Source organism: Heteronotia binoei, chromosome 21 (assembly GCF_032191835.1).
Source record: "Heteronotia binoei isolate CCM8104 ecotype False Entrance Well chromosome 21, APGP_CSIRO_Hbin_v1, whole genome shotgun sequence".
NCBI lineage: Eukaryota > Metazoa > Chordata > Lepidosauria > Squamata > Gekkonidae > Heteronotia > Heteronotia binoei.
The window spans coordinates 166,208,858-166,280,946 of record NC_083243.1 but is presented as its reverse complement, the minus strand read 5'-3'; the positions used below and the strand labels follow the sequence as shown (position 1 = coordinate 166,280,946).

General features: G+C 44.0%; 1 protein-coding gene across 1 annotated transcript; it reads right to left on the bottom strand.

Annotated features, from left to right (window-relative positions):
* Positions 1-17,588: 17,588 nt before the first annotated feature.
* On the bottom strand, positions 17,589-51,767 carry LOC132590221 (acyl-CoA (8-3)-desaturase-like). The gene is made up of 12 exons (XM_060263186.1): positions 51,468-51,767; positions 48,810-48,920; positions 45,862-46,059; positions 43,593-43,694; positions 38,528-38,656; positions 35,406-35,463; positions 31,112-31,188; positions 26,585-26,682; positions 22,744-22,840; positions 20,248-20,327; positions 19,209-19,334; positions 17,589-19,058 (listed from the first exon to the last, which is right to left on the bottom strand). Exons 1-12 carry the CDS (start codon positions 51,687-51,689, stop codon positions 19,007-19,009), a joined length of 1,350 nt encoding a protein of 449 aa, XP_060119169.1. The 5' UTR covers positions 51,690-51,767; the 3' UTR covers positions 17,589-19,006.
* Positions 51,768-72,089: the final 20,322 nt, after the last annotated feature.

Sequence of the window (72,089 nt, the reverse complement as noted above, 5' to 3'; positions counted from 1 at the left end):
ACATTTGATACACAGAAGGAAGGATATGTGAAGAAGAAGAAGAAGAAGAAGAAGATATTGGATTTATATCCCGCCCTCCACTCCGAAGAGTCTCAGAGCGGCTCACAATCTCCTTTACCTTCCTCCCCCACAACAGTCACCCTGTGAGGTGGGTGGGGCTGGAGAGGGCTCTCACAGCAGCTGCCCTTTCAAGGACAACCTCTGCCAGAGCTATGGCTGACCCAAGGCCATGCTAGCAGGTGCAAGTGGAGGAGTGGGGAATCAAACCCGGTTCTCCCAGATAAGAGTCCGCACACTTAACCACTACACCAAACTGTGAGAGGAGGAAAGGATATTGAATCCTCCCAATATAATGACTATTCCTACTAAAAAAATCAGAAAAGTGAACACTGTTAATTAGCTAAAATGTGCACTGTATTCAGCATTAGAACATAAGAGAAGCCATGTTGGATCAGGCCAATGGCTCATCCAGTCCAACACTCTGTGTCACACAGTGGCCAAAAAACCCAAGTGCCATCAAGAGGTCCACCAGTGGGGCTAGAAGCTCTTCCACTGTGCTTCCCTAAGCACAAGAATACAGAGCATCACTGCCCCAGACAGAGAGTTCCAATAATAAGCTGTGGCTAATAGCCACTGATGGACCTCTGCTCCATATGCTTATCCATTCCCCTCTTGAAGTTGTCTATGCTCCTGTGGCAGTGAATTTGTGTTGACAGAACATTGCCTGAGGCATCTCCTAGCTAAAATTTTGAAAGTGCAGGAGGAGCTGCTGGAAAAGGCATCCTTATTGCAAAATCAATCTGTTCTATAATAATTGAAGATGATGACTGTCAGCACTAACATTGCTTATGTTTTCCAAAATGAAAGTTAGTGATTGCCAGGATAGTATGAAAGTGATTGATTACAACTTAAACCTGTTATTATATTTGACAGTCTGGATTCCAAAAGCCACAGAACCAGTTCTAAGCATTCAAGAGAATTTTAGACATGTTTCTTAAAAAGCAGTCACCCCACACTGAGGGCAGATCCAAAAGGAGTTTCTAAGAAGGCATAGCTGTTTCCTGGTAGAAGGGAGGGGAAGTTCCCTTAGGAATACCAGTACTTTTAAACAGGGGTCATTTTATAGAAAAATACATCCAGGGATTGTTATGCAGCTGTTGCCAGGCTTCAGTTTCTGTTAGGGCTGCCAAACCCCTGGTCCGAGCGGGGGTTCCCCCACCCGGGAGGTTACCAACCCGCCAGCCTACATTGGGTCGGTGGGGGGGAACCTCCCCCGATGTTGTCAGGGTGATGACATCACTTCTGGATGATGTCATCGAGCCAGCAACAGCACACGGTGGCCACTCTAGGCATTTCCAGGAAAACTCTATGGTTTTCCAAGTTGCTCCATCCATTTGGGAGGGAAAACTCTATGATTCAATAGGTACCATAGAGTTTTCCCCTCCCAAATGGCTAGAGCATCCAGGAAAACCATAGAGTTTTCCTGGAAACACCTAGAATGGCCAGCGTGATGATGTCACCTGGAAGTGACATCATTGTGCCATGCGTGCAATGCACGTATGAAGAATGTTTTCCGCCGGAGCCTGCGAGGGACTTGGCAACCCTAGTTTCCATAAGTAAAAGACAGGGGGAGGTGGCAGGGCCCTTTCCAGGCCTATTTTGGCCTTTGAAGGAGGACTCCTTTGGGCATGGCCTGGCAAAGGTTGCCAGCTACACAATGGGACATTTCTGGAGATTTGGTGGCTGGGTCTGAGAAAGGCAGGGTTTGGGGAGGCAAGAGGCCTCAGGTGAATCTAATGCCATAGAGTCCACACTCCAAAGCAGCCATTTTCTCTAGGGGGATAGATCTCTGTCTTCTGGGATTTGGTTGTAATTCTGGGGGATCTCCAGGTTCCACCTAGAGGTCAACAACTTTAGGCCTGGCAGTGATTTAATACTACCTGACTTGCATTACTCAACTAGACCTGGCTGCTTGCTGTTGTTCAATAGCAGTCAGTCACCCTATGTGCCAGTGGTTAGAGCTTCAGAGAAGGGTTTGTGAAACCCATGTGCAAGCAAGTTGGGTAAATGACTGTTCCTTGTAACCAACTTGGCAACCTGTTTCAAAGCTATTTTCTTCAGTCTCAAATGAGACACACATTCTCCACAAGAAGGCTCAAGGCCTTGAGCCTTCTTGAGCATGTTGCCTATTGAAACTTAGTAAAGACTTTGTGTCCCATTTGAGAATGCATATAAGAATTTGAAAATCGATCTTCATTGATCCTTTGAATATAATCCTTTGTCTGAAGAAAATAACTTTGAAATAGGGTGCCAAGTCAACTATCTGTCACATATTTATAGGATTTATAGAAAACTGAATGTCCTTGGAATTATTAAAAATTGGTTACAACAAGGAACAATCATCACACTGGAGAACTGAGAATAATTGAAGGAGCTGTGTCTTTAATTCGTCATGAAGTTGCCCAGATTGCTAGGAGACATGGGCTTGGGTGCCATCAATATGCTGATGACACCCAGCTCTATCTGCTAATGGACGGCCGGCCTGACTGCGTCCCAGAGAATTTAGACTGGGCCCTGCAGGATATGGCAACTTGGTTGAGGAGGAGCGGGCTGAAACTGAATCCAGCGAAGACAGAAGTCCTTTGTCTGGGTCGGGGTGCTCGGGGAGGGGAAATACCTCTCCCAGTCTTCGATGGGGCGCCGCTGAAAGCGGCGTGCCGGGTTAGGAGCCTGGGAGTTTTACTGGAGCCTTCACTATCAATGGAGGCCCAGATTGCAGCCACTGCCAAATCAACCTTTTTCCATCTAAGACGGGCAAAGCAGCTGGCTCCCTTCCTAGAGCGCCAAGATCTGGCAACGGTGATTCATGCAACCGTCACCTCGAGACTGGATTACTGTAATGCCCTCTACATGGGGCTGCCTCTGTACCGAACCCGGAAGCTGCAGCTGGTGCAGAACGCGGCAGCTAGACTGCTGTTGGGGCTTCCCAAGTGGGAGCACATACAGCCTGGGCTGCGCGAACTGCACTGGCTGCCAGTTGTATACCGGGTTCATTACAAAGTGCTGGTCATTACCTTTAAAGCCCTATATGGTCGAGGACCTGTCTACCTTAGGGACTATCTCTCCCCATATGAACCCCAGAGAGCACTGAGGTCAGCCGGGAAAAACTTGTTGACTACTCCAGGACCGAGAGAGGTGAAGTTGCAAAGCACCCGGAACCGGGCCTTCTCCTATATAGCTCCGAACCTATGGAACCAACTTCCAGAGGAAATGCGGGCCCTGCGGGACCTTGAACAGTTCCGCAGGGCCTGCAAAACCATCCTCTTCCGATCGGCTTTCGCTGAAGAAGAAGGAAACTGTTAAGGAAAACCGCCATCATAAAAGCAAACATAGCATTAGCACTTTTACTAATTTAATTTTAAAAATTAATCAGAATTTTAATTAAATTGTTTAAATGTAATTTTATTCATCTTTGTATAATTAAGGTTTGAATTATGCTGTTAGCCGCCCTGAGCCTGCTCTGGCGGGGAGGGCGGGATACAAATAAAATTTTGTTGTTGTTGTTTGTTGTTGTTGTTGTTCTCTGGTGCGTTACAGTGAGAAAGGAACATTCCTTGTATTATTGTTTGATACTTGGGACTAATTGCTTTGGTGATCATTTTGATTTGGACTTTATAGTAAATATTATAAACTATTATGTTATAGTAATTTTGCCACAGGTATCCTGTTGTATTTGGACCTTTTTGTGACTGCTCTCTACATCTCATATCCACCTGGAGGTTGGCTACTGCTGTTGGGGAGATATGGTTGCCAACTCCATGTTGGGAAATTCCTGAAGATTCGAGGGGTGGAGCCTGGAGGGGTGGGGTTTGAGGAGTGGTGGGACCTCAGGCAGGTACAATGCCATAGACTCCACCATCCAAACCAGCCATTTCTTCCTGGGGAAACCATTGCTGCCAATTTCCAGGTGACGGCTGGAGATCACACAGAGTTACAACTGTTCTCCAGATGGCAAAGATCACTTCTCCTGGAGAAAATGGCTGCTTTGCAGGGTGGACTCTGTGTCATTATACCCTGCTGAGGCACTTCCCTCCTGTTTTGGTCCAAGCTGTGATTTCAGACAACTCACAGACTTTCAGCCTAACCTAACTCACAGGGTTATTATTCAGACCAAAAGGGGGAGAGGAGAATGATGTGAGGTGCTTTGGTCCACACTGAAGAAGAAGATATTGGATTTATATCCCACCCTCCACTCCGTAGAGTCTCAGAGCACAATCTCCTTTACCTTCCTCCCCCACAACAGACACCCTGTGAGGTGGGTGGGCTGGAGAGGGCTCTCACAGCAGGTGCCCTTTCAAGGACAACCTCTGCCAGAGCTATGGCTAACCCAAGGCCATGCTAGCAGGTGCAAGTGGAGGAGTGGGGAATCAAACCCGGTTCTCCCAGATAAGAATCCGCACACTTAACCACTACAGCAAACTAGCACTGTAGAGATAGACTGTACTTTTCCTAGGTAGATGCTGCAGGGAGGGGGAAGGAGCTGAAAAGCTGAAGTCAGATCAATTCCCCCACAGAAAATGGCCACCTTGGGTGGGTGGGACGAAACCAAGGTTGAGGGGAGTGAATATCTTTACTTGGGTGAGTGGGTGGAAAGACAGCAAGGGAGGGGGGCACTTGCCCAGAGCCTCTTTCTAGAGCTCATTGTATTTTCCACCACAATGGGCCTTATTCCTAGTTCAATATAAAAGTAAAACAGTTTAAAAGCAGCATAAATTAACAGAACACACGGATTTCCAGCTGGTGTCTTTGGTCTCCAGATCTTCTTGATTGGGGCCACATGAAGATGGCAACTTCAGCTTCAGCAGGGGAGGTCGAGGTCTTATTGGACACCTGTCACCTCAGGTCTGGCAGAAGAGCTCTGTTTTACAGGCCCTGCAGAACAGTAGTCCCCCAGGGCCCTGATCTCTGATGGGAGTATGTTCCACCAGGCCAGGGCCAAGGCAGAAAAAGCCCTGGCCTTGGTTGAGGTTAGGTGGATGTCCTTTGGGCCAGAGACAACCAGTAGATCTTGATCTGCAGAGTGCAAAAGCTCTCCAAGGCACATATAGGAATAGGCAATCCCTAAGGATCCGGTTGTGTCAAATCTTTAGGGACGCTGAAGACTCTTTTGGGTCCACGGGGTGTTCAAAGGAGATTGACTCTCTGCATGAAAGACTGAAACCTAGACTGTGGTCCCAACTGAATTGTATGTGCATTGGAATGTTCTTCAATCTTGAAAACAAGGTATCCTCACTTTAGTGTTGCGGTGCACTAATTCCTTCAAGTCAGAAAATTGGGGGGTTTTTTGGAAATTTTGAAATATTTTGTTACTGAGATGATAATATTTACACAAATCGAAATAGACAAAGACATATATTAAACAATTCCTTATTTATATTAATAATTACGGCCATGAGCTTTTAAAGCTTCACTTGCAGACTCCGTCACGGCTTCCTCTTATGGTCCCTCGGGATAACCATAGAGTTCTTTATTTTGTTCCTTCATTTTTGCACCTTAATAAAAATAATTACTTTTTTTTGTCTTCTTGTGGGTTTTTGCCTTCACTGACATCAAAGTCTTTTTCTAGACGCCTTGACTATTGATCACCCTACCAGGTAATCTTTTGCATTGAGAAACTCAGTTTGAAGTCCTACTCTGCAGGGTTGACTTTTCTTGTACATTCTCTTAAAAGCTAGAAGACTTGTCCTTTCTCTCCTGAGCTGTTGGGATAGAAAGACGGGGGGCACCTACCAAGACTAGAGTGAGAGCAGTCTATCTCTAGTATTCTGTAACTTTGTAACAGAAGTTCTTAGCCTGGGTTTGGATAAGGACTTTTGACAGGTCTCTTGTCCCCTCCCCTTCTTTCTCTGGTGGGCAGAATCCAAGCAGTGCTTTCCCTTGTGCCTGCCAGCAGTGTCCTCCCCTGAGCAAATGTTTTAAAAGGTTCCAGATTCTCATGCAATAATTCAGAGCAAGAGGTTTCATGATCAAAGAATGTGAAATAAAATAAATACTATAATAGTTTCAATGTTTTAAGCATGTTTGTAGTTTGAGTAAAAATAATATCATTAATTGGGTTTGCCTGTGTTCTTTATAAACTTTGTATCTCCTGTATTTGGCATTATATTTATGGTAGACATGACTCAGCTTGACAAAATGACATTTATATCAGATCCGGCCCATGTAACAAGTGAAATTGACACCCTTTCCCTAGAGGTTTTACCACAATCTACAAGGATTGGAGCAAGGCCAAAAAACTTGGCCCAGCTGGCTAGAGAGTCAATCTAGCACAGTGGTGTCAAATGTCCATCCCACAGGCCAAAATCAGTCCGTCCAGGGTTTTAATAAGGCCCCTGGGGCTCTTTTCTTCTCCTCCTGTAATCGCATTTGAAGCTCCAAGCTCATTCAGTTGCCTGCCTTTTCTGCCTTGTCTTTGATAGATAGAGAGATAGAGATAGATAGATAGATAGATAGATAGATAGATAGATAGATAGATAGAGAGAGAGAGAGAGAGAGAGAGAGAGAGAGAGAGAGAGAGAGAGAGAGAGAGAGAGAGAGAAAGAGAGAGAGAGAGAGAGAGAGAGACCTTAATAGAAAATCCACTCCACATTTCCCTTGCATTTTTGTCTGTGCTGCAATATGTTTCAATGGAGTGGAGATTGTTTCACTTTCAGTGTTCCTAGACAGACAGCTATAGCTCATGCTTCCTGGAGTTGTGTCTTTGCAAATAAAAGGTTGATGCTCTGAGCCAGCATGTTTCTGCTGAATGGACCTGAGAAGTGCTGCCTAGTGGGCCAGCCTGCTTTGCTGCAGGAGCAGAGAAGGAGGTGGTTGATGTAAGCAGCAGAGCTCTCTTGCCTAACAGCTAAAACAGTGGGAATTCTTTTTGACCAGTTGAACTTAACACTTTCAAAACTGGATTACTTAATTAGCATAATGCTGGATCACCTAATTACTATAATGCTGGAAACTGTCTTGCCCACATATGCTACACAGGCATGACTTCCCTATTGGTGTCCCCACCAAGTAGTGGTACCAAAAGGTCCCTAAACCCTTAGCCACCAGTAGAGCTAATAGCTTGTACCACTTAGTCCTCCAGCCTCATCAGTGTTGCCTCTTTCTGGCTGGTAGGGAAACATGATAAGCTAGCATCTGTGGTTTTTTTTTACAGAGAAGCACCATGAGTACGGTTGCCAAGTCCAATTTAAGAAATATCTGGGGACTTTGGGGATGGAGCCAGGGGACTTTGGGGATGGAGCCAGGAGACTTTGGGGGTGGAGCCGAGATCAAGGCTGTGTCAAGCATAATTAAACTTCAAAGGGAGTTCTAGCCATCACATTTAAAGTGACGGCACACCTTTTCAATGCCTTCCTTCCATAGGAAATAATGAAGGATAGGGGCACCTTCTTTTGGGGCTCATAGAATTGGACCCCCTGGTCCAATCATTTTGAAACTTGGGGGATATTTTGGGAAGAGGCACTAGATGCTGTACTGAAACTTTGGTGCTTCTACCTCACAAAACAGCCCCCCCAGAGCCCCAGATACCCGCGGATCAATTCTCCATTATTTTCTATGGGAATAAATCTCCATAGGGAATAACAGAGTTCCCAGCAGACATTTCCCTCCCCTCCCCCCGCTTTCTGACGACCCTCAAGCAGGGGGAGGGCCTCCAAACCGGGGGATCCCCTGCCCCCACCTTGGGATTGGCAACCCTAACAATGAGGGAAAACTCAACTGGAAACAACTCCAGCTGAGATACTTCCCTGGATCAAAAGTGAGATCATGAGATCAGCCACTTAATTTTCATTAGGTTAGCTCCTTGAGTAAATTACCAATGTGTAGGCTTGGGTCTGCTTCAGTCTGAGCATCCCCAAAATGGTCTTTACATTCCCGTTCATATCCAGGCCTTGAATTCAGCAGGACCTCACAGGAGCACAGCTCCTGAACCTTTCTCATGGCCTCCCCTCCTCCTCCCCACCTACCTTGTCCATTGAATAGTAGGTGCAGCTGCATAGCAATCCCTGGATTAGGAGAGCGGGCAGCCAGCCAGCCAGCCACCAGGGGCTTTGCCACGCCCCCAGCAGCCCTCATTAACCCCTGGAGAAGCCCACACCACCCTTTCTCCATTTCTTATGTGATTTTGGATGGTGGGTAGCTTGCTGGCCTTTTGACTGTGTGTGGGGGTGGGGAGCCAAGGAGAGCCCCAGGAGAGTGAGGCCTGCTTGGGCTGGCTGGATCTCTAGCTGGCCCCAACAGAGCTCACTCACCTGGGGCTCTCCTTTCTTGCGTCAAGTTGTTTTTGTCTGGTGAGGGGGGGGGGGAGGCGGCATATGCTAATGAGTTATGCTAATGAGCTCCACCACTTGTTTTTCTACAAAACGACTCCTGTTCATACCCATGGTGAAATGATGGAATTCAGGCTCCCCCCCCCTGCCTTTATTCTTTGAAGAAGCTATCAGTTATATTGCTAAAAAGATTTCTCCACAACAAGGACTTGTGGTGAGACTTTCCTTATCTGCTTGAGTTTTTTAAATTATACAAAACTGATGAAAACTTTCTTTTTCTGTAGTGGCTAGCTAAAAAAGAGGTCTTTGGGATAGATTTTAAGAAAGGTTGTACTGGATGGGTTTGTCCAGAGGTTTTGTTGTTGTGGATTTAGAAACTTTGATTTCTGTTTAAGTAAAGGACATAAGTATTTGGATTCCTTTTGGTGGGGATTTACTTTCTATTTACTGCAAGAAACTGTGATTGGCTGGCTTTTTCCAGCAACTGCAGATATCACAGGCATACTGAAATTTCCAATAAGCAATTTTCTGCCTGCTCTTCTATAGAGCAAGGGGACATCTACTGGTTGGAAAAAGTATTGCATAACTTCTTTACTGGAAATTTAATTTTACAGTTTAGATAAGGCTGCAACTTAAAAATTGCCTCAATACCTTAGACTTATCAAAAACTGCAGAAAAAAAATGTAATGCCTGAATTTCTACAGAACCTGTTTTGCCAATCTGGGGGAAAAATGGAGGCAAAATTTTAGAAATTGGAAGAAAAATTTGGAACTATGAAACTAAAAGTTAAGCAGGATACAAAGAAGTTCCAAGATTCAATTAAACAAACTAAGCATACGTTCAACAAATCATTGAGTATCAGGGTGATATAATGGGGATTGGGAGATTTGCCCAATTACAGTTGATTGGGCTGACAACCATGTCACACACCTGCTGACAATGCTCAAGGGATGCGTTGATGTCCATTGCTGGACTATTGACTGAATCACAAAGAAACTTAGTATTGTGAGGAAGATTCAGAGAGTTTGGTTATAATCCTACAAACCTGAGTCATTCCTCACAACCATGGGTATAAGGAGCTTTGGAGAGGTACACAAGAGGTCCTTGATTAATATTCCCCAACAATATCCAAGCAGTTAGGTTTGTAAAAAATGAAAACAAAAACTTGAAAGTACTCAGAAAAATGCATGCCTTAATCAGCTGACTCTGCTTTGATATTACTGTGGATTCATCTACACCTCTGAATTTGAAAGGCCAGAGGATCAAATAGTGCAAAAAGACAGGGTCTTGGGCAGGGTGGGGGTGCTATTGGGCCCTTGGAGAGCCCACACTAATCAGATCTCATCAGAACTTGGAAGCTAAGCAGGGTTGGCTCTCACTAGTATTTGGATGGGAGACCTCCAGGGAATACCAGGGTTGTAATATGGAGGCAAGCAATGGTAAACCACCTCTGAATATCTCTTGCCTTGAAAACCCTACGAGCACTATAAATCAACTGTGACTTGATGGCATTTTCTGCCACCATTGCGCAAGGTGTGTGGATGGAGAACATGGAGCAGAACCTCAGATGAATTACCCAGACAGGCTCATATGAGAGAAAGCAGTCCCTTGCATATCCTAGTTCCATTCAGAATTTCTTTAATGAAAACCAGTGTAACGTACTGAGACAGGAGACGTTGGTAGGGCAACATGCTTTAATGGAGGCACGTTACAAGAGTGAGTACACGCGGGCCAGGTCCCGCTTATGTACAATCCCCGGTCCAGCCTTCTGGACAGGTCAGCCCAATCCTGACCTGTTAAACTTCCCGCCACAGCTGATGATTGGCGGGGGGTTCCCGCGCCCTGCGCTGGGCGCCTGGGACAACCCAGTCGCCTCTGCGCATGGGCGCGTGTAGCTTGGTTGTGTGCTATTGCATTGTTCCGATGTATCGTTATGACGATACACTACACCCCTCCCCCCCAGGTTATTGTACATAGTCCCTGAGATATGCGGGAGGTCGGCGCTCCCTGGTTGACCACCTTAAGTTGTCCTGGGGAGGCACGGCTTCCGCTGCTGGCGCGTCAGTGGGCTGTGGTGCGGCCGGGGGCGGTTGGTCTGGCTCCGTGGGTCTTTCGGGCTCTGCCGGCCCGGGCGCTTCGTGCATCGGTCGACTGGGCATCGGGGCCGCGTCCTCTGGCCGGCCCTCGGTAGGCCCTTCCCCGGGTCTTGCTTCATCTGTGTCCTCCGGCTCTTCCGGAAGCGTGCGGCGGCGTAGCTGGTCTATGTGCCGCCGTATGACCTGGCCCCCCTCGGTAGATACATCATAGTGGTGGGATCCTGTTACCCGCAACATTCGGCCCGCCACCCACTCGGGCCCCCTAGCATAGTTCCGGGCGTATACCGGGTCGCCCGCAAAGAAACCCCTGGTCGCGTCCCAGACCTCGGGGTTCCCCCGAATGTCTGAAGCCCTGTCGGGGTGTAGCCTGTCAAGTCTGGTTATGAGCTTCCGCCCCATGAGGAGTTCAGCCGGGCTTACCCCCGTGACAGGGTTGGGAATCACTCGGTTGTCGAACAGGAATGCCGCTAGTCGATGTTCCCAATCCCCCTGTATGATTCGGCTAAGGGCTTCTTTTGTAGTGCGCACCATGTGCTCTGCCTGTCCATTGGTGGCCGGATGGAACGGGGCGGACCTTATGTGTTTGATCAGGTACCTCTGGAGGAACACCTGGAATTCTCCAGAGGTGAAGGCCGCTCCGTTGTTCGAGACAATGGTGTCTGGGATGCCGTGGGTGCATAAGGCCCTGTGCAGTGCTCGGATGGCGGAGGCGGAGGATGTGGATGCTACGGGAAAGACCTCCAGCCATTTGGTGTAGGCGTCCACCATGATCAGGAAGGTCTGCCCCTGGAATGGCCCCGCGAAGTCGAGGTGGAGTCTCGACCATGGCTTTCTGGTGGACTCCCACCATGCGGCGGGGGCGCTGGGAGGTTCGGGGCGTGACTCCTGACACGCCTGGCACCTTCGGACCCAGCTCTCGATCTCCGCATCCATCCCCGGCCACCAGACGTAGCTCCTGGCTAAGGCCTTCATTCTGACTATGCCGGGGTGGGTCTCATGTAGAGACTCCAGAACGCGCTTTTGTAGCGGGGGCGGGACCACCACCCTGCTTCCCCATAAGAGGCACCCTTTGTGGGCTACTAATTCCTCCCTCCTGGTTTTATATGGTTTGAATTCTTCCCCCATGTTCCCTTCTGGCCAGCCCCTCCCCACCCAGTCGAGCACCCGCGCCAGGGTCTTGTGTTTCTTGGTGGCCTTGGCGACCTCCGCGGCGTGGAGGGGCTGCTCCGGGAGGCTCTCAACCAGCATGACATGGTGTGCGGGGGCAGGGTCCGGGCCCACTTCGGGTAGCGGCAAGCGGCTGAGCGCGTCCGCATGGCCCATTGTCTTGCCTGCTTGGTGGACCAGTGTGTACGTGTACGAATTTAGGAACTGGTTTCACCTCAGTACCCTCTGGGACAGTATCTGTGAGGTTTGCCAGTCCGGCGCTAGCAGACCCAAGAGCGGCTTGTGGTCGGTGGCGATCGTGAACCTCCGCCCATAAAGGTAATCATTGAACTTATGTACCCCCGCTACGATGGCTAGAGCTTCTTTATCAATCTGAGCGTAATTCCGCTCTGCCGGCATTAGCGTGCGGGAGTAATAGGCTACTGGTACCTCCCTCCTGTCCGGGAGTCGGTGCCCCAGGACCGCGCCCACCCCGTATGGCGATGCGTCGCAAGCCAGTATAACTGGGAGGCGCTCATCAAAGTGGTGGAGCACCGCGTTTGAGATCAATGTGTCTTTAACTGCCTGGAACGCGGTTGCTTGGCGTTCGCCCCATACCCAAGGGGCGTGTTTGTCTAACAGCCGGTGCAGTGGTTCGGCAATGGCTGCCTTGTGCGGGAGGAACGTGTGATAAAAATTTAGCAACCCCAAGAAACTTTGGAGTTCCGCTTTGCAAGTGGGGGCTGGGGCCTGCACGATGGCTCGTGTCTTCTCTTCCGTCGGGTGGATTCTCGTGGCGTCTACTGCGAACCCAAGGAACTCCACCCGCGGAACTCCCAGTAAGCACTTTTCCCGCTTGACTTTGAGCCCCGCAGAAAAACGGTTGGACTCCGGGGATCCCTTTAAGAAGAGCGTCCATTATGCTTTGGAAGATCCCTGGAGCCATGCTGACCCCGAACTGGAGCCTCCGCACCCTGAAAGCCCCCCTGTGTGTGACAATGGTTTGGGCCTCCGCTGTTTTCTCATCTACAGGGAGCTGCTGGTAGGCTTGTGCCAGGTCCAGCTTCCCGAAGATCTTTGACCCTGCTAGGGCGGCCAGGACATGACTCACCACCAGTACCGGGTACGGATTGTCTTGCAGTGCCCTGTTTATGGTGCACTTATAGTCAGCACAGATCCGCACCTCCCCGTTAGGCTTGACTGGTGTGACTATTGGGGTCTCCCACGTGGCGTAGTCTACTGGCTCCAGTACTCCTTGGGCCATTAGCCGGTCCAATTCCGCCTCTATCTTGGGCTTGAGGGCGAATGGAACCCTTCTGGCCTTGAGCCTGATTGGTCGGACGGTAGGGTCTAGCGGTAGGGAGATGGCCGGCCCTTTGTAGCTCCCCAAGGACCCGTCAAACACGTCAGGGAACTCGCGGCATACCTCCCCGAACCCTCTGGTGGATAGGATTTGCCCCACCCCTTCCAGCCGTATCCCCAGGGGTTTGAACCACGCCAGTCCCAGCAGGGTGGTAAGCTGGCGCTTGACCACCAGGATGTCCAACGGCCCCTTAAAGGACCCCCGCTCGACATCCACCCGGGCCCACCCCGCGATCTGAACCGGGTTCTTCTGAAAGTCTCTTAGGACAAAGTCCGCCGGTCTTGTCTGAAATCGCTTCCCGGGACACAGCTTCCTCAGGGTCTCCTCCGATATAATTGAAATGGAGGAGCCCGAGTCCACCTCCATCAGGCATGGAGCTCCCTCTATCAGGACCGCCATTTTAATTTTGTTAGGGACGCTCAGGGGCAAGTTCAGTACCTGCAAGGTCGTGGAGGCTGTGGAGTGGGACTCTGCCGACTCTTGGTGGGTGGCTGGCCGCCGACGGCCGGGCCTGGCCCGGCAGGCCCTCGTGATGTGGCCGGTCTTCCCGCAGCTCCGGCAGTCCCAGGTCCGGTACTGGCAGTCTCTTCTGTCGTGTGGGTCACCGCAGCTGGCGCACTTGGTGGTGGGGAGCCTCTCCGACGCTGGAGATCGTTCGGAGCGCTCGGGGGCACTGGGGTGCTCGATTGGGTGGCCCGGCTGGGCGGCGCAGCTAGTAGGCTTCTCCCTCTTCCGGGTGGTCGTGGTCCAGCTCCTCATGGTGGATGGCGTCGGTCCGGGCCTTGGGAAAGGTCCTCGCGGTCCTCTCGAATGCCACGGCTTCGCTGAAGGCGCTCTGGAGGGTGAGCTCTTCCTTGGCGAAGAGCTTCTGCTGGAGCCTCTCGTCGCGGAGGCCCCACGCAAAGCGATCTGCCAGGGTCTCCTCTAGCTGAGGAAAGTTGCAGTTCCCTGCGATCCTGCGGAGGGCCGCCAAGTAGTCGGCAGCCGATTCCCCTGCAGCCTGGTCCCTTCTGTGGAAAAGGAACCGGTGGGCCACCCGTGAAGGCTGTGGCAAAAAATGGCCAGTGAGGAGTCTAGTGATGTCCGCGTAGGACTTCTCCGTGAGGCGGGCGGGGGCCGAGAGACCCTTGGCGATCTCGAATGTGGCCGCCCCGCAGACGCTCAGGAGAACGTCCCTTTTCATGCTGTCCTCGGTGATCCTGTTGGCCCTCAGGTAGCATTCAACCCGCTCCGAGTAGGACTCCCAGGCCTCGGGGTTCGCGGGGTTGAACGGCTCGATGTGGCCGGTGGTTCCGCTCTGTTGAGCCATGCTGATAGCGGCGGCGGTCGTGGCCTGGGGGTTGCCCTGTCTCCGATGTAGCCGACGTGGCTAGAATCCCATCCTCGTCGCCACTGTAACGTACTGAGACAGGAGACGTTGGTAGGGCAACATGCTTTAATGGAGGCACGTTACAAGAGTGAGTACACGCGGGCTGGGTCCCACTTATGTACAATCCCCGGTCCAGCCTTCTGGACAGGTCAGCCCAATCCTGACCTGTTAAACTTCCCGCCACAGCTGATGATTGGCGGGGGGTTCCTGCGCCCTGCGCTGGGCGCCTGGGACAACCCAGTCACCTCTGCGCATGGGCGCGTGTAGCTTGGTTGTGTGCTATTGCGTTGTTCCGATGTATCGTTATGACGATACACTACAACCAGCAAAAGAACAAGTAAATCAGTGAAGAACTTAAGCACATGTTGAAATATAGTACATGAAATCCAAGGCTTTTTTTGAGCAGGAATGCACAGGAAAGCCGTTCCGGCTGGCTTGGCATCAGAGGGTGTGGCCTAATATGCAAATGAGTCCCTGCTGGGCTTTTTCTACAGAAAAGCCATGTGATACAATAGTGACATCAGAGGGTGTGGCCTAATATGCAAATGAGTCACTGTTGGGCTTTTTCTACAGAAAAGCCCTGTGTGAGACAATGGTGACATCAGGGGGTGTGGCCTAATATGCAAACGAGTTCATGCAGAGCTTTTTCTACAAAAAAAGCCCTGCTGAAATCTATAGCAGAGCCAGTGTTGTACAGCGGTTAGAATAATGGACTAGGATCTGGAAGACTTAAATTTGGATCCCAACTCTGTTGTGGAAGCTTTCTGAATGAGCTTGGGAGGCCTCGGCAAAGGTGGTGTGTGCGTGTGTGGAAGTGTGGGCGCTCAGAGCCCAACTCTAAGTGTGCCTGCTCCGCTGCCCTGCCCTGCAGCCACGGCCACAGGGAAGGAGGGCGAGAGAAAGGAAGGGGAAAGGGGAGGGAACACAAGACCTTGTGCTTCTTGTGGGGCGGGGAGCGGGGAGCTCGCTGTGCCCGAGTGCTGGGGAAGGGGTGGGGAGTGAGAAAAATGCATGCTACACATACGGAGAGAGACCTCTATGGCACTGATAGGAGGGGTTTGAAGGTGAGTCGAAAACAATTGCCGGAGCGGCTTGCAACAGAATCTGGCTTTTCCTCCACCAAAATCCATCCAACTTCTTTTTTTTGGGGTGGTGATGGTGGTGGTGGTTATTACTGTTTCCTGAATCCGAGTCCTCAGTCGTGTGTTAAAGGGAACAATGAGGAACAGCCCAGGCGTCCGCCGTAGTAGAATTCCAACAACCTCTGACTCCAAAGCACCCCCCCCCCCAAAAAAAGCCCTCACTCCTCCGCAAACAAGAACGCCTACAACAAGAACTGCAAGCGTTACTATTTAGATTAGAAGGAAGCTCCCCCCACCCCCGTCTAATCGGTTTGACTTCCAAGCAGGCCTGCAGAGAGGGCTGCATTGTCCCTCTTGCAAATGTGCAGGCTGCGGTTGGAATTCCTAGCAAGCACCAGGTTTGGGAGAAAAGACGGGGACGTGCGTGAAAACCTTGCAGACAACCACCATGCCCTGCAAAAACCAACACAGAATTCAAGCCCTTTTCGCTCCTGCCTTTTCTCCGAGCCAGCTATTTTGCCTCCTTTTCTACCCAAGGTGCACCTCTTTCCTTTCCCTTGCCCAGCAGGGCTCTTGTCCTCTCCCCACTTCCCACCTTTCCTTTCCGAGGAATGCATGAGAGAGAGAAAGAGAGAGAGATCGGCAGCCGTGTTGCTCTGAAGCAGTAGGACAAAGTAGGAGCCCAGTATCACCTTTAAGACCAACAGTTTTATTCAGAATGGAAGCTTTCCTGTGCGAGAGAGAGAGAGAGAGAGAGAGAGAGAGAGAGAGAGAGGTGGGGACAAGTGCTCAGAAGACCCTCAGGGAGGGATTGGAAAGAGGAGGATAGAAGGCTGAATTTCAGGCTAGTGCCTCTGCAGTTTTCTTTTTTACTGTTTTAAAGAGTTCCGTAGATTCAGGGAAGGTTGTCTTTTGTAGAATTGGGTTAGTATATATCTAATGGTGGTCTGCTATGCTGCTGTTCACAGGTCTAGTGAGGGGGAGGGCAGTCTAGAGGATGAGTTTTGTTTGTTCGTTTTAAGAAATCTGTTGTTACATATGGTTCCTCTCCATCCCCGTAGCCAGAAATTTTTTTGGTGGGGGGGCCCAGGACATAAAATTTGTTTTGGGGGGGGCAGCCATGGAGTCTTGGCTGTTTCTTCCAGCAGCCAGCCTCCGGGCACCAGCTCTCTCTCTCACGCTCTTGGGGGTGGGAAGAAGGTTTCGGGGAGAGTGGCAGCGGTGCAAACGGGGCTGCGGGGAGAGCTTGGGAGGCAGGGAAGAGCCTAAGGAGAGCGGCGGCAGCAAAAACAGGACTGTGGGGAGAGTGGGGGAAGCAGGAGAGAGCCCAGGGAGAGCGGCAACGGCAAAAACGGGGCTGCGGGGGAAGCAGGGAAGAGCTTGGGGAGAGCGGCAGTGGCGAAAATGGGGCTGCGGGGAGGGGGGGAGGCAGGGAAGGAGCTGGGGAGAGTGGCGGCAGTAAAAACAGGGCTGTGGGGAGAGCGGGGGAGTTAGGAACAGGGTGGGAAGAACCCGTGGAGAGTGGCGATGGCAGCAAAAACGGGGCCTCAGGGAAAGCAGTGGGGAAAGGAGGGGCCACACAGGTGGAAGTGGGGGTTGGGTGGAGGGGCTGTGCCCCACCGTGGCTACGGACCTGTTCCTCTCACACTTGCAGAATGAGAGTGTCTTCTGCCTCTGGTAGGGGCAGGGAAAGTTTTTGGGGAAATATTTGCACTGGGATAGATTTTTTAAAAAATGTTTTTCTTATGCTTTCTGAATAAATTATAGGACCATTGTAATGGTTCATCAACTCTGAATTCATTCATTTATTTAAAATATTTGATATCTTCCTTTACCCTAACAACTGGGCCCCAAGGCAGATAAGAAAGTTTCGACATACAATATTAAAACAAAATTCAACAAAGTACATTATTTAACATTGTAAAAAGCCCCCAAAGCTCTCTTGAATAGTTCTGTTTTGCTACCCTTTTAGAATGTCATCTGCTTGGGGGCCTTCCTGAATTCTTTGGGGCAGTTGTTCCATAAAGCAGGCAGCCATTGAGAAAGTCCATGAATGGACCACAGCGGCCTGCATCCAAGTTGTGGAAAGTTCATCCCAAAGACGTTGCTGTGCTGAGCAAAGTTGTCACATGGGCTCATATTAGGAGATGGTAAATTCAAACCATAATATCCTTGATCAACTTGACTAAAATTCTACAGAGACATGGTGACCCTTGAAATAAGCTGATTTAATATCAGTAGACAGAGCAGCCTGAAGCTTGTGGTATCATGACAGGTCTAAATAAAGTAGTCAAAGGGAATTGAAACAACAAGAAAAATAGGGCCTGATACAGGATACAGCTGAACATGGTCCTGGCGGATGACATAATCTTTGGCAAGAGTAGTAGCAGTGATTGTTGATTGCTGCAAGCTGTAATATTCATAGCATGTTGTAAAGGATTTTTAAAAACACTTATAAAACTAAAATGTGTTTCCCCTCTTCCATTCTCTTGGAGCTCTGAAAATTTCGTGTCCCACAAGTCATTGTTAACTAGCAAGTTGTAAAAGCCTTTATATTGAAAATTAGAGACCCACAAATGGCTGGATAGTCTCCATTCTTTTATATTCAAGTCCGGTAGCATCTTACAGACCAGCAAGATTTTGGAGTATAAGCTTTTGGGAGTCAAAACTCGCTTTGTCAGATAACTTGAAACTTGGCAAAGGGAGCTTTGAATCTTGAAAGGCTATATTCCCCCCTCCCAAAAGCTTGTTGGTCTCTTAAGGTGTTACTGGACTCGAATACAGCTGTTCTACTGAAGACATTCCTCCATGGTCAACAAATACTAAACTCCTTGTTCTCTATGGCCTAATGCAAACATTCTAATTATGAAATCATTATGAAATTCTTGAGGTGGATTTCTGAGGGGACAAGCTAACACACCTAATACACATTATTTATATAAATAAAAGTCACACGAATTCAGAGAACTCTCTATGGTGAGTGTATCTTGCAGACTAGACGACCTAAGAAGCTGCACAATATCTCAGGCTTTTCTTACTTGCTTTTCTTATGCTTGCACTCTACGTTAACTGCCTTTATTGGCAGAAGTAAACTAAAAACAAAGCAATTTGCACTCTGTTTTCTTTCCTACTTCTAGATCCACTGATCCTGCAGTTCAGAACATGGTAGGACCTTAAAACAAAAGTGAAGCTGCTTTGCTTTTATTCCCCAATAAACTGAAAGAGACAGATGGAAAGCTATACTTTTCAGTCCTAAATTTCCTTCTCTGTCTTAGGAGAAGCCCAACTCCTGGCCTACATGCATGAAGCTTAAGAGACTAGCAAATCAAGATGCCTGTGCAAAAGGGGGATTCTACACTATCCTTCGCTTTGACCTATTCCATAACTGTATATTTATTTGTTTGTTTGATTGATTTATATCCCACCCTCCCCATATGGGCTCTGGGTGGCTAACAACCAATAAAACAACAAGATATAAAACATTAAAACAATAATATTCAATAAAATCAATAAATTACAAAACTTGATGGTGCTCATAATGTTGGTGCAGTGGTATAGTTAAGACCATCCTGTCCCACCAAATCTGTTTGTGCTGTGATGTTAGAGATTTCTTCCTGAGGCCCTGCTTAGCCATGAAGATAGGCATCCTCCCAGTGTTCTGATGATTCTTTCAGAGAGCTGCCAAGAGAAAGAGAAAGGGAGACTCCTTGGTAAATATCACAATGGCTGGCTCTTCTGTGCCCCATCACCTTCTTGATTTTCCTGTGGAACACTGACCCTCTCACACTCTGCCTTCTCCCTCTTCCCACTTAAGCATTTGACACTTACCGCAGTATATCTGCAAAGGCAGTGAGCAGGGGCTTGCAATGGTACTGAACGCCATGTTTGGCGCAGAGGGATTGCACCAGAGGAGCCACCTTCCAATAATTGTGTCGAGGCATTGTTGGGAAAAGGCTGCAGAGAGAACAAAGGATGGATTGAGGGGGGTGTTACAGATACTGAAAGAGCCAAAACTATTCCATCCTTGCTAAAGATCTCAAACCTCAAGATTGGACTACTGTAATGCCCTCTACATGGGGCTGCCTCTCTGCCGAACCCGGAAGCTGCAGCTAGTGCAGAACACGGCGGCTAGGCCATTATTAGGGCTCCCGAAGTGGGAGCACATACAGCCAGGGCTGCGCGGACTGCACTGGCTGCCAGTTACATACCGGGTTCACTACAAAGTGCTGGTTATTACCTTTAAAGCCCTATATGGTCGAGGACCTGCCTACCTGAGGGATCGTCTTTCCCCGTATGAGCCCCAGAGAACACTGAGGTCAGCGGGGAAGAACAAGCTGGCTATCCCCGGGCCAAAGAAGGCGAAACTGCAGAACACCCGCACACGGGCCTTCTCTATTGTAGCTCCACACCTATGGAACCAGCTCCCGGAAGAGGTGCGGGCCCTGCGGAACCTCGACCAATTCCGCAGGGCCTGCAAGACCACCCTTTTCAGGATGGCCTTTGCGGACTGCTGATTGAAGGATTGATGGGTTCATCTAAGTGACTCTCACCTAAGTGACTCTCGCCATCATGCTAACCGACAGAATAGCACCAGAAATGCCTATTGTTATTGCCAATTTATGTTAACTGTAAATTAGAATGGTTTTAAGACTAATGTTGATTTTAAAGTTTTGTATAAATTACTGTATGGGCATGTTGTTAGCTGCCCTGAGCCTGCCTTGGTGGGGAGGGCGGGATATAATTTTTTTTTATTATTATTATTCCAAAAATGCACGTCATCCCACATTTCATGGGGAAGCTCTCCAAAACACATTCAGAGAAGTGCCTTATTCCATACCAAATTTTTCGCTCTGTTTCTCATACTCACTGATGTTCGATCTGGAAGTTTAAGTGTCCCGTATACCAATCATTGAACAGGGATTGATCCACATTGCACGTTGCCGCAAGCTAAATGAATTTTAAAAAGAGAGACTTTCATTCATTTCCATCATTGCCAACAATAATATATTTTATCAACAGTATCTACACTTAGTTGTATTTCTAACCACTGCTCCATGTCCTTCTCCATTATCTCTCTTAGATCATAAGCAATTATTTTAAATTGTTAACTTCCTTGAGTGGTTTGATAGAAACATGGTATATGGATGGAATTAATTAATTGTCCATATATTTGTAGGCTGTATTAGTGCATGTGATTCTCACCTTCCCCAAGACTGTAAGTACACTGAGGTTTCACAACCTATATGATGCTGTTGTGTTTGCCTGGTGTGATCCATGTGTATAAAATGGTGATTGTAAGATCAGAATGTTTGGAGGGTATTAGGATTGTTGCAGTGCACCTCTTAGCCCTGTCAGTGTACCACATAAGTTAGGGATGTTTGAACACCTACCAGTTCAGCTCACTTCCCATTGGTGGTGATCAAGTAGCCAATTAATCTATGGACAGTTTGGCTGTTTGCTACTTCTTCGTGTGTATTTGCAGGAGCAGGCTACTTGCAGCCATTAGCATCAAGTTGCAGGTTATGAAGGATCAACTGAGAATCAGTGCCTGATCTTTTGCTGGGAAATTTGCTGGGGGTGTGGGGAGGATTAGGAGCCAACTCCCAGCTCATCAGACCCCCAGAGAGCACTGAGGTCAGCAGGGAAGAACCAGCTGGCTATTCCCGGACCAAAGGGGATACTCGCACACGGGCCTTCTCTATCACAGCTCCACACCTATGGAACCAGCTCCCGGAAGAAGTGCAAGCCCTACGGAGCCTTGACCAGTTCCGCAGGGCCTGCAAGACCACTCTTTTCAGGATGGCCTTTGCCGGCTGAGCGACTGATGCTAGGTGACTTCTACCACCATTATTTCATGAACAGAATTAGCACCTGAAATGTTTTGTTTAAAATTGGAATGTTTTAAGATTAATGTGATTTTAAACTCTTGTATAATTATATGGACATGTTGTTAGCCACCCTGAGCCTGCTTTGGCGGGGAGGGCGGGATATAAATAAAATTTATTATTATTATTACTATTATTATTATCAGCTGGAAACTAGATTCTTCTGATCTTCCATCCTGGAAAATTTGTTGCCTCCCAGACTTGGTGAGATGCAGTGAACATGGGAAAATTGATCAGAAGCAGATGGTTTTCTTTCTGATGGCCCTTCTTCAGGCTGTCAGCTTAAGCTGCAGAGAGAGAAGCAAGCGCTTCTCTCCTTTGCAATGGGGAGCTCAGAGGCATAGCTTCTGTCCCCAACCAGCTTGACAAGGAGGGCAGAAAAAAAAGAGCTCTTCTTTCACTTTTACAACTTACCTTGTAGTTCTTTTGCTATGGGACAGAATAAGAACCTGACTCCCAGCTGACCCTCAGTCAGTTTTCAATCAGCTTCTGATCAACAGGCAGGTGAGATGGTGAATGTCAACCTTAGTTGGCCTCCCTGCTGCAGATGCATCTAGCTGAGGCTTTCACCTGATTTCACCTATATGACCCAAAGAGGTCTTTATATAATGTGCTGCTACCTGTTTTCTACTGTTTTCATGATATTATCTGTATTTATTGTATATTGTAATGTATATTGTGATTTGTTTTTGTTGTGATCCACCCTGAGCCTGCTCTTGGAAAGGGCAGAATAAAAGAATGAATGAATGAATGAATGAATGAATGAATGAATGAATAAATAAATAAATGTCTTTTAGCTGTGACTTCTACCATTCTTTCAGTATCAGCCTAGACTTGATGGTCAGTTGTTGCATTTGTAATTGATTATACATACCATGGGCAATATTGTATTTTCATCACTGGACTTTGTATTTGTTGTACCTTGATGGCTGGAATGCAGCCTAGGTATAACTTACAGCTATATAATAAATAACTACTACTGAGTAAAAAATGAATATAATTTCGAATGAAATGAAAAGACATTCTTGAATTTTTAAATTTTAAAAGCACCTTTTAGTATGTCTCTCTGGATAATTAGCTGCATAATCCTCTAGATCGTGACATGGAAAAAGCAATGTTGCACTTTTCCAGTTTGATCTCTTTGGCTGAGCTGCTCAGAAGCCGCAGCTTTCTGGGTTCATGCGAAGATCCTGATCGCTAATGCAAAATGTTCAGCTGCAAATGGGAACTTTCATTGTTCCTCACTCTGTGGGTCAGTGCACACGGCTATATTGTATATGAAATAGTTCCAATTCTTCCAATAGCTGTGATCGTGCCTGTGGCACGGACAGTCCAGTTCACATTAATTTTTCCTCTTATAACCACGTGCCTATGTATACAACTGCATGAGGCATTTAGCACATCAATATCACCTGATGATGTGTCCATATCCCTTATCAAGTGGAATAAAGGAAGTTCCTCTAGCTGTAATTTCTCACCTGGGCAGAGACCCAATCTAGATTCTTGTCATAATCAATGTTCATTGGAATGTGGTTCATTTGTGAGACCCAGAGAAACCAATTGCTTTCTAGGAACCTGTGGAGACAAAATTATAATAAGGGCTTTTTGGGTTTGTTTTTTTAAAGCCCAGCAGGAACTCATTTGTATATTAGACCACACACCCCAACACCAAGCCAGCCAGAACTTCATTCCTGTGCTCTTGTGCTCAAAAAGCCCTGATAATAATCACCACTACTGAAGAAATGGTTGTTGTTGTTCAGTCACACAGTCAAGTCTGACTCTTTGCAACCCCATGGGCAAAGTCACGCTAGGCCCTCCTGTCTTCCACCATCCTCCAAAGTCTGCTCAAATTTGTGTTTGTTACATCAGTAACGCTGTCCAGCCATCTCATCTTTTGCCATCCCCTTCTTCTTTTGCCTTCTGTCTTTCCCAGCACCAGGATCTTCTCCAGTGAGTGAACCCTTCTCATTTGATGACCAAAGTATTTGAGCTTCAGCTTCAGCATCTGACCTTCCAGGGAACAGTCTGGGTTGATTTTCCTTAGGACTGACTGATTGGATCTTCTTGCAGTCCAAGGGACTCTCAAGATTCTTCTCCAGCACCACATCTCAAAAGCATCTAATCTTCTGCGCTTGACCTTCCTTATGGTCCAGCTCTCACAGCCATACATTACTACTGGGAATACCATCACTTTGACTATGCAGACTTTTGTTGGCAGGGTGATGTCTCTATTTTTTATTATACTGCCCAGGTTCACCATAGCTGTCCTCCCAAGGAGCAAACATCTTTTAATTTCATGGCTACAGTCACCATCTGCAGTGATCTTGGATCCCGGAAATGTGAAGTCTGTCATTACTTCCATGTCTTCCCCTTCTATTTGCCAAGGTGTGATGGGGCCGGATGCCATGATGTTAGTTTTTTTGATGTTGAGTTTCAAGCCTACTTTTGTGCTCTCCTCTTTCACCCTCAATAAGAGGTTCTTTAGGTCCTCCTCACTTTTTGCCATTAGAATGCTGTCATCTGCATATCTGAGGTGGTTGATGTTTTTCCCGGCAATCTTAATTTCAAAATGGTGCTGCCTATTATAACAGTAATATTACTCCTATCTGTCCAAACTTGGGCACATTTATAATTTATGGGACAGTTCCCTTTCTAAATGATTCAGTAAACCAGATAATCTTTGTCACAGCAGTTTTTTTATTTTTTATTTTTTTAAACCTGACCATTTAGAGAAAATGTTTTCCTTGGGAATGATAAAATAAATTACCAATTACCAGTTTGTCAAATAAACCAATGAATTAAAAATAATGTACCAACTAGGTACCAACCTCCTTCTGGGGGCAGGGATTTCCCTGATCTTCGGGCCTCCAACCTGTAAGAACAGGATTGGCCAGCAGGGGGAGCCCTGCCTGACATGCCTAGTGTGATAACATCACCCATAAATGATGTAATAGTGCTGGCCATGTTTCCTGGAGATGCTCTAGCATTTTGGTATAAAACTCTATGGTGTTGGAAATATGTATCTGTTTTGTATGTCCTTTGCAATGTTCTAAAGTTCCAGTCATTATAGGGTTAACACTGTACCTGATTCCCTATTGTCTGCATGGCCTGGGAAGAAGATACTGACTGCTGTCAATCAAGGTTTAGAAGCGGGAAAACCTGTTTTGTCTGTTTGGTCAGTTAGTCAGGTGACTTCCTTTGTTCAGGCAGAGAGGTCAGGAGGAGGAGGAAGCAGCCTCCATTAAGCACATGATCTTCTAGTGTAAGCATGTAGTTCTATAGTGTTTGTTTTATCTCCCAGCACCCTTTCCCTGTAGAAATAAATATGTTTTTGCTTTCATGTTAAATTAGGGTTCCCAATCCCCCCGCTTTAGCGGGAGACTTCTGGGTTCCCAGCTTAATCTCCCGGTCTTCAAAAATTGAGAAGCGGGGGGGGGGGGGTGGAGGGGGGGAGAACATACCTATAGAGCTCCTGTTGTAGAGCTCCTGAGCAGTTTGTAAAATCCCTGTCCCTTTAAGGCTGGGCAGGAAGGAGGAAACAGGAAGGGCTTCGGAGAACGGCCCCTCCCTTCTTTGCTTTCGTTTTCTCAGCAGGCACAGTTCTCCGGAAGAAGACCAAGTAAGTATTTGTGTGTGTGTGAGAGAGGGAGGGGGATTCCCTGGTATGGAGGCCCTCCCTCCCTTTAGAAAGTGTGTGGGGGGGAGGGAAATGTCTACTGGGCACTCTATTATTCCCTATGGAGAATGATTCCCATAGGGAATAATAGGGAATTAATCCGTGGGTATTGGGGGCCGTGGGGGGGCCGTGGGGGGGCTATTTTTTGAGGTAGAGGCACCAGATTTTTAGTATAGCATCTAGTGCCTCTCCCCAAAATACCCCCCAAGTTTCAAAACGATTGGACCAGAGGGTCCAATTCTATGAGCCCCAAAAGATGGTGCCCCTATCCTTAATTATTTCCTATGGAAGAAAGGCATTTGAAAAGGTGTGCTGCCCCTTTAAATGTGATGGCCAGAACTCCCTTGGAGTTCAATTATGCTTGTCACACCCTTGTTCCTGGCTCCACCCCCAGTGTCTCCTTGCTCCACCCCCAAAGTCTCCTGGCTCCACCCCCAAAGTCCCCAGATTTTTCTTTAATTGGACTTGGCAACCCTATGTTAAATGCCTCTCAATGATTATTTTATCCAGTGATCCATCGGACTGTTTGAGATAAAGAAATAGAATTTCAAACAGAAATCCCTAACATATGGCACCATAGAGTTTTAGGCTAGAGTGTCCCCATGTGACATGCCTGGCACAATTACATCACTTCTGGGTGATGTCATCATGCAGCACGCACAAAGTACATGCAAGGGAAGCCTCCCCACTGGCAGCCAGGTAGGACCCGGCAAATCCTAGTCAACAAACAACACATAAATGTATCAACAACATCTAATCATATGTTTTCTTTACCTGTCCCACATTACATTTTTAAGTGGCATTGTAAGAATTCACATGTGTACCAGGAATGGATCACATATGTACCATAATTAAAAGCTTGTATAGAAAAGTCCTCTTTTTCCATATTAGTGAATGTCTGCCTCTTAATTTCCAGCACATTTCTTACTTTAGCTGAGGCCCCAGAAGACCTGTGAAACTCATGCAAAAATAAGTCATTGCTTGGTGAGAAGTCAATGATCAAACAATAAAAAGGTTTATAGTGGTACTATTTTCCATAAAGAGTTAAATATATAATTAGCAGAAAAGTAGAACTGCAAACTTTATTGTCTTTACTGACTAGATAGAAAATTAATTTAAGAAAACAGCATCCTGCGCCATCCAAAGCCCAAAAAGAAAATGAAATGTAAAGGAAAAGTATTAGACTGAAAAGTAAAGGGAGTGAGAATGAAGCAAGTTCTGAAGATAGGAGGGAAGGGCAAATTATAAGGAGAGAAACTGATACATCATGTTTGTGGGCAATATGTTGTGGGTTGCAGTAAAATCCAGAAATGGATACCACTTTTCTATAAAAGAGGCAGTTCTGGGATATATTTCAGTTGAAGCCAGTTGGTCAACAATCTTTCCCATGAGAAGCTGATCCCAGATTTTTTTTCAAACCAGAAAGAGATTATGGGAACAGTATTCTATTTCCAAAGAGAAGCAATAGCAGTTTTTGCTTCAGTTAACAGGTTATTTATCAGTTTGCATCATATTTCTGGAATTGAAGTATCTTGCCAAAGTTGTAAAAAGATTGTTTCAGGTGAGAGAAGAATGGTATGAGTGGTAATGAGTTTAGAGCTGGGGAGCAGCAACAATCAGAAATTTTGCACAATGAATATTACCTGGACAGCCAGTAGAATGCCATGAAGCTCTTAAATCCCATTAAAGGAACATACATGAGACAGATACGGATATTGTAGATCACAATGCAAGCAAGCTCCTGCCAAAGAGGACAGAGTTAAGGCAGGGTGGGAAAGGGAGTGTAGATGTATTGCAATTTTCTTTGTCGGTTTCAGTACAAACTTTTTGTCCTGCAACTACAGAGACTACAAAGACTCTTGCGCAATATGGCGGGGAACAATCTATACAAGCTTGGACATTTCTGAGAATTGTTATCATGCTACAAAGAACAATCATGATGGCATGAAGGCGATCAGTTGCCTTTCAGATAGGACAAGCCTGAATCTTATGCATCAGATGGATTTTCTGCAGAAATCAATGCCCCACTTAAAAAAAAAACAGAAATTTCTAGCATAATTCCTCAGGAAGGGGACATCTATAACAAATACTGAGGTCACTCAGATTTTTTTCTTCAGTAAAAATACTGAGGCTAATTGCTCAATTCCATAGGGATTAGTGTCCATTATTTTTATTTTTATACATTTATATTCCACATTTCTTCCATTATGGATCTCAATGTGGTCTCAATATATAGGGTTTTCCTCAATTCTATAAATACATTTTGATGAACAATCAAAGTACAGTGCACACATTAATTTTATTTGCATGCATGCTTAGTAATTCTCATGTTACATTCAACAGTTATATGGCTGAATGCAGTATCAAACTCCACATTGTCCAAGGAATGGTCCCTCAGTTCTTTTTAAACCAAATAAACCTGGGTTCTATCTTACAAACAGATGTAGACTTATGTGCACGATGAACACACATACACTGTAATAAGTCTATAGGGTAAGATATCTTTTCAACTTCAGCAAGGTTGTGGGATTGTGTGCCTTCTAAACATACCATGATAACCATTATAGTATTTTCCCCAACCCTAAATCCCCACAATGAATCCATTATATATGGACAGGCAGACTGGCCTTTATATTTTGTACTAGCCCACTGAAAAAAGTAATTCCAGTGACAGAATGAATTGAAAATATGTATTTTATGCATTCTTCCATTTCTTCCGAAAGTAAAAAATCCCTGCTATCCCATGGAGACAAGTAACAGTTAAATTGCTATGTCACTTGAGAGTCATTGACACTCAGGTCTTGGGGCAAAAAATATCACCCAAAGGACTTAATCATGTAATCATGACATGATTCAGTACTGTGTTTCTGTTGACTATAAACACTGTTGGATTCATACTGCATGACAACTTTATTAGCACAGTTCACCGGAGTTAAAGAATGAAAAAAATGAAACACAGGTGATGTGGAGTTTGTTCAATGGAATTCTATGAGGCGTAATACTTGTTTTTTGCAGTAGGTGGTGGTACAGTGAAGTCTATATGTATTGAACCATATATATATATATATATATATATATATATATATATATATATATATATATATATATATATATATATATATATATATATATATATATATATATATATATATATATATATATATATATATATATAAAACCAATTGAAGTGAAAAAAGCATTATAGGGTTTAAGACTAAGGGTATCTGTTTGTTGCATCTTAATTTTGAGTACAGCTGGGAAAACCATTTTTATCTTTAAAAGGTAGTCCCCCTGTGCAAGCACTAGTCATTTCTGACTCTGGGGTGACATTTCTTTCTTAACATTTTCACGGCAGATTTTTTATGGGGTGGTTTGCCATTTCCTTTCCCCCCAGCAAGCTGGGTACTCATTTTACCGACCTCAGAAGGATGGAAGGCTGAGTCAACCTTGAGCCGGCTACCTGAACCCAGCTTCCGCCAGGATCGAACTCAAGTCGTGAGCAGAGCTTAGGACTGCAATACTACAGCTTCACCACTCTGCGCAAAGGGGCTCTTATTATTATTTTTTCTCTTACCCAAGGGTTTTTTCTGCTGAAGCCCACAGAAGCGGAGCTCCACCTGGGCTGGCCAGGGCTCTGGCTGGTCCACCCTGCCATGTGGCAGTCATGTGCTCCCAAGCCAGGTAGTGTGGCCAAATATGCAAATGAGCTCCTGCTGGGCTTTGTCTACAAAAAAGCACTGAGCTTACCTATTTTCTTTGGAAATTTTTACATTTTTGTTTCCTTTTAAAACCTTTTATGCTGCTTTTATGTTAGATCTTATTTTTATATCACTTCTGCACCATTTAGATGTCATTTATATGGGGAAAAATATCAATTTTAATGACATTCTATCACATTAACATGGTCAGAAAAAAAGGATAGACAGCTGAGTATGACAAAGCTATACAAGAAACATGGATTTTCAAATCAAACCTGAATTAACATGAAATTAAATGAGATCTCTAATTACAGTACCTCAAAAGATGTGTGTGGAATGGGGTGGAATAAGGAATATGTTTCTATCCTCAGAGAAAGCAAACAGAAAAGTCAGATTGCACAGATGTTTGCTCCCAAACCTACCACACTAACAGATTGGGTAAACTTGTCCCAGTACAGTGTGATAGTCAGGGGTGGAATTCTGGCAGGAGCTCCTTTGCATATTAGGCCACACACCCCTGATGTAGCCAATCTCCCAAGAGCTGACAAGGCTCTTTTTTGTAAGCTCTTGGAGGATTGGCTACATTAGGGGTGTATGGCCTAATATGCAAAGGAGCTCCTGCCAGAATTCCATCCCTGGTGATAGTAGTACTTAAAAATAAAATAAAATCCGGTACTTGATGACTTTCAGGAAGAATCTGCTGTTGTAGAATGTGGCAGCCACAAGTTCTGGGAGCACTGTATGTGTGTATTGCATTCAGGGCTGTATTAAGAATTTGCCTTCTTGCAGGCCACAATCTATATTTCTTAGGTATCTAGAAATGCTGTGTAACATGGACATTCTTGGGAACTTAAGCATGACTCTGGAAACTCTTAACTCTAAAGACTTGCCAAATCTAGGAATTTAGCAAGCCTTCAGTTGACCGTATTCTGGAACAACTGTCGTCCTGAGAATATGAGTAACATCTGATTTGTTAGCACCAACTGTATATTGTTTTTAGCTTATATTGTTTAATGGTTTTATTGATGTTAAGATTGCGATCATAGTATACTATGATCTGATGTAAGCCGCCCTGAGCCTGCCTCGGCGGGGAGGGTGGGATATAAATCGAATTAAAAGTAAACATAAAGTTTTGTATCCATATCCTCCTTAAATCTTCACTAAGTGAAGTGGCCAAATTTGCGGATGACACTAAATTGTTCAGGGTGGTGAGAACCAGAGAGGATTGTGAGGAACTCCAAAGGGATCTGTTGAGGCTGGGTGAGTGGGCGTCAACGTGGCAGATGCGGTTCAATGTGGCCAAGTGCAAAGTAATGCACATTGGGGCCAAGAATCCCAGCTACAAATACAAGTTGATGGGGTGTGAACTGGCAGAGACTGACCAAGAGAGAGATCTTGGGGTCGTGGTAGATAATTCACTGAAAATGTCAAGGCAGTGTGCGTTTGCAATAAAAAAGGCCAACGCCATGCTGGGAATTATTAGGAAGGGAATTGAAAACAAATCAGCCAGTATCATAATGCCCCTGTATAAATCGATGGTGCGGTCTCATTTGGAGTACTGTGTACAATTCTGGTCACTGCACCTCAAAAAGGATATTATAGCATTGGAGAAAGTTCAGAAAAGGGCAACTAGAATGATTAAAGGGCTGGAACACCTTCCCTATGAAGAAAGGTTGAAACGCTTAGGGCTCTTTAGCTTGGAGAAACGTCGACTGAGGGGTGACATGATAGAGGTTTACAAGATAATGCATGGGATGGAGAAAGTAGAGAAAGAAGTACTTTTCTCCCTTTCTCACAATACGAGAACTCGTGGGCATTCGATGAAATTGCTGAGGAGACAGGTTAAAACGGATAAAAGGAAGTACTTCTTCACCCAAAGGGTGATTAACATGTGGAATTCACTGCCACAGGAGGTGGTGGCGGCCACAAGCATGGCCACCTTCAAGAGGGGGTTAGATAAAAATATGGAGCAGAGGTCCATCAGTGGCTATTAGCCACAGTGTGTATGTGTGTGTGTATATATATATATATTTGGCCGCTGTGTGACATAGAACGTTGGACTGGATGGGCCATTGGCCTGATCTAACATGGCTTCTCTTATGTTCTTATGTTCACTAACTGCTGGACAACACTCCAGATGCTCAAGCACTCCATACTACCACCACTCCTCTCAGCAAGGACTGAAGGACTCCCTCCTCTGATTTAAAGAGACTTCCTCCAACTTATGTGGCTCTTCTGGAAAGCTTAAGATGGATGAAGGCTGCAGACTTTGCTGTGTGAAGCGGTAGGATACATTCCCATATAATTTCCTCTCCCCGTTTAATCCAATTTTCCTCTCCTAATAGATCATTAGCAGCTATTGATGGATACTGATGACGCAGTGAATTTATGCTCAGATGTATCATTCCTTATTCACAAAATAGCTTATCCAGAAGAGAAAGAATTGCATTTACTACTTTGCAAATTACTCACCACCCACTTTTTCCTCTGAACTGTGTAACGGATTATAGCCCCCTGGACAAAAAGCATGAAAGTCAACGGAGCTAAGACTGCGGAAAAAAAGAAAACAAGAACAATAGGAAGTTAAAAACTTTTCTTCAAATGTATTCCACTCAAATGCAAATTAGCAGCATATTTCTAATGGATTTTCACTCTAAAATCAAAATGGCAAAATAATACTTGCAATTCATCTAACCTGATCAGTGCCAGATTAAACTGTGTGCAGGTCCCTAGGCAGTCAAAATCTTGGGGGCCCCCTCACAAATTATATCAGAGTTGGAGCACCCGCCCCGCCACCTGTGGCCTCCACTGCAGCCTTCAGGAACCTTCTCAAAAGCCTCTTTAACAAAGCTGTGGGGGAGAAGTAGAGAGAGGCAAACTTGGAAACGACACCAGCTGCCACATGAGGCAAGTCAGACAAAGAGTGGCTCATTTGCTGGCTGTGTGTGCAGGCTGGGAGGGCTACAAACAGGGGGGAAAGTGGGGGGAGCCAGCCCAGGGCCCCTAAAGGCATGGAGGCCCATAGGCCAGTCCCTACTTTGCCTAATTGTTAATCCAGCCCTGAATCTGATGTCCCTTTCATATGCAGACATAAAACTACCTTCTTCCAAGGGCATGCATACTGATATTGAGCTATGACTCCAACAGGAGGTACAGCTTTATAAATGGTGGCATTTGCTGACTGTGAAGACTAAGGCTTCTTCCTCATAGTGGCGATTCTTTATGTAGCTCTCATAGCTGCTGAGGCATTCACAGCAGCAATGAAATGTCCACACAGCAGATTTCCCCACTTTTGCTTCCTCAGATATCCGTCTCAAGTCCTCTACCACTAGAGGGCTCTTGGAAGCTTTCTTTTTAAAAACTGGCAATTGCTAGCTAGAATCTTCTAATTCCTCGGAATTCCCAGCCTTTGTTTTTTTTTTTTAAAGGCCCTAGCCCTTTTTGTTGCAGAGTTATAAGGAACAAGAGACTTGTTTTTTAAAAATGTATTCATGGGAATGAGAGAAGCCAGGAGACCGTGGCAACAGATGGTTACAACGTTATAATGCTATAGTGATCTAGCAATTACCTTTTTTAAAAAAAGCCTCAAATACTCCCTGGTGGTGCAGCAGGGACAATGGCGTCTTGGAGGGGCTAATGAAATTAAAATAGTGCTAATGTAGTCGAGACCTTGAACAATGCACACCTTCCCATCCAGATCAACTGATTGCATGTCTGAACTGCCTTTCTCTGGAAAAGACTGGAGAAAATTATGCTATGGGAAAATGATTATACTACTCATCCTCAGACTACTGCAGTTTGATAGCTGATAAACCTCTGTGTGGAAGCAGGGCCTCTGAGAGATATGAAATAAATAGCGCATATAACACAACATTGCCAAGAAGCAATGTGAAGTAAGGTCATGGTAGCAGGGTCACCTAGAGGGAGGGGAGACTAAAGGGAAAAAATATGAGGGGCTTGAGTCAACTGGAGGGCCCAGAGCCAAGATGGTGCTGCATTAAATTTATTTCTAATTAGGGTTGCCAAGTCCAATTCAAGAAATATCTGGGGACTTTGGGGGTGGAGCCAGAAGCAAGGTTGTGACAAGCATAACAACTCCAAAGGGAGTTCTGGCCACCACATTTAAAGGGACCGCACACCTTTTAAATGCCTTCCCTCCATTGGAAATAATGAAGGGGATAGGGCACCTTCTTCTGAGGCTCATAGAATTGGACCCCCGGTCCAATCTTTTTGTACTTGGAGGGTGTTTTGAGGAGAGGCACTGAATGCTATGCTGAAAGTTTGGTGCTTGTACCTCAAAACACAGCCCCCAGAGCACCAGATAACTGCAGATCAATTCTCCATTATATGCTATGGGATTTGGTCTCCATAGGGAATAATGGAGTGCCCAGCAGACATTTCCCTCTCCACCCCTGCTTTTTGATGACCCTGAAGCGGGGGGAGGGCTTCCAAACTGGGGGAATCCCCTGCCCCCACCTGGGAATTAAGGCAACCAAACAGAGTAACAGAGTAAAATGGAGCAGGAAATAAAGGTTCACAAGCCTCTGTGAAAAACCATTCTCTATCAAATACTCAAACCACTTACCACAGATTTTTTTGCAAAAAGGATCTTTCTTGTTCTCTAAAGGTTTTTGAATGTGTATATAATTGACCAATTTGATTACACTGAATAGGCTCTCTGTGACTTTAAGAAACCTTGTGATGTATAGCACCTGTAGGTATATAATCATGTGATTATTGATTGTACATGTTGAAGTTCTTTGTAAAATTTAAAAAGCAGTGTGAAACAATTGTCTCTACTGGAAATTTGTATAATGACTTTTTGACGGTATGTATGATTTTTACTATACATGTTTGTATATCTATGGATGAATTTCTATTGGTGATTGGTATTGTTTTACATATGCAGCTTGTAGAAACCGAGAGTGAAACAGGGCATCACGTACAACCCTGTCACGTCTCAATTGTGCCTAGCTGCATTTGGATATTACACCTGTTGCATTTGGAAAAATTAATTTGGAGTGTTGGACTCTGTGGAAAACATCTATTTGCACTATCGCCTGGACCCGCAGATTTGGAGAGATCGGCATTGACTGCAATTTGAAGGACTTTGGGTGTGGGCGTGGTCAGCGTTCTTGTGATTTAAATTTTATTAACTTCAATACCATTTAATAAGATTTCTATTTTTTTTTTTTTTGCACAAAAATCTGTGGTAAGTGGTTTGAGTCTTTGATAGAGGCTGGTTTTTCGTGGAGGCTTGTGTGCCTTTACTTCCTGGGGATTGGCAACTCTATTCAAATGCAATTCTGACTGCAGCCACTAGGGGTGAAGGGAAGGCAAAGCACAGTAAAAAAACACTCAGAGCTCTGTGGCTGGGCCTTTTAGCAAAGTTTATAAGGAGCTTGATGGAAACTGTTTGTTAATCATATCCTACTAAACCACTTAGCCAAGCCAGGATTGGAACAAGGCAAGACCAGCCAGAACAAGCTATAGTCCTTGCCAGGGTGGTGCTTCCTAACAAGCTCATAATCTCCACCCTTCTATACTTTGCTTTTCCCTTTAGTTTCACCAAGTTCCTGCACAGCCAGATCTTGCAAATGGGCGATAGCAAAAACAAACAAAAGTTTGTTATCTTTTCTTATATTCTCTAACTCTTTTTCACACTTCTCTCCTCCTTCATTTTGCTCTCTTCCTTTTATGATCTGCCATTTGTTTATCTCCACTTCAAACTTCTCTCCCTCCGAAGTGGCTTACATCATTCTCCCACATCTCATCCTCACAACCTTGAGAGGCAGGTTAGGCTGAGAGTGTGTAATGGCTCCAATGGCAAGCAGCAAGGTGGCAGGGTTGATTTGAACATGAGTTTCCCAGGCCCTAGCCTGGCACTTTAACACACTACATGAGTTTAGCTTTCATTACAAATATTGTGCGCTTGTGCGGGGTGGGGCGGGTGTCTGGAGATAACTTGGGCCAAGATATTCCAAACCTTTCATTTTTGGCTCTGGAGCACCCAAAATCATCCTGAAGCTGGTGGACAAGGTTTATTTTCGGATGGGTTATGCCTGCCAGAAATGAGGGATCCTTTTATTATAGATGAATGGTAACAGCCGGCCACGTGCTTTGTTTTGTTATGATATTTAGTTTGGATCAGGGTCATGGGTCAGGGGAGCAGACAGAATCTTTGTCTGGAGGCCCATGGTGGTTCTCTGCAGTCCTGCATGGAAGCAGTTTAATGCTGCAGAACTGTCCAAGACGGATGGCCAAACTTGTTTAATGTAAAAGCCACATAGAATAAATGTCAGATGCTCAAGAGCTGCAAGGCATGAATGTCAGGTGTTTTGAGAACCACAAGACAGGAAGGGAGGGAGGCAAATAGTTTAGGGGGGGGGAGAAAGGTGGAAAGAAAGCAACTTCAAATGCATTCTCCAAGCCACCAGCTGGCTTGGCTTAGAGAAGTGATTTAAAGAGACAAACACCTTCTCCAAGCTGGACAGTGGGGGCTTTGAGAGCCACATAATATGTGTGAAAGAGCCACATGTGGCTCCCAAGCCACAGTTTGGCCACCCCTGGTCCAAGAGCTTTCAAATGGTGCTTCTCCTTCACAGGAGTGTAGAGCATTGTTTCTCATTGATATAGTTTTATGCTATTAATTTTACTATTTTAAATATTCTGTTTCAGATTCCTTGACAAGAAGGATGGGATATAAATTATTATAAATAAATAGAACTGCAACATTAAGCTTTTAAACAAAATAACAGGTACTCACAGGAAAAGTATGAATGTTGATACTGGTAAGGCATGTATTTCTTCTTCTTTCTGCCAAGCTATAGATGAAGAACAGAACAAAAATTAAGCTAGGTGCCCAATAAACACCAGTAAAACCCACAAACGTCTATCCTTCAAAATCTAGTGAAAAAAATATTGATATAGCCTGGACAGTGATAGACAAAAGCTAAGGTTAAGGAAGATATAGTTGAAAGAAAGGCCATAGAGCAGGGGTGTCAAACATGTGGCCTGGGGGCCAAATCAGGCCCCCAGAAGGCTCCTATCAGGCCCCCGAGCAATTGGCTGCCATTTGTGTCCTCCTCCCTTGATCTTGCTTCCTTCTGCATCACAGCTTGCTTTGCCATGTTTGCTCAATTGTAAAAGAGCCACAGAGCAAAGCCTCTATTTTCTCCACTGGCTTAGACTCCTCCCTTGGGGAGGAAGAGGGGGATAGGGTTGCCAAGTCAAATTCAAGAAATATCTGGGGACTTTGGGGGTGGATCCAGGAGACTTTGGGAGTGGAGCCAGGAACAGGGTCGTGGCAAGCATAATGGAAGAAGAAGAAGACTGCAGATTTATATCCCGACCTTCTCTCTGAATCAGAGACTCAGAGCGGCTTACAATTTCCTATATCTTCTCCCCCCACAACAGACACCCTGTGAGATAGGTGGGGCTGAGAGGGCTCTCACAGCAGCTGCCCGTTCAAGGACAACTCCTGCGATAGCTGTGGCTAACCCAAGGCCATTCCAGCAGCTGCAAGTGGAGGAGTGCCTGGTGGCTGTTTTGGGTATAAATGAGGGTTTCTGTTTCTTTTGGCACAGGGTGCCACTTCTCCCTGGACAGTGCCCTGGCAAAGGCTCAGAATCATGGAGGGAGGGGGTGTCTTCTGCCCAGCTCCCTCTCCCCTGCACACATCAGTCCTCTTCTCTGCAACCTGGGAAGTGGCCTTGCCCTTCATCCGTGGCTGTGTCCTGGACTGCCTATTAAAGGTTTTCCTGGAGATGGGATAACCCTGGACTCCTCCACCTCTTATTTTCTAGAGGCTGGGCCTTCTAGGGTAACTGGTCCTGGTGGATAATGAGGCTCCTATGTGGGTTGCTCCTCCCCTTGACCTGTCCCTCTTTTCCTCCTCATGAGTGGAGCTCTAGGCTCGGCTGGGCCTAAGGAGACTGGCTACCTTCTTTTCTGCCCTTACTCCTGACATACCTTGGGCTGGGTGCCTGGCAGCTGTACATTCCTGTGATTGTTGCCACTTCCCCGGTGGCTACAAAGCCTCAAGATGTGTTAGGTGATCACTCCTGGAGTCAGACATCTGACTCTAGCTGTGCTGGCTGCTGCACTGAGCCTGGCTGTGTGCTGCTGACGGTCAACTGCCCCAGTGCCGTATTTCTCATTCTGCTGAGTCATGGCATGGGCTGTGCTGCCCCCTGCTCTATCCCTGGCTTCCATCATCTCCCATTGCTTGTCATGGCCGGGTGGCCCAAGGACTGATCCTTCAGCCACAATAAGTGTGACTGATCCTTCAGCCACAATAAGTGTGCATGCACATGAGTGTGTGTGTGTGTGTGGAAACAAACCCTAGACAGAAGGTCAATAAATAAAAGCAGAGATGCTGCTGGTGTCCAGAAGGACTAACTTGAGATGTAAGGTATCTCCTGTTCTAGAGGGGTTGCACTCTCCCTAAAAGATCAGGTTTGAATGCTGGGGTGCTGCTGGAACAGAGCCTTTTGTTGGATAAGCAGATGGCAATGATGGCTAGGGGCACCTTCCATCAGCTTCAGCAGCGACTTTCCCTGAGTAAAAAAACATCTTGCTACTGTGGTACATGCCTTGATAATATCTTGATTAGATTACTGTAATGCACTCTATGTAGTGCTGCCCTTGGAGAATGTCCAGAAACTACAGTTGGTACAGAATGTAGCAGCAGGAATGCTGTTTGAAGTAGACCAGAGTCTTGTTCCATATGCACTGTCTTCCATTCTGCTTCTGGGCCCAAATTCAAGGTGCCCTATATGGCCTGGGACCTGAATACCTTAAGGAGCACCTACTCTCATATGAACCTACCCAGCCACTTTCAGAGGACCCCATCATCTGAGGCTAGATGGGTGGCACCAAAATTATGGAATTCCCTCCCCAGGGAGATGTGTCTATCCAGCTCAATCATTGTCTTCAGCCAGCAGGTCAAGACTATTCTGTTTCATCTGGCATACCTTTACTGACCCTCCTTCATTTAATTGTTTTTAATTGTTGATTTTATTTATATGTACTGTTTATTCTCTTATAATTGTTCGCTGCCTTAAGAATTCCTAATTGAGTAGAAGGATGGCACACAAATGTTTTAAGTAAATAAACAAAAATCAAAGAAAGTACATTATAACATGCAATATTAATACAAAAAGTGAAAAATTATAAATGTCATTGTTTTAAGATTCTTGAATTTTGATTATGGTGAGGGAGAACAGTATGAAATTATTTTGCAAGTAGGTCCAGAAGAAGAAGAAGACTGCAGATTTACACCCCACCCTTCTCTGTGAATCAGAGACCCAGAGCAGCTTACAGTCTCCTGTAGCTTCTCCCCCACCTCCCCAGAACAGACACCCTGTGAGGTGGGTGGGGCTGAGAGGGCTCTCACAGCAGCTGCCCTTTCAAGGACAACTCCTGCGATAGCTATGGCTAACCCAAGGCCATTCCAGCAGGTGCAAGGGTTGGAGCGGGGAATCAAACCCAGTTCTCCCAGATAAGAGTCCGCACACTTAACCACTACACCAAACTGGCTCTAGAATAGATTTATAAGTGGCTCCTACTTAAAAAAAATTTGAGAACCATTTTTTCAGTCAAAGTTCTTCCTACTACCACCTCTACTATTTCAGAAGAATGTACCAGCATGCAATCTCCAATGCCTTATTTAGGAGACTAGAGATTATAACTACCAGGCCTCGGAATCAGTGGGAGCTCACAGGAGCACAGCTCCGGAACCTTTCTGAGAGTTCCACCTCCTTGTCCATTGAATAGTAGGTGCAGCTGCATAACAATCCCTGGATGAGCTCCACCACCTATTTTTCTACAAAATGACCCCTGATAACTACTCATGACCATCTGCAGTCCTAGTCCCTGGCTTCTTACCTCCACAGAAAGTGGCTTCCCCAAGGTGAACAGGAGAGGATGCATGTTGAGATCAGGGTCTTTACGGAAGCAGTTGGGTTTGGCATGATGCTGGTTATGCATAAAGTTCCATTGACTTGGTGGCCCACCCTGCATATCCAATGAAAATGGAAACACTTTGTTTATTCATGGGATGAGTTATAGCATGTATATTTCCTCCAGCATCGAGTTATAGCATGTATATTTCATTCAGCATGCAGAATAAATAAAGATAAATCTATTTATATAAACTTGTTCAACTTAGACTAGAATTCTGGTAGGATGGATAAAAACGGCTCTGTTGTGCTGTCTATTCCATTTCCTCTCTATTGCTTCCTCATCCTAACAACTGTGAACAATTTTATGAGATGCCCTATTGTCACACCCTGGAAGGTCAGATGCTGAAGCTGAAATTCTTTGGCCACCAAATGAGAAGGGAGCACTCATTGGAGAAGACCCTGATGCTGGGAAAGACAGAAGGAAAAAGAAGAAGGGGACAGCAAAAGATGAGATGGCTGGACAGCATTACTGATGTAACTAACATGAATTTGAGCAGACTTTGGAGGATGCTAGAAGACAGGAGGGCCTGGCGTGACTTTGTCCATGGGGTTGCAAAGAGTCGGACTCGACTGCGACTGAACTACAACAAATTGTCACACCACAGAAAGGCCCCAAACAAAGGTCAACATTCAATGAGTGACCTCAAAGTATGTTTTATTGCAAAGGAACTTCAGGAACAGAACGGAAAAAGGGAATTGCTGAATTACAAGTTATTACAACACTCAGAACAAACACCCCACAGGACTTAACAAGGATATATCAGTTTTCTTATCTCACTGCATATGCTAAACTCATTCTCATCAAGAAAGGTGAGAATCATTTGTATTTTAATGCATTTTTTTTTTTTTGAACAAATATATTGGAATAGTGTTTGTAATGCAATGCAATATATAGGAACAGATTTTTCTGAAATAACACCTCTAAAGAACAATATATTGGTATAGCATTTAGAACAATATATAGTGCCTATAATGTAATGCAATGAAAGTTGATATATATTCCCCTATATAACACTGCACCCTGCCCAACAAAAAAAAGTTGTTATCTTCATGCTTAAGAGGAGATTAATTGAGAATCTCAGTTAACTTCCCAAAATTCTCTTACACTTTTAGCTCCTATTTTGTCATATTTATTGTGTCAATATTGTTGCCCCTTAATTAAATCCAAACAACTGTTGACCCTATATACTTAACATTTCATTCCTGTTTTGTCTCCGCATATCTTAAAATATCTTCATAATGCTACATTCTAATTTGCTGTCCAGCCTCTGTCTAATAAGTTTGAATGGTTGTGTTCCATTTCTATGTATTTGAGGAAGTATGCTTGCACACGAAAGCTCATAGCTTGAATAAAACTTAGTTAATCTTAAAGGTGCCACTGGACTCTTAACTTCATTCCTTAAAGCTAGCAGAGCGAAATCAATTTTCTGCTTAAGATACTGAATATGCTTTGACTAAGATAAGTTGGACTGGAACAAAATTCCCAGGTATCTATATTTGTCAACTGCTGTAATATGTACCCACCAATTTCCCATCTTTTTTAAAAATTGTTTTGTTGACTTTGTAAACATAATATTCTTGGATTTATCATCATTTATCTCCCAAAGTTTGCTATTACAATAGGCAATAAATGCCTTCATAGAGTGCTTTAGATCGATCTGAATTCTAGAAAGTAAGACAAGGTTGTCAGCATATAACAAGGTGGGTATTGAATGATTCCCCAGGCATAGAGCATGGATGAAGATGCCACAAAGATCAGCTGCTTAAAAACATCTTTTGAGAGTAGAAAATAAGTGTTCGCAAGAAATTGGCCTCAAAGTCTTGGATGGAGAATATTGAATAGTCTTTTGCTTCATTTTAAATTAATCAAATTGTCAAACAGGGACAATGCTGTATGTCATGAACATGGGCTAAATCAGGGATGTCAAACATGCAACTGGAGGGGGGGGGGAATCAGGCCCCTGGAGGGCTCCTATCAGGCCCCTGAGCAACTGCTGTTCTCTGCTCCCTTCTCCCTCTCTCTCAATTCCTTCTGCATAACAGCTTGCTTTGCAAGGTTTGCTCAATCGCACAGGAGCTACAGAGCAAAGCCTCTACTTTCTCCTTTAGCTGAGGCTCCTCCCTTGGGGAAGGAGAGCTTGCTTTGTCATGCTCTCTCAATTGCACAGCAGAGCTACTGAGTTTCCTTCTATTGGCTGAGGCTCCTCCCACTCCTGGTCCCCTGGGGAGGGAGGGAAAGAGCCAGAGCTTTATTTGCCCAGTTCCCTGGATCCCATGAGAGAGATACAAAGAAAACATCTTTAAGATCAATGAATACTAATGTTTTAAGTTTTTTTTTTTAAATCTTGAAAGGCAATACATTATATGAGTGTGATAAATTTTATTTGAAGAATTATCCTTGACTGAATGGACTTACCTGATAAAGGGCTACATCCTTGAAACGCATCAGACATCTGGAAATTGCATTGTACATATTGGGGTTTTGATACATCATAATATTCCTTATATGGAACTTTGAAGACGGTTACTTTACCATCATTTCAAGGACTTTAATTGGACTTTAGAGCTTCCTTTGCTAACATAACACCTACAGAGAAAGCGAACTAGCCTTTGGGGCCTTTGCCATTTGTATTTGTGTTTGAAATAATGTTTAGATATATTTTCATGTATAAATATTGATTATAGCATGTTTAGGACACAGAGGTTTTTTTGTATTTGTGATTTGGAAGGCTTTTTATTTACTGTGTTTCCCTTATTTGTATATTGAGGAACTTCAGCCTAGCAACTTCAGAGAGCTCACATTAGATCTCAGACTTGCCTTGGTTTAAACCTTTTTTTTGCCAACAAGTCACAGCTTACTTATGGCCACTCCATAAGGTTTTCATGGCAAGAAATGTTCAGAAATGGTTTGCCATTACCTACCTCTGTATCATGACACTGGTACTCTTTGGAGGTCTTCTATCTAAATACTACTCAAGACTGATCCAGCTTAGCTTCTGAGATCTGATGAGATCTGGCTAGCTTGGTTTATCCAGGTCAGGGTTTAAACTGGTAGCTGGTATTTTTTGAGCTCAGGGGCCAATCTTATGGTTGTCAATTATTATTCAAAACACACTTTTGTTTCATAAGACAGCAGGCACGACTATGCCCGCAACAATAGCAACTATGACAAAATCATGTATACCAGGAATAAGAGGCATCTGAGAAAAGAACTTATTGCAACCTCTGAGGCAATACAAGGATAGATTTCTGATGCAATTATAGAACAGCAAGAACGTGAAGGTGGCTATACTCCTGATATCCTTCCAAAACCCACTGATGGTTCAGCTGAAGGTACCCAGATAGTGGGTGATCAAATTGCCTGCTAAGTTCAAAGACTACTAGATGAACCCCCAACAGCAAGCCAAATGCTAGAAACCCCTGGCTCCATATTTTTGTAATGTTCAAATTGTGCTGAGTAAGCACCACAAATTAAAGAAGAGGGATGTGGTGTGTTCATTGTATATATTGCAGTGAAACCATCAGTTCCTCCTGATATTTGGTTTAGTCTTATGGGATGGAGTACCTGCTGGTTAGTTTTATTTGTTAGTGAGAGTTGTGGACTGTATGGACACTCTTGTCCTGAAATAAGTTGCTCCTGTCCTCCTATCTCCTTGGTAATAAATGTTGTTTTGAGCTTGCACCTCTTTTCTGTGGGAAGCTAAGAGCAGAAAGCTGGGTGAGTATCCTATTCCAGATTCATGAGCAAAAGAGAAAATCACATTAACTGAATGTAAATAGAGCCTGGAGAATGTCTGATGAAATTAGCAGGAAGATTGCACACCCATGTACAGTTCCCATTAACTATGAATGCCTTACATGCAAATCCCATAACACTGACACGTTACAGTATATATGCGTCGGTGCTTGGATCGATGTATAACAGAGGTGAGTTGCAAGGTCTCCTCAGTTCTTGCATGTGGTGCTTGGTTTGGATCACAACTACACTGCTGTGGAGAAGGGGCTTCAGCCTCACCCACAGTGCTCTTTTCCTTTCATGAAGGTTGGGAGGGGGGCTTGTTAAATCAAAAATATAGGAAGGTTTCCCCAGCTGGCCAGACAGTGCTTTCCGAGACTGTTTCAGGTCAGGCATTGGGGGTGCCCCTTCTCCATGCCAGCTGTGGTCCCAATCTGAATTGGGCAGCATGTGTGCAAGAATTGAAGAGCATCTGAAACTCACATGAGAAATTCCTAGAGATTTGGAAGTGGAGCTTGGACAGGACAGAGCATGAAAAGGGAAAGGAGCTCAGTGCGGATGAGATGCTATATAGTCTGCCCCTGAAGCTGCCATTTCCTTCAGGAAAACTAATCTCTGTAGTTTGAAGATCAGTTTCAATTCCAGATCTGCAGCCCTGCTCAAATGTTGCCAAACCTAAACTCACATCTGACTGTCATATGGGATGGGATGAGAGAGGTAACCTAAGTACCTGGCAATGAGTGAATTTGAAAAGATCTCTCATTGTTACTTCCTCAGATGAAAGGCATATGCCTCTTATCTATCACCTAAACTGTTCTGTGTTTAATAGGAGAGGGAAGCAAAAGAAGCAGAGAGAATGAGAGAGAAAGAGATCTAAAAAGGATTAGACCCAGAAACTCTAGCCAGAAAGATATTTTCTTCCCCTTTTCTCAGCTGAGCTCCTTCATGATAGACAAGCCTCTGTCTCTGGAGTTATCACTTGCTAACCATGGACAAACCATTATTCTCTATTTTAGCCTCCCCTACCTGCAATATTGTGATAAGAATACTGATCAACATCATACAGCGGTTGTAAGAAGTAACGTGATCCTTGGAGCGCTTTGGGTGCCAGAAATGCACTGTATAAATTATACAATTTTATGATGACCCAAACCCAAGAAGCCTTCTTTTCCTAGTAGACTAGGCACTGCATACAAAAGCTACTGCTACACTTACTTGACAAAAAAAAACAATCACGGTATTGGATCCTTACCTTAAGTACTCCTACCACAATGAAATGAAACACTCTATTCCACTTGGGCTTCTGAAAGACTGAAATGTGTCCAAGATCATGCTGGAAAAATCCATATTGAACCTGGAATGCAGTAAGTAATGCCAGTACAATTAATTTCAAGACATTGTTTTGTGGGGACCTAATTGCTAAATTAAATGTTAGCAAATAAAGATTTACCACAAGCACATTCCTAAACATGTTATTTCCAGGAGACTAATAATTTAGAAAGAACAGTATGTCTCTGCTATAGTCCCCAACATGGTGCCCACTGACATGTTTCCTGGTGCCTGATAAGTGTTTTTAGTAAGTGGGCAGGGCCAGGTGAGGCTTTTGTCCAGTAGAGCTTCGAATTAGCCACTGAAGATCTGATTAGCTGTGCAGGTTAGAAGGCATCCTGGTAGGCAGAGCTTCTGCCTGTGGCAGCTATTTTGTGTTTTGCTCTCTCTCTCTTGCAACAGCCATTTTATTATTGAACCTCCTATCTTATGTCAGAATTCTAAAGAAGAAGAAGAAGAAGAAGATATTGGATTTATATCCCGCCCTCCACTCCGAAGAGTCTCAGAGCGGCTCACAATCTCCTTTACCTTCCTCCCCCACAACAGACACCCTGTGAGGTGGGTGGGGCTGGAGAGGGCTCTCACAGCAGCTGCCCTTTCAAGGACAACCTCTGCCAGAGCTATGGCTGACCCAAGGCCATTCTAGCAGGTGCAAGTGGAGGAGTGGGGAATCAAACCCGGTTCTCCCAGATAAGAGTCCGCACACTTAACCACTACACCAAACTGGCTCACCAAAGGTGCCCACAAGCTCAAAAAGAGGTTGATCCTTGCTCAGCTGTATCTTCATTTTGTGAGACAGAAGGAAAATTATTGCCTCATACATAACTACTGAAGTTGCATGTGCATTTATTTATATACATCCAATTTTTCTCCCCAATGGGAACTTAAAATAGCATAGAACATCGTCCTCCCCTCCTCCATTTTTTTCCCATAACCACCACCCTATAAGATAGGTTAGGCTGAGAGAATGTGATGGTTCCCAGGTCACTCAGCAGGGGTCCATGGCAGAACTGGGGATTTGAACCTGGATCTCCCATAATCCTAGGGCAACACTCTATGCACTGTGCCACATGTCAACTGAATGATATCTGTAAATGTTAAAAGTTAAAATAATTCTTCAGAAGCTGCTGCTGCTCCATGATTTCATCCCTAAGTAAGGCTCTAACACTTTCAGTATAATCCTATAAGAGTTATGTCCTTCTAAATCCATTGCCTTCAATGGACTCAGAAGGGTGTAACTCAGTTTAGGATTATACTATTAAAGAGTCACCCCTTGTGGACAGGATCATTTGTCCTTACCATGACATCCTCTCCACCAAATCCAGCTATGCAGTAATTTCATGACATGGGCTTTTAAACTTTACAGCTGTGCTACAGGATGAACTGACAGCAGTTCCCATGGGCATTGTGCTAATGTGAAATATTTGACTTCCTCACCAGCAGTTAACTGAGAATCAGATATCTGATGAAGTGAGCATGCATAAGAAAGCTTATGCCTAGAATTAAACATTTGTTGGTCTTAAAGGTGCCACTGGACTCAAACTTCATTCTATTGCTTCAGAACAACACCGCTATTCACCTGAATTAGAATGAAGAAGAGAGCGACAGGGATCCTTAATGTAAAACCCGTTGCTTAATCCATATGTAGAGGCTCCAAGTAACATCGGGGAACATGGATTCATCTAAAAGGTCTGAAGCATTCATCCACATAGTATGCACAGTTTCCTGGTAGAACCTATGCAAAACCTATGTAAAATACCCTGCTGAACCTGTCAGTTGCTTAGACCCAATGATGTGGGAGTGGAAATATACACAGACTTTCTGTGGTGCTGTCTGTGCAAGATCTTGTGCAACACCCACCTCATTAGGATCTAAAGGCTAGGGACCTGGGCTAGCTAAGTAAATTTCAGAACCTCTTCAAAGTTCCTATGAGGACTGTTTATGACAATTACCATCAGAGCTATAGCCTATAATTCTGACAGAAAGGATAAAATTGCTCTTATTACTTTGGATCTTTAGGAACAGTATTACACAACATCAAACATTAAACTTGGTTAGTTTCTACTGGTTTTAAGGCCACCTTTATTGAATGGTTTGCAGGAATATTATGAACCATGTAAGAGTTAACTGGTGTTAGAATTGCTAAAGAATAATCTTGAAAATTGCTATGTACAGCGACACATCTCCATTACCTGGCATACAGTGAATAGTGCTACACCAACAAGGAAGGGTATCCAGGATTTTCCAAAATACCAGATAGTGAGCCAGGATGCAACATCAAGCAATATGGTATGAAGAAATATCAACATGAAGAAATAATAATTGGGCTTCAGGAGTCCCATCCTCTTCACGATCCTGTGTAGCTCACGGAAATCATTTACTAGCATTTCCTGTGATAAGAGTAACAGTTAAGCTCTCCCATTTCTGGGTACATAAGATCCAAAACTGCTTCTTCTTCCAAAGGTATTACAATGGCAATAAAGTCAACCAGTAAGTGTACAGATTTTGCTGTAGCAGGGTGCACTGCAAAAATTGTGTGTTTTTTTTAATTCTATATCAGAAAGTCAGCAAGGCATGATTATTGCTTTCATTAAATATTGTTGAATATTGTTGCTATATTGAAATGTCATGTCAAACTATTGGAACAATATCAATGATCCCAAAATGACAGTCATGCCCCTTAAATAACTTTTGAAATTCCTGCTCCCCCCACCCCAAGACAGCAGGATTGGGGAGAGGTACAGAGAGATGAAGCACACTCCAGCTGGTCCACAATGCATCATCCCTTCAAAGTTCAGGTCTAGGGCTCATTCAGGTTTGCAGTCCTTTAATGTTTAAAAGGCCAATGTGCCACAGCTCAACTGGTTTTGCTGAAAACCAGCAGTAAACCTTGCCTCTGGCAGCTGGTGTCCAGGTCTGTCATTTATTAACACTAATGGCTCTTTACAGTTTAAAGGGTTGATGCCCTGCAGCCCAGCTGAGGCATGCTCCCTCCTCCCTACCTGGTCCTGCTGCCTCCCAGACATAATTGCTAATTCTGATACTTAATGGCAGAGAAATTTCAGAATCAGGAAATATTGGAAGTACTTTTCACAGTATTGGATATTGCCCAATCCAATCCAACGTTGGAGAGATGGGGAATTTTATCTGGTCAGTGATAGCTGATTGCACACTCCTATTCTGCTTCAGATTGAGCCCCATGGTGCAGAGTGGTAACTGCAGTACTGCAATCCAAGCTTTGCTCACGACCTGAGTTCAATCCCAGCAAAAGCTGGGTTCAGGTAGCTGCTCAAGGTTGACTCAGCCTTCCATCTTTCTAAGGTCGGTAAAATGAGTACCCAGCTTGCTGGGGGTATGGTGTAGATGACTGGGGAAGACAATGGTAAACCATTCTGTAACAAAAACTCTGCCAAGAAAAAATGTCATGACGTGACAACACCCCATGGATCGGTAACGACTTGGTGCTTGCACAGGGAACTACTTTTACTTTTTTATTCCACTTCAACAAAGAGACTCAGGACAACAGTTTACTGTTCCGATCAGTGTCCTATCAGAGATATATGATAAAATTCTCTCCATTACTGTCTCCATTATGGATGGACATGAACTACAGTTCTGCAGTTTGGTTTGTGATTCATGGCTGAACCATGGACTGAACCACAAACCCACATGAACTGATATGCTGGTTCGTAAACTGAACCAGTTTGTGTAGGTTTATGAGCCATTAAAAGTTTAAACCCCTGCTTTTAGCCCCCCATGACTTTTCATAGGGAGCAGAAAGCAGGGGTTTAAATGGCTCTGAGCCATTTAAACCCTCCAGTTCTGCTCCTCACCACTTTGAAACAACAGGAAGGAGATCAGGAGGGTTTAAATTGCTCAGAGCCATTTAATCCTCTGATTTTGTTCCCTGCTGCTTCAAAGCAGGGGGGAGCAAAATCTGAAGGTTAAATGTGGGGGTGGAGTTCCTTCCAGGGGGCATTTCACCTCCTCCTTTCTGCTGCCTGCAACTTTCCTCAGCCATCAGAACGGCTGGCTGGGGAGAGCTGCAACCAGAAGAAAGAAAGGGGTGAAATGCTTCCTGGTAGGCACTTCACCTTTTCTGCTGGCCAGGGAGAGCCATGGCCAGCAGAAAACAGTAGGTGAAAAATGCCCCATGGGAGGCACTTCAGCCCCTCCTTTCTACTGACCACAGCTTTCACTGATCTAAAGAAAGCCTGATGCCAGCTAGCAGGGAGGCTTCTCCTTGCATGCTCAACTGTATTGGACTCCCTTGAGTGGTCCCTTTAAATGGGGCCACACAAGAGAGCCCAAAGCTGGGTTGAAAAGGAGGCCTCTCCCTGCCTCTCTGCTGTTGGTTTAAATAGCTTGGAGCCATCTAAACCCTGCTTTCAGCTCCCCATGAAAAGCTGCAGGGAGCTGAAAGCAGGGTTTAAATGGTTCTGAGCCATTTAAACCAAAGAGCTGAGTGGCAGGGAGCTCGCAGCCACTCAACTGTTCTTGTAAGCCCCTGTTTTCTGTTCTTTTATGAACCACCACAAGCCACCACAAATTGCACCAAAATCAATGGAAGTTCATCTCAGTTCTTCAGTTCACAAACCACAAACTGGACACGATTTGTGATGAATTTTAGTTCATAGTTTGTGACTATCCCTAGTCTCCACCTGAAGTTCAATTAAACACAAAAGAGGAAACTGCAGCAAGTGGATTCTTCATAGGAATTGCAGCTTATATTGTCTGTAAGACAATCTCTGGCTTTATTGTAATAACTTGTAATGCTGAGGTTCCAGAGCATTATGAAACCACCATATCCAGTGTGTTCTACCCCTAGTGCTGCTTGGAATCTAAATGCTTAAAAGATTAAAATTGAGGCTATAAGGCTAGAAAGGAAGTTCTCGTATCTACAATGTACAGTATGTGTAAATTAAAGTGCATTATAAGAATGTGGGAGCATTACTTTTCAGCTGGTGGTTTGAAACCTGAAGTGGGTCGCTCTAGTGATCCCAGCACCAGCTGATATATGTGTTTGTGGGGAGGGGGAACTGGAGCATCTGTGATATAATATTGGTAGGTCCTGTATCTGAAAGGGAGGATTCCAGGTTCAAGTATCTATTTGTTTAAAATAGCCCTAGGGGAAACTCACATTTTTGTTGGGCTCACAGCTGGGTTGATCAGGTGCCAATTCCCCAATTAACAGTGCCTTCAAGTATTTCTTTACAAGGTCTTCATCCTTGTGGAAAGCTGCGAAGGCATCCTAGGAACACATCAAGAAAGGGGATTATTAAAGGGAAAAGACATGAAATGATAGACATGGAAATCAGAGAAATTTGTTTTCAGTTAGAGAATTTCTGGTTGGTACAAGAGCAGCTGAGTAGCTTAGGAACTGTGTATGCCTGCTGTATGAGGTTTTTAAAATGTTAACAAAGTCACTGATGCATTTATGTGTGTAATATTGGATGAAAGGCCTCTTCCAACTCCAGAACTGGCCTTCAATATAAGCAAATGAAATTTCTTGCTTTTTCTTCGCACTGAGTGGCAATGTACTCTGCCCCCTAGTCCTTCCTCTTTGTCTAGGAATCTTTTTTCTCTGTACCACAAGAATCAGTTCCCACATCAAATTTTTGAGCATAGGCCTAATATTTTAAGTGTACGCTTAAAAATTTTAAATGTGCTTTGCATTCACATAAACATAAATGTAGACATCAGACAACATGCTTAGCAGGAAGCTGTGGCTGTGGTGCAGTATTTTTGTCCAAATGCCATAGTATCACTACAGTGTCACAACATTATAACATCACTTCTGGTACACACCAGAAGTAACATCACCACATCTCCAGCTACATAGCCTGGGCCTCCCTCCCACTCCTGGTCAGTCCCACCCACCAGCTGTCAGTTGCCAGGGGTGACCTGGCAACCTTAGTTTGAAATTAATTTGTCTCCCCACTCAATTCGATGCTGCATTTGTTTTTTAATTGAAAAGTTATCATTTCGCAAAGGAATATGTCCCCTGCCAACATTCACTGCTCAGTTCAGACAAATTCCAAGTTTAAAAAGCTTTTCTCCAAATATTCTTCACCTCAGTTAATAATCTTGATTTAATTGACTTCCCTCGCATCAGAACATTTTTTTCTCTTGTAAATAAATAAATAGTGGAAATGAAAGGTTTTCTCTAATGCGACGTCATAGAAGACTAACGTTCAAAGCAAATTTATCATGAACAAATTATTTTGTACTCCCAAAGTAATTTCACTGGTCTTAATGGGACTCTGGTATAAAACTTCTCAGCTATTTTGCCTGAGAATCCACCTCTAATTCCAGTTTGAATTTCGCTTAGACAAAATAGGAGATAATCCTGGTTTTGAGTATTATAAAAAATGAACGAGCACCCTTTTTATTCAGATCACAAACTCTTACCACCAACCTTAAATCTACAAAAATCTACAAATTGTTTGTTTGTTTTCTTGAATGCTTTAAATTGCTCAAAATTCAATTGCAAAATATTTTGTGCATGTACATTCATATGCTGTTTCCCATATAACTATCCCCATTCTGCATCCACCAGGTATTGATGCTAATGACTTAAGAAAAGTTTTGTTCCCCCTGGGCTAAGTGTGTGTGTGGGTCTCTTTATTCTAGCCTTACCCATCTTGCCTAGCTGACTCAGTCTTCATTCATGGGAATGTTTGGGTCTAGAGAACAAGTACTTTAAGCACGCATGTTCTTGCACTGTTGTGTCATAGTTGTCCCATATCTATCTGCCTAATTAAGAAAATAAATCTTACAAAAGTTGTGTGTTCCTTGGTCCTGCTGTCTGAGAGCAAAAATTACATAGTTTTTTGTCTAATATTCCAGCATTGCTTGTTTGCTCTGCATGACTACTGACATCAAACATGTTTGTATAAACTATTTCATTTAATGTAGTGCTTTATGTATTCTTGCACTGTCAACTGGGAACCGTAGTTTGATCCAGTTAATCCTGACTATGCAGCAATTCAATGAATGCTACTAACTAATGAAGACTATGGACTCTGCTATACAAATGCAACACTTGTGTTATAATGTAGTGATTTTTAAACAGAACATGGCTTTCCTGTAATAACCCTGAGACCAATATAATCCAAGGAAGGCAATAACCATGAGCATACAGCAACAGCAGGTTCCAAATCAACCGCCACACTGAACATTGCAACACCACTCAGTCTGAACAAAATGAATGCTATGAACAAATTAAGTTCTGTTTTTGAACAATAGCTATGCATAATATACTTGGAACAGTACTAAAAGGCCGACGGTGCAATTCTAAAGAGAGTTGCAAGCTTCTATATGTATCGAACTCTACTTAGGATTCCACGTTTGTAAGAGTATTTTTGCATACAGTTTTGGAAATTGCATTCCAGTGAAGGTTATTGGACTCCAACTGGAGGTTTTGGAGGATTGTTACCTATTAATATATTTGTCTTTTTCAGCTAGTTAACCCGTAAGCACAGACTGTTTCATCATTCATTCATGCCTAAATGTAGCTCAAATTCCTATACATTAATGGAGGGTGTGTGTGTGTGTGTGACTATTTTGGTACTTCTTCCAAAGCTCTAATAGTCTCTTCTTTAGTCACAGAAAGCTGACAAGTAGACATAAATGAACATTTGAAGCTGGTTTATATGGTCAGGTTATTGGTTCTTTAGCATTTGAATGAGAACTTGTAACCAAAAATTGAATCTGCAATATCATGCACAGAAAGTATGTGCTCTACCAGTGACCTATATTGCTTCCCAGTGATCCTTGCCCCATAAAAAGATCTCACCGTAGCATCCTGTCCTGCATAGTGGCTGATGACACGAGTGCCCCCAGGGTGCTGCCAGTGGAATTGGCTGATATCATAGACTTTTCTGTTGATGACCAGCCATTTGTCTTGCTTGGAGTTTTTCTGACCTGAGTGGAGCCCTATCTCTTCCCAGGTGAAAAGCCGTGAGATACCTGGACTAGGTTCTGGCTTTAGCAAGCTACTGCCCGACTGTGGAGGCATTATGAGCACCTAAAACTGGATTTCCTGCTGTCACTCTGTCCAATGCAAAGTTGCCTTTCCATTTCATTTCATGTGCTTTATATAGACCTGTTGCAACCATAACCACCCTTAATAGTACGTTGCTCTGGGCATTCAACACTGCTTTCTCTTGTTCCTCCTTGCTTCATTCTTGCACCAGCCCTTTTAGAGTCATCCTTCAATCATGTCTGCTCATGCTTCTTGTCAGACCTTAGAATTAAGCAAACAGGTATTTCAATTCATTAATGTTTTTCAGTAAGCTTGGAAATGAATGAGTTGATAAAAATCATCTATTGCTTAGGGCTATGCATTGTGCAAGAAACACAGCACTGCTCCAACAGAGGGATGGTTTTCAGTGGTATTATCTTTATCATTTGTTACTTCTCCTGTGTAAACGTTTGTACACAGGATTAAAATTGTTTAATGTTAAGTCTATTGAAAGTTAATTCGGTGGCCTAGAGTTTGCGGCAGTGCAGATATTGAGAGTCAGGAGGTCATGGCCTTCTGCTTCTTGTGATGGGTTCACTTAGCTGCCATTTTAAAATGCTCTGGGAACATGTTTGCTTCATAAAAGGGCCCCCATGACTATAATGCCTGAATCTCTCCACTATGATGGGATCCTGCAAAAATTTCACATTAATAGAAGGAGGTGATTTTCACCAGTTTCCCCTTCCCTCACAGAATTCTGACTCCCTATGCATACTGTTCTGGGGGTACCCTGTCCCCCATCCACAGCATTGGGGGGCATTTGGTGCTATAGTGGAATGGAAGAGGCAAGAAAAATCTGCTCTGCTGATAGAAATCACTTCCATTAATAGAAATTATTTGTGGAATCCAAACCACTGAGTGTTTTCACATGAAGTTTTTGCTGCTACTTGGCCTTGCGTCAGCCATAGCTATTGCAGGAGTTGTCCTTGAAATGGCAGCTGCTGTAAGAGCTCTCTCAGCCTCACCTACCTCACAGGGTGTCTGTTGTGAGGGGGGAAGGTAAAGGAGATTGTGACCACTCTGAGATGCAAAGTATAGGATGGGATATAAATCCAATATCATTGTCTTCTTCTTTACTGTATCGGTTCTTTTCAAACTATACAGACAATATCATTTGCATGGGAATGCTGTAGCAATTTCACTCCTTTCCCCCATTTTTTCTCAGAGCTTTGTGCCAATGTTTTTGAATGGATCACTCCTGAAACATTTTGGGAAGAATGTATACATTCTTATTTAGTTGTTTATTTATTAAAACATTTATATCTCACCTTTCCTCTTGGTTCAAGGCAACTTACAAGGACATCCTCAGTTGAAACCAAAGAAAAAATAGCAAGTTCCAATTCCCACCCCCCTTCAAGATGCCTGCCATTCAACCCACCTCAAAAGCCCTGACAAACAAGCATGCCTTGCAGCATCTGAAAATCTCCTAGGTGGGGGCCCCCTCGCACCTCTTCCATGAGTCCACTCCACAGAGCCAAAGCCATGACAGAAAATGCCCAGGCCCTGGCTGATGCCAGATGGGCTACCCTAAATGGTGGGTATGGGATAGTCAACAGATGGCTTCCTGATGTGGCACATGGGGTCACATGAAAGGAGGAGGTCCTAGATTGTGCAGAGCTTTAAAGGTCATAAACAGCCTTGAATTGAACTTAAAAACAGACTGTCAGCCAATATGGTTATTTCAAAATGAGCAACATATATTCCCAGTGGCTAGCCCCTGACAGTAGTGAGGCTACTGCATTCTGGACCAGTTGAAGTTTATGGGTTGCCTTCAAGGGCAGCTGCACATAAAACACATTACAGCAATCCAACTGTGAGTTTACCAAAGCATGTGTGTGGCCAGTGTTGAGGTATGAGTGTGAGGCACAGAATAAAGAGGCAGAAGCCAAACGCCAGAAAGAACTGGCTGACCAGGACAGTGATAATGAGTTCCTGGACTGGAAGCTGTAAATTTGTATATATGAAAGGCATGTAACATTGCTGTCTGTGTACCAAATGTGAAAGCATGTATGTATAACCATGCAGGACATTGAGAATGATGTACAGTTACCAGATGTGAACATGTAAACTGTATCCAATGTCGGAAATCACTGTGGTTGGGTGCACTGGGTTCGATAGATTAGGAGGTGTGTTGAGGTATGAATCTATCTTAACCCAGGATGACAGCTCTGCTTTGACAGATGGTGATCTAGCAGGCATGCTAGGTCACAGTGACCTTATCAGCAGGCTGGTTTGAGCCGGCTGAGAACAGGTGAAGGAACCTGCTGAGTCAGCATGACACTGCACAGCCAGGATTGGCTGGCTGAACTATAAGTAAACTGTGTGTGCAACACACGGGTCTCTCTTTGAGGGTTAGCTGTCTGGCCGAGCATTTTGTCTGTGTAATCAATATATAGGACTGCACTAGTGAGCACTTACTGTATACTCTGTAAATACACTAATTTGGCACTAGTTGCAGGTGTCTGGCTGATTTCTTTCCTGGAGCTCAGTGTCGGGCACGTCACGAAGCTCACTCTGCTAACTACCGCACCGACAGCCAGGTCAGCTGAGTCTAAGTAATGAGAAAGGTGGCAAATCAGGTGTAGCTGATAGAAGGTGCTCCTGATCACAAACCCAACCTACTTTTCAAACAGCAAGGCAAGGAGCCATGAGCATCCCCAAACTCTTAACCTGCTCTGAAAAAGCCAACATTCCTCCATCTAGGACGACTGGATTCAGCCCGTCTAGAATATCAGCCTTTCCAGTCATCATTGCCTCTCTCTTGTCTTAATTCAGCTTCAGTTTGTTCTGCCTTAGCAGCACCTAATCACCACCTCAAAGACCTGAGCCAGAACCAAGACAGGTGTAGCTGGAGACTTGGATAATGAAATATAGAGCTGGATGTCATCTGCTTATTGATTACGCCCAACCCCAAAGCTCCAGACAATCTCATTCAGTGGCCGCATATGCAGGGCTTTTTTTGTAGCAGGACTCCTTTGCATATTAGGCTCCACCCCCCTGATGTAGCCAGTCCTCCAAGAGCTTACAGTAGGACCTGTAAGAAGAGCCCTGTAAGCTCTTGGAGGATTGGCTACGTCAGGGGGATGTAGCCTAATATGTATGGGAGTTCCTGCTACAAAAAAAGCCCTGCTCATAAGTATGTATGTGTGTTTCATATCAACTCCACATTCAAGTCAGTGGATAAGAATGGGACAGCCAACTGTGTCAAAGGCCACTGAGAGGTTCACCAGTAGCAACAGGGAAGACTGTACAACTAAAGCAGTCTTGGTACCTAAATCAGGCCTGAAACCAGATTGGAATGGGTCAAGGGTAGATACATCATCCAGGAAACCCTGAAGCTGCTCTACCACCCCAAGATCTATCACCTTCCTTTGAAAATGTAGATTGAAAGCTGGCCTGTAATTGACCACCTCATCTCTAGCCAATGAATGTTTTTGTGGAGATCTGCCTCTTTCAAAAGCCTAGGGAAAGACCCTCAATCAGGGAGTAACTGGTTTTCACTAATGGCTCCAATAGCTTTACCTGACAAGATTTTAAACACCAGGATAAGCATGAATCCAGAGCACAAGTAATGGTCCTCATACTCCCAAGGACCCTGTCAGCATCTATAGGCAAGATCAATCTAAAACTGAGCACAACAAATGTATAAGCAGTGTTTCTCATGCCTCAGGTACTGAATCTGCACTCAGCTTGGTCTCCAAATTAGAACAGATAAGTGAGATTTGTCAGCAAAGAACTTTGTGAGAATATGACATCTGCTGGGTTGAACTTAGGTAGGATTGTCAGCATCTGTTTGAAAAATTCCTGGACATTTGAGGGTTGTGTAGGGTTGCCAATCCCCAAGTGGGGACAGGGGATCCCCCAGTTTGGAGGCCCTCTCACCACTTCAGGGTAATTAGAAAGCAGGGGGGGAGGGCAATGTCTGCTGGGCACGCCATTATTCCATATGGAGACCGATTCCCATAAGGTATAATGGAGAATTGATCTGTGGTTATCAGGGGCTCAGGGGGGGGGCTGTGTTTTGAGGTACAGGCACCAAATTTGCAGCATAGCATCAGATGCCTCTTCTCAAAACACCCTCCAAGTTTCAAAAAGATTGGATCAGGGGGCCCAATTCTATGAGCCCCAAAAGAAGGTGCCCCCTATCCTTTATTATTTCCAATGGATGGAAGGCATTTAAGAGGTGTGTGGTCCCTTTAAATGTGAAGGCCAGAACTCCCTTTGGAGATCAATTATGCTTGTCACAACCTTGCTTCTGGCTCACTTCCCAAAGTCCCCAGATATTTCTTGAATTGGACTTGGCAACCCTAGGGTTGAGTCTAGGGAGGTGGGCACTGTGGAGGGAAGGGAGCTCTGAAGGGATGCAGTCCACTCTCTGAAGCTGCCATTTTCTCCAGGGGTGAAAGAAAACACCTCAAAGCCTCTCCGTGTAACAAAAATTAAATAATACTCCTTTTTGTTCCAATTTATTCAGTATTTACTAATAACAAACACAGTGTTTACAGTGATAAACAAACATAATATAAACAAGCATATTTGTTCAACACAAAATCCCTCCGGAACCGAAAGCACATGCTGCTCCTACTGTATGATGGATCAATGTCCTATAGAAAAAATATGGAGCTGGGATACAAGTCCGACAATATCCAAGACCAGTCCAATATTGTTTCGAGTGCAGAGACTCTTCTTCTTGGGACCATCTTCTTTGTTGTTGGTACAGTAGGTAAGTGGTGCTTCTTTTAAATTTTGTCTCACTTTCATGGCTTTGTTTTCATTTCTCCTTGGAACGCCTACAAATTGTCTTCATATCCTTCTGAAATGAACCTCCGTGGTCCTGACTTTGATTGCCACATTTTCTCCAGGGGAACTGATCTCTATTGTCTGGAGATTGTTGGATTTATATATATGATGTTTCTATATGACTGTTTGTGTTGAAGGGCCTGGATTTCCCAGCAAAGAATATCTGGGTCTGATAATATATTTTAACCGAAGGTTGACCAAAGGAAACCTATTGACAAAGCACATCTGGAAGTCATTCCTTGTTGTAAAACAGCGAAATATTGGCAAAAACATCTGGAAATAATGGAAATATTGGCAGAACAATTTATCCTCTGGAAGTGATTTATTGTATAATGGTGAAGATCTGGTAAACAAGTCTATTAATCTTATCGAGGAAGAAAACTTTGACAATGCCCTTGTATGGAAAATGGGTCCGGCATGGAGAAATAGTGCCAAACAGCCTGAATCTTATAGAATAATGTATGGATATCTGTTTATACTCTGTTGGAGGAAAGATGAGAAGGATAAAGGGGTGGAAGAAATGATTTCCTATAAGTTAAGGAGTTTTTACAGAAATTGATTCAATGCCACAATAAAATAGAGGAAAGGAGGGGAAATGAAAGAGAGAGAGAGTTATTGCCAAGTGGGAAAGCCTGTCAGAATTTAAGCATAGACAGAGAGAAGGGATTTTTATTAAATGGATTTGTATAGGACTTGTTAGAGCTATAGGTGAGGTAGAGAACTATGGTGGATCTGATGGTTAGTAAATCATAAGTTTGAATTGAAGAGCAAGCATAACTTACATAGAATCTTTGTGGGATTATATAGGACTCCCTGTATACACACATAAACCTTTCATTTTGATATTTACACATGGGGGGGAGGGAAGATATATCTCTGAACTCCTATATGCATAAATATATTGATTGTATGCTTTGTTATGATATATATGTGTTGATGGATATGATCAGAATGGGTTAGATTGGGTTCTCAAGCACCCATGGAGAATCTCTGATCCCAGATTAAGATAATTGGGATCCAAGATACCAGAAGGAGATTTTCTTTTAGAGTTCATTGACCTCTCTGGTACCAATTATCAGAGCTGATATTTGGCAACAATAGGTGGTTTCCTTATGTAAGGTATAATGGTGCTTTCCAGCCAAAAGATGACCAAATTTAGCTTTCTTGTCTCTGATTGGTCAGAGGGAAGGGGCAGACAACTTAGGGAAGAGTATAAATTGGGAGGAGGACCTAACTTGGAAGTAGCAGTAATACCAAGCCTCCTGAGGAGCCTGACCCCTCTATCTTCCCCATTTCTTCATAGACAACCACCTGAAGCCCTAGGAGAGGTGCAAATTAAATGCTTTTTGCTATCTATACAATGGCTTTGCTTTTACCAAATGTAATAGGTTAGGGAACCTTAGTGTAGGGAAGGCTGTAGCCATGTAACCTAGGGATCATATATTATCCCTAACCTTTTGAATTCATGTATTGACTAAGATTTAAATAAATTCTTCATGTATTTAAGAGATTGAAGTTTGGTGTCCTTCTTTCGGAGAGGTGTTCTTCCCAGAGTATTTGAATAAAGATCCTCTGTGACATATAGAGGCAAACCCTGTATGTTTTCCTTGTTAGCAGATTGGTGGAGAATGCAGGTATTCCTATACCTCTGGGAAAGATCTCTATTTTGGGGAGAAATGTTTTAATACCGGATTTTAAGTTACCCAAGCTAGATCTTCATAACGGGGAATAAAAATTCAAGTCAGTTAAGTGAGAAAAATTAAGGAAAAGGTTTAAAGTAAATACATGTAACACAGAGAGAGATAAACTTGACCTTTTAAAGACATGCGTAGAGAAAAAAAGGACCAGTTAGTCTTCTGACACCAGGAATGTTGTCTGGATTGGATTATGTCCAGAAGGGTTCTGAGGTGTTTGAAAGCCTTACAGCATTGACAAAGAATAAATCTCAGCTTGATAAAGCAAGTAGATGGACTCTTTGGATGGTAGCTCAAGAACAGAAAAATCAGCTACAGAAATGTATGGCTAGGATAGATGATCAGGAAAGTCAATTGAAGCATTTAAGGGAGCAAAAATATTTAAGGAAAAGTCAGTATTTGGACAGTGTGGCGCAGAATTTTTCTGTGCTAAACCAGTTAGAGGTTGAATGTAAAGTTTGGAGGAGAAAAGCAGAGCAAGCAGAGGGGAAAGTGCAGGATTTAAAAAAAAAAAGGTTGGTGAAGCTCTGTCTAATGACAGAGCATACAAAGAACAGTATTGACAGTGACAGCCATGAGAAGTGTAATAACAACATTCAGAAGATGAAGGAAGAACTTGCTGGCAAAAAGGGGATTAATTTCAGCAGTCACTAAGGACAATGGAAAAGATGTCCTCCCTTACTGTGACCAGAGATGAGGATCTGGATGATGTCAGGAAGATGTGTGGGAGGTTGTTCAAAATGTGTGTTCAACACATGCAAAAACAACCCTAGGGGAGCTAGAGCATGATGAAGCATTAGTGACTGAAAAGGATAGGAAGAGAAGTTATCCGATGGAACCTGTAATCAGGAAGTCCATTCGGAAGGATGTGACCGGTCTTTATATTTTAGGTGAGGTGGAAGAGGTGACGGCACTGAAACCCACAGAGGTAGAATCACTTTCAAAAAAACTAGATCAGCTGACAGCAGAATCCGTTCTCGCATGGATATTTGAGGCATTCAGATATACAGAACTTATACTGGAAGACCTCAAGAACATTCCACGACAATGTTCTAGCCTTGAGACTTGGGCTGCAATTCAGTTGAGGTTGGATGATGCACCTAATAGCATCGGCGGGTTCTGGGGTGCAGTTGTTTCTACATTGTTGGCTCCCAGATCCATAGCCAAGGAGTTTTATGAGGAATCTCAAGGTCCCGATGAATCTTCTGAAATTTGCATGAAGTGGAAGGAAATTTTGGCAATTGCTGCAGAGATAGTACACCTTCCCATGGGTAGACCAAATTTTAATACAGATTGATTTAAAGAGGAGTTGGTAGATGGTCTGAATGTCCAGACCAAAATAATGTTGGGAGCAATAGAACCAGCATTGGTAACTTATCCACAGCTCCAGGCAAGAATCCATCGAGTAGGGCAGTTGTTTAGAGAAGGTAGGAAGTCTCAGGTAAAAAAGGGAAAAGACAAGGAGGGGGTTGTATGCAATCTAACCTTTTCTAATAGTGGACCCTGGAATCGGACTAATGGTCCTCCAGATGTAAGACCAAGAATCCCTAGACCCAACCAATTCTGGAATGCTGCTAGACCAGCTCCAGGAAGAACTGGACAACCCAGAGGAGTTCAGAACCCTTCTGCAGTGATCAATAGAGATTTTCCCAATAGACCACCCAGGAGAGAGAGTGATGGGATTAGACAGAAGGTCTGAGAGAAATTGATGGAAGCCGGAGAATCAAGAGAGAAATGGGATAGGAGACCCACTAGTGAACTGGTTCAGGGTTTGGCAGACATAATTAAGGAACAGGTTGGGCATCCTGTGGCACAAGTACAGACTCCCACAGCGCAGGCTCGCTTTGTGGGGCTGCCCAGTTGGGGTGCAGCTGGGAATGAAATGACTGAGTAGGGCTGCCCTTCCCAGAGATTCCCCAGATGTATTGGAAATTTGACTTATGATTCTTGGGGAAGACCAGTGATTGAGGCTCACTTGAGAATAGGGGACAAGAAGCCTCTGCTTTTAGTGGATTCAAGGACATCAATTAATGTGTTGAGCCCTGAATGGGTACCAAAAGATATTAAATTTGAAAAACTAGTTGACAGAATCCAATTAGTGGGGTTTGCTGGGGATGATTCAGCAGCTAGAATGTTGAAACCTTGTCCCATTAAAGTGGGATCACTAATCACAACCATAGACTTTTGTGTCCCTTGAAATAAATTGCAAGAATTAGGTATGATAGGTAGTCCATTTCTTAAAGAGCATCAGTTGGTGATTGATTTGTCCAATAATTGTTTATGGCAGATGCCAACAGACGAAGAATTTATTCTTCCAATTTATTCTATACAGAAATGTCGCTCTTTAAGAAACCCTGAGGAAATTAAATTTCAAGGGAAAGAGGTGTGGATTAAAGAATTTTCCTTTATAGGAATTAAAAATAGAAATGAGTGTGGGAAAATAGATGCAGAAGTTTTGATTACTGGTCCTGATCCCAAACCACAGAAACAATATAAGTATCCATAGGAGGCTGAGAAAGCAATAGCAGAAATTATTGATTCTTTGGTGAAACAAGATGTTTTGGTCCAGATGGAAAGTATTAATAATGCTCCTATATGGCCAGTGAAGAAGAGGGATAATTCTTACCGTCTAGTAGTGGACTTTAGAGCGCTGAACCAAGCCATCCCTAATATAGCCCCCGGAGTGGCTAGCTACCTGGAAGTTCTTGCCACCATAGCAGGGGGCGCCAAATACTTTAGTGTCATTGATTTGGCTAACTGTTTCCATTCTATTCTGTTGGTGGAGTCCTGTTGGTATAAATTTGCATTCACGTTTTGTGGGCGACAATATTGTTATAAAAGATTACCACAGGGTCTGTATCTGTCACCAAGTATATGTCATAAACATATTGTGCAGATGCTAGACAAGCTCCCTACAGAGTATAGGGAGGCCACGAATAATTACATGGACAATGTGGTTGTTTTTGGGAAGGATCTGGAGTTTGTGCAGGATGCTACAAAAGCATCCCTAACCTTTTGAATTCATGTATTGACTAAGATTTAAATAAATTCTTCATATATTTAAGAGCTTGAAGTTTGGTGTCCTTCTTTCCGAGAGGTGTTCTTTCCAGCGTATTTGAATAAAGATCCTCTTTGACATATAGGGGTAAACCCTATATGTTTTCCTTGTTAACAAGATCTAATTATAATTCCAAGAGACCTCCAGGATTAAGAATCATAGAGTTGGAAGGAGGCATATAGGCCATCCAACCCAACCATCCATCCATCCAACCCAAGCTCAGTGAAGGATCAGCCTAAAGCATCTGTCAACTGTCAATCCAACCTCTGCTTGAAGATTGCCATTGAGGGGGAGCTCATCGACTCCTGAGACAGACAATTCCACTGCTGAACTACTCTTTCTGTAGAAACAAACCATACTTTTTAACTTGTTCATTAATGATTTGAAGTTGGGAATAAGCAGTGAAGTGGCTAAGTTTGTAGATGACACTAAATTGTTCAGGGTGGTGAAAACCAGAGAGGATTGTGAGGCACTCCAAAGGGATCTGTCGAGGCTGGATGAGTGGGAGTCAATGTGGCAAATGAGGTTCAATGTGACTAAGTGCAAAGTAATGCATATTGGAGTAAAAAATCCTAGCTATAAATACAAGTTGATGGGTTGTGAACTGGCAGAGAATGACCAAGAGAGAGATCTTGGGGTCGTGGTAGATAACTGACTGTGTGACACAGAGTGTTGGACTGGATGGGCCATTGGCCTGATCCAATATGGCTTCTCTTATGTTCTTATGAGATTCTACAGACCCATAGGTGGCAGAGAAGAAAGTCTTCTTCACTGCCATCCCTGCCACCTCAAAGGTCTACAAATAGGCTTTATGCCTGAGTTATCCCTAGTCTTCTGCCATTGTCACTCTTGTCATCTTCTAATCAATTTCAAGTTGCCCAGATGCCTGGTAAATCAAGAGTTGGCCTCAGAGAGCATGCAATGCATTTGATCCTGACTACAGCCAGCAACTTTCACATCATATCCCTTTTCCTGCCTACAGCCAGCAACTTTCACATCATATCCCTCTTTTTTTTGGAGCAGGAGCCATTTCCCCTTCCTTGCACCTGCTTTTAATCTTAAGTCTTCTTATGATAGTCAATAGACTGCTGCAGCACTGCCCACCCAAGACCATTTTTAAAAACCTATGATGTTATTTCTTATGTTGTTTCTTATGTTATTTCTTATGTTGATAGACCATGGGGTAAAAGGATTACTGAAGGAGGATAGGGAAATGGCTGAGAAGCTAAATGAATTTTTTGCCTCCGTCTTCACTGTGGAAGATGAGAACTTTTTGCCCACCCCAGAACCACTAATTTTGGAAGGGGTATTGAAAGACCTGAGTCAGATTGAGGTGACAAAAGAGGAGGTCCTACAACTGATAGACAAATTAAAAACTAATAAGTCACCGGGTCCGGATGGCATACAAAGTTGAACTTGTGGATCTTCTAACAAAAATCTGTAATCTTTCATTGAAATCTGCCTCCGTTCCTGAGGACTGGAAGGTAGCAAATGTCACCCCCATCTTTAAAAAAGGTTCCAGAGGAGACCCGGGAAATTACAGGCCAGTCAGTCTGACTTCAATACCGGGAAAGTTGGTAGAAACCATTATCAAGGACAGAATGAGTAGGCACATTGATGAACACGGGTTATTGAGGAAGACTCAGCATGGGTTCTGCAAGGGAAGATCTTGCCTCACTAACCTGTTACATTTCTTTGAGGGGGTGAACAAACATGTGGACAAAGGAGACCCAATAGATGTTGTTTACCTTGACTTCCAGAAAGCTTTTGATAAAGTTCCTCATCAAAGGCTCCTTAGAAAGCTTGAGAGTCATGGAGTAAAAGGACAGGTCCTCTTGTGGATCAAAAACTGGCTGAGTAATAGGAAGCAGAGAGTGAGTATAAATGGGCAGTCTTCGCAGTGGAGGACGGTAAGCAGTGGGGTGCCGCAGGGCTCGGTACTGGGTCCCATGCTCTTTAACTTGTTCATAAATGATTTAGAGTTGGGAGTGAGCAGTGAAGTGGCCAAGTTTGCGGATGACACTAAATTGTTCAGGGTGGTGAGAACCAGAGAGGATTGTGAGGAACTCCAAAGGGATCTGTTGAGGCTGGGTGAGTGGGCGTCAACATGGCAGATGCGGTTCAATGTGGCCAAGTGCAAAGTAATGCACATTGGGGCCAAGAATCCCAGCTACAAATACAAGTTGATGGGGTGTGAACTGGCAGAGACTGACCAAGAGAGAGATCTTGGGGTCGTGGTAGATAACTCACTGAAAATGTCAAGACAGTGTGCGTTTGCAATAAAAAAGGCCAACGCCATGCTGGGAATTATTAAGAAGGGAATTGAAAACAAATCAGCCAGTATCATAATGCCCCTGTATAAATCGATGGTGCGGTCTCATTTGGAGTACTGTGTGCAGTTCTGGTTGCCGCACTTCAAAAAGGATATTATAGCATTGGAGAAAGTCCAGAGAAGGGCAACTAGAATGATTAAAGGGCTGGAGCACTTTCCCTATGAAGAAAGGTTGAAACGCTTGGGACTCTTTAGCTTGGAGAAACGTCGACTGCGGGGTGACATGATAGAGGTTTACAAGATAATGCATGGGATGGAGAAAGTAGAGAAAGAAATACTTTTCTCCCTTTCTCACAATACAAGAACTCGTGGGCATTCGATGAAATTGCTGAGCAGACAGGTTAAAACGGATAAAAGGAAGTACTTCTTCACCCAAAGGGTGATTAACATGTGGAATTCACTGCCACAGGAGATGGTGGCGGCCACAAGTATAGCCACCTTCAAGAAGGGTTTAGATAAAAATATGGAGCACAGGTCCATCAGTGGCTATTAGCCACAGTGTATGTGTGTATATAAAATTTTTTGCCACTGTGTGACACAGAGTGTTGGACTTGATGGGGCGTTGGCCTGATCCAACATGGCTTCTCTTATGTTCTTAGACTACTGCAGCATCTACAGAGAGGGAGTATGGCAAATCTTGTTCTTTAATGATTTAGTAGTATACTATTTAATGTATGCTGCTGTTCTCTCACCAGCAAGCAAGTTTGGGAACTTGAAATACAGCAGATTCCAAGGAAGGAGAATGTTTTGGCTGTAGCTGTTTCTCATCAGCAGAGAAAATGTTGTAAAACCATAGCTGGGCTGACAAGGGAGTTAACCCTGGTTTTGGTCTGTACTTTGTAATAGGTTTGTACTTGTTTATATTATTTCTCTTTTTCAAACTGAGCTTATACCATCATTGGGTTAGCAGAATCTCACCCAGCTCAATTGTTTAAAGTGCAGATTCCCTCACACAGCATTCTGCCACAGGGGAAATGCAAAGGTGTAGCTAGTCTCTTTGGTCTGTGAAGATCTTGAATGGGGCACGAAAGCAATTGACAAATTCCTGAAAATGCCCTTCTGGAATTAAAGGGCTGGCAGAACAATATGTTCCAGCCCCAGAACAAGATGAGGTTCATGTGACTGTTATTGTTTCATAGAGTCTTTTGTCCTATGCCATTCTCTTCTTGGAGACTGATTTCTAAAGGAAGGAGTTGTCATTCTGGGACAACTCCAGGTCCTACCTTGAGGTCGATAACCCTTTGCTGGGAGAAGAGAAATGCTTCAGGCAATCAGGTGCAGTGAAATAAATAGAAGAGGTAGTGTTTAGTCCCTCTTGCCCACACACTGTTTTTGTTTAAAAATTCCCGTATCTCATTATAGATGTGAATGTGTAGACTCATATATCAGGAACTCCCTATTTATTATTAGAAGTTATTGTTCCCTCTATATGCTTTCTTGGGAAGCCAAACACGTTCCTGTGCCCTTTTTCCTGCTTTCTCTTCTTAGCCATTGCCCTCTAGTGTTCTGTTCCTCTTCTCCTTATCTTCCTGCCAGTTCTATATTTTCTCTGCTTCCACTATTTCAGAATCAGAAGCAGTTACATATAAAAATAACTCCTTGATTTCCTGCAGGGGCTTTAACTAAACCTCATCGAAGACTCTTAAGGAACTAATGCAGGTTCTTAAACCCTGTGTGTGTGGCTTTTTTTAGTTTCCCATGTTATTGCCCTAATCAAGGTTTTAAAATTTTGTAGCAATTGTCTTGTAAACAGATAAATCTACAACAATGAGGTAGACATTTATTCAAGTTTGAGCCTGCATCTTTCAGTGCTATTGATAAGTTCTTAGAAATAGCATAAGTACTAACAGTTTTCAAATGTGCTAAGAGTGTCTTGAGCAGCCCCGTGGAGCAGAGTGGTAAAAGTGCAGTACTATAGTCCGAGCTCCCTGCTCATGACCTGAGTTCAATCCCGGTGGAAGCTGGGTTCAGGTAGCTGGCTCAAGGTTGGCTCAGCCTTCTATCCTTCCAAGGTCAGTAAAATGAGTACCCAGCTTGCTGTGGGGGGTGGGGAGTGTAGATGACTGGAGAAGGCAATGGCAAACCACTCCATAAAAAGTCTGCCGTGAAAACGTCATGATGTGATGTCACCCCAGAGTCAGAAATGACTCGTAATTCCACAGGGGATTACCTACCTTTTTAAAGAGTGTCTTAAAGTAAGTTTGTCATAAATAATGATAGACTAGATAAAAATGGGGATTGACAACTCATTTCATCTAATTTTGGACAGAGCCCTAGAATGTTGGTCAAAAAACATGAGACAATGGGCCATGGACAGATGTCTGCAAACCTGAAGAAAGGGTTTACAGAAAAGGCTTAACTCTAAAAAATACACTGGGGAGTATTTCTATCATATGTATCAGGGGTGGCCAATGGTAGCTCTCCAGATGTTTTTTGCCTACAACTCCCATCAGCCCCAGCCAGTATGCCCAATGGCTGGGGATGATGGGAGTTGTAGGCAAAAAACATCTGAAGAGCTACCGTTGGCCACCCCTGATATATATAATGAAAGTGTCCAGTACATCACACACACAGGGCTTTTTTGGTAGAAAAAGCCCAGCATGAACTCATTTGCATATTAGGCCAAACCCCCTGACATCACCATTGTTACACATAGGTCTTTTTGTAGAAAAAGCCCAGTAGGAATTCATTTGCATATTACGCCACACCCTTTGACACCAAACCAGACGGAACTGCATTCCTGTTCGTTCCTGCTCAAAAAAAGTCCTCTGTGTGTGTGTATATATACATATACAATTCCTGTAACTTTAAAGAGATGACTGACCACTGAGATTTTTTGTTTTCTCTCTTTTTTCTGTTTTCTTTCATAAAGAAAGAAAAGATCCTTGCTTTATATAAAACGTATTCAAAAATTTCTGATTTGCTATTTGTTAAAGTTCTACTCAGTACAGATTTAGTTGGAAAAAAATCTTAATCAGTGATGCTGTAGCATGGTTATGGCAAAAATGGATTGAGTATATCACACAACATTAAAAGATGTCTCAGATTCTCGCAACTGAGGTGTTATTTCACAGATCAGTTGTAACTCAGGTTGAGACATAGATCTTTCCCCGGAAAGCAATACTGGATTTATTACTGGGAAACTTGGAGAACCCAATTAAGCAATATGCTTAAAACAAGGACTAAATATAAGGTGTGGCTAGCCTCATAAACATTGTTTTAAATGGTTGTCCTGGTTTCATTGTAGCCTTCAAATTAGATTGTATAATTTAGAAACTATTCAAGCATATTTCACTGCTGTTAAGAATAAGAGGAAATTGTGGGAGGACATATATTCTCCTGTATCCCCCTCCCCCACAACAGTAATAATGGTAAACAGTTGGGGGTTATTCTGAAAATAACTAAAATAAGATGAGGTAATTAAAAACACAATGTTTTTTTAAAAAAAATTGGTATGGTTCCCATAAGGATTACATTTCCCAAATGTACACACCAAGATATTCCATTTGTTATAACAGTGCTTGATTTCTAGAAAAGGAGACTCCAGGGCTCAAGTCTGCCTGAAAACTACCTTCTGATCTAGGAACCCTCCCATTTAAAACCTACTGTGTAAGGGTACTCAAATTATGTGAAGATGAAAAATGGATTCTGGACTAGATCAAATAATGAAGAAAGAACAAAGTGAGAGGGTACGTCAGGATATATTATATGGTATAATTGTCACTTGGAAGGTCATGCAGTTGTTGCTGTTCTGAAGAAGCTCCATTTTGTCATCTTTCTGTGACGTGGTCATACTTGTAGAGCAATGGTTAGTGTATTTTCATGGCTGGTTGCCATCAATTAAGAAATCCTGAACAGAAACAAATTGGGAAGTATTTATTAGAAAGTTTACTCATTGTGTGTGTGTGTGTATGTGTGTGTGAGAGAGAGAGAGTGAGTGAGTGAAGTGCCTCCAAGCTGCAGCTGACTTTTGGCAACTCCAGCAAGGGACATTCAAGACAAGTGAGAAGCAAAGGTGATTTGCCATTGCCTTCCACTGCAGATACTTCCTTGGTGGTCTTCTTTCCAGATACCAAACCCTGCTTAGTTTCCAGGGTCTGACAAGATTGGGCTATACCATGCTGCCTTCCCTCTGAGTCCTGACTCATCACTGTAAGGAGGGCCATGATCCAAAAGCTGATTTCTGTATGGAACATCTATGAATTAGTGCTTGTTCAGCCTCTTCCAACTTTCTGCTACACAGTATGTTGGAAAGTCTTCATCACCTCTGCTCCCATGGGCCCCTAAGAAGGGTTGCTTCCAATGCTTCCATCTTCATTCTAGCTCCTGCCAGTATTTCCTGCCAGGATCTTAGATCTAGAGGCACGGGGTTTACTGCTAATATTCAGTTCCTTCTCCTTTGAACTCCTTCCTCTTCTGATGAAGAAGATAAGTTGGCTTTTATACCCCACTTTTCTCTACCTTAAGGAATTTCAGAGCAGCTTACAATAGCTTTCCTTTTCTCTTCCCACAACAGGCACCCATAACTGACTAATTAATAGAAAACAGGGAGTGAGTGTAAATGAGCAATTTTCTCAGTGGAGGGTGGTAAGCAGTGGAATGCCGCAGGGCTCAGTACTAGGTCTGATGCTTTTTAACTTGTTCATTAATGATTTGGAGTTGGGAGTAAGCATTGAAGTGACTAAGTTTGCAGATGACACTAAATTGTTCAGGGTGGTGAGAACCAGAGAGGATTGTGAAGTGCTCCAAAGGGATCTGTTGAGGCTGGGCGAGTAGGCGTTCAACATGGCAAATGAGGTTCAACGTGGCCAAGTGCAAAGTAATGAACATTGGGGCCAAAAATCCTAACTATAAATACAAGTTGATGGGGTGTGAATTGGCAGAGACTGACCAAGAGAGAGATCTTGGGGTTGTGGTAGATAACTCACTGGAAATGTCAACTGAAAATGCGACTGCAATAAAAAAGGCCAACACTATGCTGGGAATTATTAGGAAGGGAATTGAAAACAAATGAGCCAGAATCATAATGCCCCTGTATAAATGGATAGTGTGGCCTCATTTGGAGTACTGTGTACAAATCTGGTCACCGCACCTCAAAAAAGATATTATAGCATAGGAAAAAGTGCAGAAAAGGGCAACTACAATGATTAAAGGGTTGGGACACTTTCCCTATGAAGAAAGGCTAAAACCAGAGATGGAATTCTAGCAGGAGCTCCTTTGCATACTAGACCACACCCCCTCAATGTAGCCAATCCTCCAAGAGCTTACAAAAAAGAGCCTTATAAGCTCTTGGAGGATTGGCTACATCAGGGGATGTAGCCTAATATGCAAATAAGCTCTTGCTAGAATTCTACCCCTGGTTAAAACACTTGGGGCTCTTTAGCTTGGAGAAATTACAATTTAGGGGTGACATGATAGAGGTTTACAAGATTATGCATTGGATAGAGAAGATAAAGTACTTTTCTCCCTTTCTCACAATACAAGAACTCGTGGCCACTCAATGAAATTGCTGAGCAGTCAGGTTAAAACGGATGAAAAGAGGTACTTCTGCACGCAAAGGGCGATTGGAATTCACTGCCACAGGAGGTGGTGGTGGCTGCAAGCATAGCCATAGTGTATAGTTGGAACTCTCTGGTGCAGTGATGCTCTGTATTCATGGTGCTTGGGAGTGCAACAGTGGGAGGGCTTCTAGTGTCCTGGCCCCACTGATGGACCTCTTGATGGCACCTGTGGTTTTTTTTTTTCATTTGGCTACTGTGTGACACAGAGTGTTGGATTGGATGGCCATTGGCTTGATCCAACATGGCTTCTCTTATGTTCTTAGCTATCTAAGTTGCCGCTTCATCCTCTGCAGCTCCAGGGTATACCATGGAGCCGCTTTGGTGAGGTAGCCAAGAGGGCACTGGGGGCGATGTAGCCGATGGCTCAACTAACATTGATAGCTCATCTAATGACCCACCAGGTGGCATTGGATCCCTCAGAGCTTCCAAAAACTGCTCAGGGTGACAGTTTCGCCCTCCCACACCCAGGTATTGGTCACACATGGCAGATTTACCTGTTGCTCCATGAAATAATCACATAGAGCAGGGGTGGAATTCAGCAGGGGCTCATTTGCAAATTAGGCCACACACCCCTGATGTAGCCAATCCTCCAAGAGCTTACAAGGCTCTTTTTCGTAAACTCTTGGGGGATTGGCTACATCGGGTATGTGGCCTAATATGCAGAGGAGCTCCTGCTAGAATTCTACCCAACACAGAGTATATGTTTTTTCAATGATAGATCCGGCACTAATCAACACCAATGTAGATTTTTGAAGCCTCACAACTGACATGCTGAGGGATGGATGTAGGTGGGAAGAGGTCTAAGCATTCCCATATCTCCGACCTCTTTGAAAACCCTGAGACCTAGTCCCACCACTATACTTCCCCCACCCCCATATGACCGTAATTCCTGACCCTATCATGGCCTCCCTCTCACAATGCTATCAGGCAGAGATGGTCCAACTAGCATGTGCCCACCAACGCCACATACCCACCACTATATTCCTCTCCACAATTTCTCAATTAATCTATTGCTAAGCCCACTAATTTCCCTAGTCTAAATTTTTGTTGTTCAGTTGCACAGTCGAGTCTGACTCTTTGTCACCCCATGGACAATGCCAGGCCCTCCTGTCTTCCACCATCCTCCGAAGTCTGCTCAAATTCGTGTTTGTTACATCAGTAACACTGTCCAGCCATCTCATCTTTTGCCATCCCCTTCTTCTTTTGCTTTCTGTATTTCCCAGCACCACGATCTTCTCCAGTGAGTGAACCCTTCTCATTTGATGGCCAAAGTATTTGAGCTTCAGCTTCAGCATCTGACCTTCCAGGGAACAGTCAGGGTTGATTTCTCTTAGGACTGACTGATTGGATCTTCTTGAAGTCCAAGGGACTCTCAAGATTCTTCTCCACCACCACAGCTCAAAAGCATCTACTCTTCTGCACTCGGCCTTCCTTATGGTCCAGCTCTCACAGCCATACATTACTACTGAGAATACCATCGCTTTGACTATACGGACTTTTGTTGGCAGGGTGATGTCTCTACTGCCCAGGTTCGCCATAGCTGTCCACCCAAGGAACAAACATCTTTTAATTTCATGGCTACAGTCACCATCTGCAGTGATCTTGGATCCCAGAAATGTAAAGTCTGTCATTACTTCCATGTCTTCCCCTTCTATTTGCCAAGGTGTGATGGGGCCAGATGCCATGATCTTAGTGGGTTTTTTTTTATGTTGAGTTTCAAGCCTACTTTTATGCTCTCCTCTCTCACCCGCAACAAGAGGTTCTTTAGGTTTTCCTCCTTTTCTGCCATTAGAGTGGTGTCATCTGCATATCTGAGGTTGTTGATGTTTTTCCTGGCAATCTTAATTCCAGTTTGTGCTTCATCCAGGCCAGCATTCCGCATGATGTACTCTGCATATAAATTAAATAAGCAGGGTGACAATATACATCCTTGTCGAACTCCTTTTCCTATTCTAAACCAATCAGTTGTTCCATATCCCGTTCTGACGGTTGCTTCTTGACCCTCATACAGGTTTCTCAGGAGACATGTGAGGTGGTCTGGTACTCCCATCTCTTTAAGGACTTGCTACAGTGTGTTGTGATCCACACAATCAAAGGCTTTAGCGTAGTCAATGAAAAAGAAATAGACATTTTTCTGATATTCCCGTGCTCTATCCATAATCTTTTGAATGTTGGCAATTTGATCTCTAGTTCCTCTACCTCTCTGAAACCCAGCTTGAACGTCTGGTAATTCCCGATCAACATACTGCTGAAGCCTAGCTTGTAGGATCTTTAACATGACCTTGCTGGCATGTGAAATGAGTGCAATGGTGCGATAATTTGAACATTCCCTAGCATTACTCTTCTTTGGGATTGGCATATAAACTAACTTTTTCCAATCCTGTGGCCACTGTTGCATTCTCTAGATTTGTTGACAATGTGTTCATCACTTTAACAACAACATCTTTTAGAACTTTGAATAGCTCAACTGGAATACTGTAATCTGCGCTCGCTTTGTTGTTAGTAATGCTTTCTAAGGCCCATTTGACTTCACACTCCAGGATGTCTGGCTCAAGGTCAGTGATTTCACTGTCATGGTTGTCAAGGACATTGAGATCCTTCTTGTATAATTCTTCTGTGTATTCTTGTTACCTCTTTCTGATTTCTTCTGCTTCTGTTAGGTCCCTACTGTTTTTATACTTTATCATGGCCATCTTTGCACAAAACGTTCCCTTGATTTCTCCAATTTTCTTGAAGAGATCTCTTGTCCTTCCCATTCTATTATTTTCCTCTATTGCTTTGCATTGTTCCTTCAGGAAGGCCTCCTTATCTCTCCTTGCTCTTCTCTGGAAATCTGCATTCAGTTGAGTGAATCTTTCCTTTCCACCTTTGCCTTTCGCTTTCCTTCTTTCCTCAGCTATTTGTAAAGCCTCATCAGACAGCCACTTTGCTTTCTTGCATTTCTTTTTC

Bases quoted from the DNA above. Each gene is read 5' to 3' on its own strand.
- LOC132590221 (XM_060263186.1), bottom strand. From the start codon at position 51,689: ATGCCTCCACAGTCGGGCAGTAGCTTGCTAAAGCCAGAACCTAGTCCA. The intron at 38,657-43,592 runs GTAAGGATCCAA...TTGGATATGCAG, and splicing joins TTGTGGTAGGAGTACTTAAG to GGTGGGCCACCAAGTCAATG. The intron at 19,335-20,247 runs GTGAGTATGAGA...TTCTCTCTGCAG, and splicing joins AACTTCCAGATCGAACATCA to CCTTTTCCCAACAATGCCTC.